The sequence below is a fragment of the Schistocerca americana genome, unplaced genomic scaffold (genome assembly GCF_021461395.2).
Source record: "Schistocerca americana isolate TAMUIC-IGC-003095 unplaced genomic scaffold, iqSchAmer2.1 HiC_scaffold_269, whole genome shotgun sequence".
NCBI classification, from domain to species: Eukaryota; Metazoa; Arthropoda; class Insecta; order Orthoptera; family Acrididae; genus Schistocerca; species Schistocerca americana.
The window spans coordinates 11,166-83,254 of NW_025725982.1; the positions used below are offsets into that span (position 1 = coordinate 11,166).

General features: G+C 57.6%; 1 protein-coding gene across 1 annotated transcript; it reads left to right on the plus strand.

Moving 5' to 3' along the window:
* Positions 1-7,862: 7,862 nt before the first annotated feature.
* On the plus strand, positions 7,863-30,917 carry LOC124577806 (titin-like). The gene is made up of 3 exons (XM_047131225.1): positions 7,863-8,817; positions 9,314-9,558; positions 30,342-30,917. Exons 1-3 carry the CDS (start codon positions 7,863-7,865, stop codon positions 30,915-30,917), a joined length of 1,776 nt encoding a protein of 591 aa, XP_046987181.1.
* The last annotated feature ends 41,172 nt before the right edge of the window (positions 30,918-72,089 follow it).

Genomic DNA, 72,089 nt, shown 5'->3' on the forward strand with positions numbered 1-72,089 from the left:
AGGTTAGGTTAGGTTAGGTGGACGTGGGTTAGGTTAAGGGGACTTGGGTTAGGTTAAGCGTCAAACTTAGGTTAAGCATTCAAACACGTCAGGCGTCAGAGGTTAGGTTAGGTTAGGTTAGGTTAGGTTAGGTTAGGTTAGGTTAGGTTAGGTTAGGTTACACGTTAGGTTAAGGGGTCAGTGCTAGGTTAAGAAGCGTCAAACGTAGGTTAAAAAAGCGTTCAAAAACGTGAGGCGTGAGCCGGACAGCTTACCTTACGTAGACGTTAGGGGCTCACAGGCTGAGCTCACCTCGCCACACCACAGGTTAGGTTCGGTTCGGTTCGCTCGGCTCAGCGTAAAGCGCCGAGGTCAGGGTTACGTTCGTTCACCTTCGGGCGCCACACTTTCGGTTGAAAGGTCGCGACGGGACGACGTCGGCAGGCACGCCGCAAACGAACAAAAACGTACAGACGACGTCGGAAACCGCCGACAGACGGGGGAGCAGCACGACCACGACCAGACACCGAGCGCGAACGAGACACACGCGAACCACCCCCACCGGCCAAAGGGCACCACACAACAACCCAGAGCACCACGTGTCGACACCAGAGCAACCCGCCGCTCACGCGACATGGCTGGCACCGAAGGGCAACCGCCCGCAACTGCGCTTTCCGCGCCGGCCCGGATGCACGTCGTGCTACAACAACACCACTACCGTACACAGCCGCTGTTCACAACATCACTATCAATGGCGCGCCCGCGGCTCGCCGCCGTCGCCGTCGCAGTCGCAGCCCCAACGCCAGCACTTTTGCACCACCATTCACACGCACCGCAACACAGCTCGCCGACACAGCCGAACAAAACAAACACCACACAACAACAGCAACAACGCCGCCGCCTCTACTTGTGCCGGCGACCCACCCCGCCGATGGCGCACCTTTCGCCAGCCGGCAATCGACACACACGCACCCACCCACCGGGGCCCAGTGCAAAAAAAAAAAAAAAAAAAAAAAAAAAAAAAACAAAAACACACAAAAACAAAAAAACCAAACAACACAAACGACACGGGAAGCGCACACCGCCACTTCGCGCGCACGCCACCAACCAGTCGTCGTCTCAAAATAACAAACACAAACAAAATAAACTAACAACTAGGGCAACACAAAACAAAAACGCCTCGCACGAACCGCCCACAAAAAGGACAAGCACACGCACAGCCTCTGCTGACGACCACGACGCAGCGGCACGCTGCTCCTGTCCCGCGCCCCGCGCCCCACTCGATTCACAACTCACGCGACACCGTCAACGACGGGCTCGCTTCCCGCAACCTACCACCTTTCCGCCACGACGCACAGCCCCAGCCCCACCCGACGACGCCCGTGGCAACGACTGCACTTTCACCACCGCCTCCCCCTTCCCCCCCAAAACACACACACACACACACAGCCAGCCAAAAACGCACTCGCGACCCACACATGCACGTGCATCGGCACACGCCAACCAGTCAACGTCGACAACCACACGCAAGGCTCGAAACGAAACCGGCGTCCTTCCACGTTGCCATCAAGCTACGCGACACAAGACACAAGGAACCAACACAACAGCCGGCCCCACTAATTCCCACTCTCACGCCGCAAAAAGCACACCGAAACCGCCAAACGCACGCACATTCCCCTTCGCACTGACACCACCGACCGGCTCGCTACCACACACCTCTCGGCAGCCGTTTCACGCCAATTCGCCACACCGCCCACACAGTCGACAAGCGCCCGCCCTGTACGGCACACGCAACGACGCAGCGCAGCAAAGGGCGCCCGCAACACATACCTCTCCGCCGCCCGACGCGCCAACCGCCACACCACACCGCCAGCCACTCGCAAATTGTGCACTGCCACCAGCCACACGTCCAACACGCCGCGCCGCCTCCGGCCACCCGCCAGGGGGCGCTCACGTCCGCGACAACAGCGCGGCCCGCCGGGCCGGGCCGAACCGAACCGAGCCGCCGCTGCTCTGCACTCGGCACGGCCACACCCTGCTGCAGACCGGGCTCGTCCCTCTGTACGCGTCTGCCTGCGCATCAACACAACACGACCTTTTTCTTTTTTTCCTCTCTACCGCCATCCCTTCTTCTCGCGTTTTACTCGTTGTTGCAGCAGCGGCGCACACCTACACATCCACAGCCCCAGCCGAGCCGGCCTCACCTCAGGGCCCGCCGCCAGCGTCTCCTCCTCGGGCACAGGTGCGGTGCTGTGGCCGCCCATCCAACCGCATTGCTGGCCGTCCAGCCACCAGGCGTTCCCACTGCCGCGAGCCACGCCGCGCACCGACCCTGCTGCAGAAAACGAAGCATAGCCAGAGACCGACCGATACACAAAGCAAGCCGTCGCCTCGCCTCTTGTCCTTCCTGCCTTCCTTCCGCCCCCGCCCTTCTCACACCACCGCCTCTCCACTTTCGCCCCCCCCCCTCCTTTTTTTTTTTTGTTTTCTTCTTTCTTTCTTTCTTTCTTTGGCCCTCTCTCCTTCCCGCCATGGCGGTTACGGCACCGCCTGCAGCGGCAGATTTTTTGCGCCCACACGCCTACTCCTACCACCATTAACCTTGCCCTGCCCTGCCCATCAACGTCGCAGTCGAACCGACGCTTGCCAACACACTGCCCACGTTCCTTTCTCTTTTCGGCCTACGCCCATTACGCGCCGCCGCCACAGCACCTTCCCTTCCCACAACACACCGACGTCATCACACGCACCCAAAACAGGGGCCACGACCGTGTTCCTCGCCCACTCCCATCCCGCACGGTACGCACATTCCCAACTACTACCGCGCACCCTCCCTTTCCAATCTGTGTGTCTCTGTGTCTGTGTCCTGTCCGCGCGTGACGCCTCTCAACATCCGCCGTCCCCCGTCCCGTTTTCGCCCCCATGCCGTCGTCGCGCCGCCTCCTCCCCGTCCACCGCCGCCCCTGTCCGCCCCGCACCACACCATACACCGCTGCTTGTCCCGGCCGTTGCCACCAAAGGCGCCGACCGCAAACGCGCCACGCCGCAGCCCCCGTGCGTCTCGCGCTCGCTTGCATCTCCGTGCCGACGCTGCCTCTCTTCCCACTCGCACTCGACCTCGACAACACAGTCTTTGGCTCCGCCACTGCGTGTTCCGGTGGTACGCACGCTGCACCACGTATGTATTCATTACCAGAGCGATGGCGAGGCATGACAGCATCTCTGTCTGACCAGAGAGTTCTTTATCGCTGCTAGTCGGCGCTTGGACCGCGCCAGACGACAGTAGTTGCACGCACCGGGTCGCCAGGAACAGTTGTTATATATATTGTAGCGCGAGTCGGGAGAGGTAGTAGTCGGTCGACAGTAGTAGCGGGTGGACGGTTGTACTGAGCGGGCGTCGGCGGCGTGCTCTGCTCGTCTCGCGACTCTGGTCACGGTTCGGGACGATGTATAGTATATTGTGTTATAATCAAAAGGTGGTGTGACGCTGCATTGCGCAAATCTGATAACGTATGTTCATTGTACTTATTTTGTTCAACAACAAAAGCCCCACTATTACTTTTTTTCTAAAGTAACTTTTGTCTCTTAACGAAAAACATTCACTTTTTAAAGACTACTTCCTATGGCATTTCCCTCCAAGGAGTGCAATTAATTACCAGCCAGCACTCATTCATTGCACACAGCTGTGTAAGGGGTATCTACAATTGAGGAGCGGATATAAATGCAATTTTTTGTTTTTTTTTGTTTTTTGTTTTGTGTGTGTGTGTGTTGTAACCTCCCAGCAATATTTAAAATAATGGACAATGTTATTTACGGATGCTAATGGACATTGCGCTAATTGTAACCTCGCCCACAATGAGAGGTATTGAAAATGGCAACAAAAATGTGCAATTCGCAATCTGACTCAAATATAAAGTCTTCACACAACATTTACAAAAGTCCGTTCAGTGACAAGAAACTTCAATTAAACCGAAATATCGGTCTTTGGCCCTGTGCAAAACAATCAGAATTAAAAGTCTTACCTCCGAATAAATGGATGTCACATTTCTGCTCTGGTTGTTGCGCAGCGCTTGGAGGAACTGCATTGCAAATAATAATATTCTCTTTCTTTGTGATTTTAGTGACATTTTTCTTCAAAGAAGTGGAACGAACTCTTTAGTTCAATAAAAGATTAAATGTTTGAAAAATGCTTTTGAAATAAAAATTATTATTGGGGAACTTGTTGGAGAATAATTACAATAAATACAATTTCTCATTATCTAACGATTATATCAATTAACAGTATACCTTATTCACCATCTTGACCAGTGTTGCCGACCGCCTACATCACACAACCGCACTCGGCTGCTACTACTGACCGACCGCTCTGCATGACGACTATTAGCGTACTGCACGCGACGACTACTGACAGAGTACAGCCCTCAACTACACAGACTGACTGACTGACTGAGAACCGCTCGCAACACTCGCGCAGTCCAGCGCAAACTCTCTGGTCACAGATGCTACAATGTCTCGCCATCGCTACTATGTTACATACGTGTTTCAGTGTCTTTTTCATTGGGGTAACGATCTTTGGCTCTTTTTATTCTGAATACAGGGCCAAAGGTCAACGGCTGCTGCCCTTATACAATTTATCAGGTTTCATTATGTCTGTTGCAATGTTACATACGGTTCACTCTTTCATTAATATTATCGTTGGGTTTGTTTTGTAGGGACGTTAACATTCTGGCACATTTTTATTATCATCGGACTCTCTGCTATTTGTGCAGGGAGGTTATACCTGGGTCCATTTCCATTTACATTTTAATATTGATAGACTTTTTGTTTTCTTTTTTGTTTCTTGTTGTTTTTCCTTCTTTTTTTTTGTTGTTTTTTTTCTTTTGTTTTGTTTTTCCCGCTCTCACCACCACCGCCGCATCACGCCTTCCGTTTTCTTGGTTTCTTTTCTGTGCTTCAACATCACCGCGCCCCATTTCCACACCACAGCCATCAGCCTCCAAGACGGGCGGGCGCAGTGTGCCATTTCCGGCGCACAAGCACACCCGTACGGTACTCTCCTCGCCCCCACGCCACCAACAACACAGCGACCACGCGGCTTTCAGGCACGGCACGGCACGGCACCGGCGAAATGCGCCGCCCCCGCCCCTCCGCGCATCCGTCCGTCTCGCCACGTTCACTGACAACCACAACACAACACCGCTCCCCTCCCTGGCAACTCACATTGTTTTTCTCCTCCTCTTTTGCACAAACCACAACGCCGAGCACAGGCGCAAGCCACCCACACCGCGCCCCTCCCCGTCCCGTCTTTGGCCGCCGCTCCTCGTTTCCTCGTTTGCCCCCTCCCATCTCCCGAAATGCCATGCCAGCAGCGTTACGCATGCCCCTCCCCTGTCCACACAACACTACCGCCTAACGAACAGCCTTTTCCGGGCCACATGCAGGGCACGCCCACCTCCAAACGCTGCCAATTCACGGACGCACACACACACTCACTTTCTCGACACCTTTCTGTACGGAGGGTGCGTCATCTCGACCGTGACAGAGTGACGGCAACTATCGACGATCCATTTCCCCCCACTGGTAAAACATGTCCACTAACACCTACATACATCATTCAAGTACACAGACAATAGCATACACACAATGGGAGGGCACACGAACATGGACGGCACGGCACTGTCATACACTCTTCCTCAGAACCATATCAACAAACGTTACGTACATCCGGGAAAGCGAAAGCGAACGCGAAAGCGAAAGCGAAAGCAAAGGCAAAGCCCAATGCAGCCGTCAAAGGTAACGTTCACCACGGCAGACACTTGCAGCCGCGCCGCCGTTAAACGCATTTCAGTGCGGCTCCAATACGCCTCCGACACGGGAACGTTCCGTTGCTCTACGAATGCGTTTCTCCCCTTTTTCCCTTCCTCTCTCTTTTGCCCCCCCTCCTTGCACTCTTGCCTCATTCCTCACGTTCTGCCCAGACATTCGACCGATCAACGTCAACCTTTCGTTACCGTTCTCAGCGCGACGGTGTACAACAGTATGACGGGTGTGCCCAAGACTTCGGTTCAGTTGCGTGACGCCGGTCTATCGCGCCGATCGACAGTTACTCAGGGGGCGACGGATCGGACCACGTCACCGACACACAAAACACTTTCAAACAAACAAATACATACCGGATGGACACAGACAAACACGTGTACAGACATTCGCCAAACAAACGACCACCGCCGCCGCCGCCGTCGTCGTCTAGCGTGCATCTTGAATGACGACATCGGTGTGCGTGCGTCGTACGCAATCAGTCAGACACGGCTATCAAACATCAGAGTCGAATGGTACATCATCGTGCGTGTCGCCGTACACGTACAGTACAATACAACAACAATGCGTCTTAATGGCACGTTCATTTCAACGTCACTCACACACCTCCACGCTGCAGTTACGTCGCACCATTGTCAAACTCGGCGTACAGCAAAGGGAATAGTGGGCGGCAAAAAAACAAAACAAAAACCAAACAAAAACATTTCACATTTCACCCTCGCCATGTATGATGTGCAAAAAAACAAACCCGCAAACGGCCGTCGTTACGGTGACACAAAAGTCGCCGATCGCACTGTCCCCCCTCGCAGACGGGTAACACACACACACACCCCAACAACACCAATGGGTCAAAAACCACGCCAACGAGGCGTGCCACCATTCCACGCCACGGCGACCAACCTCGTGGCCGTACCCCGCGCAACACGCTTTGACGCGCCCCCCCACCCACAATCAAAATGCACACATACATCACAGCCGTCCACACACACAAACAACAACAACAATTCCGCCCTTCCCGCAAAAGGCAAGTTGGTGGCCCTGAAAAGGGCCGTTTTGCCGCTCTCGCAACGGAGGAGCCTTCTCCATCCTTCCTTCCATTCCAGAGCCACCTCCTTACTTGGAGCTCGTGTACTTGGTCACCGCCTTCGTGCCCTCGCTCACGGCGTGCTTGGCCAGCTCGCCAGGCAGCAACAGCCGCACAGCGGTCTGGATCTCGCGGGACGTGATGGTCGAGCGCTTGTTGTAGTGCGCCAGGCGAGAAGCCTCGGCCGCAATGCGCTCGAAAATGTCGTTCACGAAGCTGTTCATGATGCTCATCGCCTTCGACGAGATGCCCGTGTCAGGGTGCACCTGCTTCAGCACCTTGTAGATGTAGATGGCATAGCTCTCCTTCCTCTTGCGCTTCTTCTTCTTGTCGCCCTTCGAAATGTTCTTCTGCGCCTTGCCAGCCTTCTTGGCGGCCTTCCCGCTAGTCTTGGGCGGCATCTCGAACCAACGTACGGCAGCAGCAACACCAGTAGCAAGCGCTCCGCTCTAGTCAGCGTCTCCCCACACAGTGGCACCCGCCGCCAGCCGCCGCCGCACCTTTACCAGCTCGCCCTGTTGCGGCCGCCGACCAATGGGGCGCGCGCGCAACCGGCCGCCGCACCCGAGCCCATAAAGCACCCCCACCCCGGCTGCGGATATGTCTCTACGCACGCGCACGCGAGTCTGCGCCGAGCCGCCGCAGCGTCAGGTCGCTTGGGCTCCTCGCAGCGCTTTGTCCGTCGCGCGCCTTTGTTCACGAGCGCCTTTGTTTCCGCGCGCCTTTGTCAAGGCACGCGGGCCGAAGGTGGCCACGTGGCAGAAGCGGTAGCGGACTTTTCCAGCTAACGACTCGCTTGCGAGTTCGTCTAGCGGCAAAATTGTGTGTTACGTTTATCGTGGCTGCAATACAAATTGATCAGTATCAATTTGTATTGCGCCTAGGGACTGTTAGGGCACGCCGTGAGTCAGGACCCCCTTCACGTGGGACCAGTCCGCGCTCACTCGCTTAGCACCCACCCACAAGAGCTCCTGTCTTCCCCATGGAAGGCAATAACATCGCTGCGAACGTCGCGGCGGTGGTCGCCGCGTCAGAGCACGCTCTGGCGGCGGCCTCCAATGCCCCGATCCCCGCGACCGCTCCTCCAGGGTATCGCCCACTCACACCGGTCGAACTCTTTGTTGTAATGAACCGCATGGCCAAAGCCGCCACCGCCTCAGAACGCGAGGCCGCGGAAAAGGCTTACATAAGGTTCTTACAGTACGACCTCGCCGCCGCACTGCCAGGCGCAGCCAGTGAAGAGGCCAAGGTACCGCCGGGAGCCCCGCCAGGCGTGTCCACGCAAGAGGACACTGCACTGCCGGAGGCGGCCCCGAAGGGAGCGGAGCCACCAGGCGTGGCGTCTCATGCACCCACTGCCCTGCTGGCTCCCCCCACGGTACAGGCCAGTCAAGAGGCTGCTGACCTGCCAGCAGCACCTCACGAGGACGTTATTCCAGAAGCCAACCTGGAAAAATTAATCCACGATGGCGAGGCTATGGAAGTCTCACTCCCATCGCGAAAAAGGCCGGCGGACGACGATGAGTCGTCCGAAAACACCCCTTCTTCTGCCCACAGGATGCCGCAGCAGAAGAAGAAGCAAACCGCGCCTGAAGGCGCCACAGAAGACATTGAAGCCGCAGAGGAGGAAGAAGATGAGTTTGTCGTCCCCAAGCGGAAGCACACGGCTAGGGCAAGGAAGCTCGAGCAGGTGCAGCCGCTCCCGACGGCAAACTCGTTCGAGTCCGCCCAAATCGACACAGAGGCTACGGAGGAAGCGCCAAGGCCGCCCAAAAGGGTGGCCCCACCACCAATCAATGTCCTTTGGAAGGACACCTTTCGAGCCTTCCTAGAAAAATTCTCTGATGGTGTGTCTGCACCACCCAAAATAAAGTCCCTTGGGCGCGAGATGTTGCGCATCACACCTGCAAACATGGACGACTACCGCGCAACCATGAGTAAGATTCGGGAGGAGGGGCTGTTCTGCTACACTCATGATGCAGAGCGGCTCCCTCTCCTGAAGGTAGTCTTCCGCCGTTTGCCCATGAGTATGGAACCTGATCACCTCAAGGAGGAACTCCTCGCCCTGGGGTACAGCGTCAGATCAGCAGGCCTCATGAAGTCACCCAGGACACGGAGGGACATGCCACTGTTCCTCGTTGTCCTGGTGGACAGCATCGAGGCCAGAAAGATATTTCAACTTAAAACAATAGCCACAGTTGACGTAGAAGTTGAGCCGCTCCGGGCCAAGGGGCGAAGAGCACAGTGCTTCTCGTGCCAAGGCCTGGATCATGTGGCACACTTCTGCACAATGCCTGCCCGTTGCGTCAAATGCGCGGGCTCCCATCAAAGCAGAGACTGCAAAAAGAGCAAAGATGAACCGCCGAAATGCTGCAACTGCAGCGAACAACACGTGGCCAGCTACAGGGGCTGCAACCTATTTAAAAAGACCAGGCGCCGCGGACGCGGACGTGGAACGTCACGCCCAGTCCAGCAAGGCACCAGCTATGCCACAGCCGCAAAAGGCGCGGCCCCAGCCCACCAGGAGCGACAGCAAGCACCCCCAGACGCCACGAACAAGCCGGCTGCCACAAACCAGTCACCAGCAGCCCAGCCAGGCCCCACACCACCCGCAACAAGCACCAAAGACTGCAGTCAGGGCCCACTGCGTCCCACCCCCAGCTCCCCACACCAAACATGTCAGGCAAACGCACAGGTGGCCAGTCGCACGGCACCTGCTGCACACATCCCACCGGTTCGGAATACTGCAACAGCCATTCCTGAACCCCACAATAAACCCTGTTTGGAGACAACACAGCTAAATGCCCTCATGCACTCGCTGACGTCAATGCTCCAGCAACTCCCAGTACTAGTGCAGGCAGTCACGGCGGCCCTCCAGGCCAGCACCGTCCCAGCCCCACACCATGGATAACCCGCACATACATGGGCTAACCGTCTGCGGATTCAACGCAAACGGCCTGGTAAGGCAACAAGGTGAGTTTCGCAACTTTCTGCAGGACGAAGCAGTTGATATATGTCTCGTTTGCGAAACCCACCTTAAGCCTGGAGTCCAAGTCAGGGCAGCCAATTACGCCTGTTACCGCTATGATAGGCCGACTGCCGGTGGTGGGACAGCTGTGTATGTTCGACGTGCACTGATGCACCATACCACCCACCTCCCTGACCTAGTATCGGTGGAAGCCACAGCAGTCAGCGTGTCCACCGCAATAGGACAGATAACCTTCGTTGCTGCCTATAAGCCCCCACGCGCTACTCTTGCCGAACAGGATATCGACGCGCTACTGGCGGCTGGGGGGCGGGTTTTCATTGCGGGTGACTTCAACTCGAAGCACGCGGAATGGAACTCCCGCCTCACAAATGCCAATGGCCGCCGTCTCCTCAGAGCTGCCCAGAGAAACGGCGCCATAGCTCTGGGACCATTCGAACATACCATCTTCCCAGCTCGCCAGGAGCTGTTGTCTGATGTGATGGACATAGCAATTCTCAAAGGTATAGGGCACCACATCTCCGCATCGACGCGCTGTGCACTGTCATCAGATCACGTCCCAGTGATCTATGACGTGGACATCGTCGGTGCGGCCCTCCCGCCACGTCGTCCGAACTTCAGGCACCTAAATCGAGAGCGCTATCAGGAGGAGGTCCTCCCTCTCCTGACAGACGCCCCAGACCCTTCTGAGGTTGGCACGGACACTGCCCTGCAGTACCTGAGCGAAAAACTGCTCCAGGCCGCCGAGGCAGCCTCACCGCCTCCCGCACAACATCCGCTGGTAAACTCCCGTCGCCTCCCGCCCGAAATCAGGGAGACGATCCGGGAGAAAAACCGGCTCTTCCGAGAGTGGCAAATTACACGCCAACGTCACACGAAGGCCCGGCTGAACCACATGCGCCGGGAGATCAAGGCTGCAGTCGAGGCCCACCGAAACAGGGAATGGGCGGCCCTAGTGGAAACCCTTGACCCTGCTGACGGCAACGCCTGGCGCGTCGCAAAATCATTTTTGAGACGACGTAGGCGCGTCCCACCAATTCAGGTAGGCCAGGAGGTCTTCAGCCACCCCGATGAAAAGGCGAACGTGTTGGCCGACCACTTCGCGGCGTCTTTCACGCCCGTGGTGGACGTCGTGGACGCCGATCACGTTCGCCTGGTAGAAACACAGCTCCCCACCTTCCTAGCGGCCAGAGAAGACGGAGACAACATTGAGCTGATAACAGTGGAAGAAGTGGCCCTGAAGCTACAGACAATCAGCCCAAAAAAGGCGGGAGGGGATGATGGCATCGTCGGCATCCTCCTGCGCGAACTCCCAGCAGAGGCATACCAGACGCTCGCAGACATCTTCAACACCATCCTACGCACGGGAATCTACCCTTCCGAGTGGAAACACGCGGAAGTGGTAGCAATCCCTAAGACAGACAAGGACCCCCGTCTGGCGGCCTCCTACCGCCCGATCAGCCTCCTGCCCACACTCTCGAAAGTATTCGAGCGCCTCTACGCCAAACGCCTCCTCAGGCACGTGGAGGCCGAACATCTGCTTCCAGATGAACAGTTCGGTTTTCGCAGGGGCCACTCCACGGTACACCAACTCATGCGTGTCGTGGAGGAAGCCATGAGAGCCCTGGAGACCCGGGAATACCTTGGGGCGGTGTTCCTGGACGTTTCTAGGGCATTTGACTCCGTGTGGCACGACGGGCTCGTGTACAAACTATTCGTGCACGGGATCCCGACGTCGCACGGGGTGCTACTGAAGTCCTACCTCGAAGACCGGACCTTTCATGTGCGCCTTGAGGAGGGTGTGTCTACTCAACGACCGATCCAGGCTGGAGTGCCGCAGGGGTCCGTACTCGGCCCCCTGCTGTACTCCCTCTACACCGCAGATGCTCCGCGAGTGGCGCGGGTGTCGCTCGCATTATATGCCGACGACACTGCGCTGCTCGTCCGGAGCATGAACCTGCAAGAAATGAGACGGCGTCTCCAGCTAGGGTGTGAGGCTTTAGGAAGCTGGTCGACGAAATGGCGGCTGAAATTTAATGCTGCCAAAAGTCAGGCAGTAATATTCACAAAGAGAATGCTGCCTCGTGACTTAGAGCCGGTGACGATCACGGGAGGCCCCATCCCGTGGTGTAAAACCGCGAAATACCTCGGGGTAACCTTAGACCAGCGGTTAACATGGCGCCCCCACATACAGGAGGCAAAGGGTAGGGCTGCAGGGCGTCTTCGTGTCCTGTACCCTCTACTCAACCCGACTTCGACGCTTCCCCCTCGCCACGGCATCACCCTATACCTGGCACTGGTTCGCCCGGTGCTGGAGTACGCTGCCGTGGTGTGGGGAAATGCGGCCGAAACCCACATTGTTGAGCTCCAGAGGGTACAGAACCGAGCACTTCGGCTCGCCCTCCGTCTACCCTGGCGCTACCCAACTGCCCAGCTACACCAACAAACTGGTATACCTCTGCTGAGAGATCGCTTCCGACAATCAGCGCGACAGTTTTATCAAGAGGCCCACAGGTCTCACAATAGGCTCATCCAGGCACTGGGCCACCAAATCCACCACAGGCCGACCACACGTTGGCCCGACCTGTTGCAAGCATAAAAACCTTGCAACAACCAATGGATGCAACGCATCCGATAGGCCAGCCCGAAATAAGCCAGTTCCCTCCCACATCTTATAAGTAAATATTAGCAGGAATAGCACCCGATGCTCACCCTGCCCCTTCACGAGCAAAGGAACGCTCGCAAGTAAAAGTGAGTGAGTGAGTGCGGATATGTCTGGTGCAGGTGATGCCTTGGGGTCGAAGCGGTCTTCCGCTGTCGACAAAAGGCGCGTCTTGTTGTTGCCGCGGGCCGCGTCTCCGGCCGTTTCGAGCGCCCCAGCTGCCGCAGAGCCATGCTCTGCCCCCCCCAAGGTTAGGGAAAACGTGGGCCAGGACCTGGCAGCCGGCCGCGGAACCGCAGAGAAGGTTTCCGCCGCCGCCGATCAGACCTCCGCGTCCACTAGGAAAGTAGGGCCAGCAATGCAGCCGGGCCACCTAACGGTGTCAACGAAGGCTGTAACTGGCACCCCCCTGGCAGCAGCCCCACTTCCCGCCCCGGACATGGCAAGAAACACAGCAGTCATACACAACACACCAACATCAAAATATATAGTCAGTACTTGCAATCCTGCCCCTCCTAACCTCGTCCTATCTCCGCTCCTGCTTGCCCACGCCACCGGCACACTTCCCGAATTCCTCACATCCATGAAGGATGGCAAGCAGATGCCCCGTCTGCCGACCAAAATCCTCCCCAAACCCACCCCCTCGTCTCAGTCCTCCACCCGTTCCAAATACCTTAAATCCCCCCCACACAAGTCCACCACAACAAAGCAGCGGCGTGTTAAGAAGGATAGGAAGGAGAAGCACTCCAAGGGGAAGAAGCAATCCACCACCCCCACCCTAACCACGTCCACACCCTCCGAGGAGCCTGCGCCCCCGACAGCACCTGTCGTCGTTCTGGGAGGGGACCAGGAAACACCGGAACTGGAAGGGAACCGTGTAACTGGGCAGGATTCGGATGGTTTCGTGCTGGCGAGGAAAACGTTTCGCCAGCCGAGGCTTCCGCCAGCCCGGGGAGTGGAACCCACCCCAAACAGATTCCAGGTGATTGCTGAGGAGCCAGCGTTAACAGAAAACACAACGCAAACACAAAATCAAGTCGCCCACCACCTCCCCCCGATTGTCGCAGAGTTTCCTCAAAACTACGAGGAGCTCTTTGAGTTGCTCAAGACAGAAATCGGGGGAGGCAGCTTCCAGGCAAAACCCGCCGGAGGAGACAAAATAAAAATCACAGTACACACACTCGAACACTACAACACAGTCAAAGCACTGTTCAGCACAAGAAGCATACCTCACTACACCTTCCCAACAACAAAGACACGAAACAGAAACATAGTAATCAGAGACCTACCAAGACGAGTATCCCCCCAGGCAATCAAAACAGACTTGACTGCCCGGGGGTATGTCGTCAAGGTAGTACAGCAAATGGGCAGCATAAACAGTAAGTGGCCGCTGTACCAGGTAACACTCCCTGACGTACCTCAAAACAAGAGGGAGATCACGATGGTCCTGGCAGTCCCTGTCACCACGGAGCCGCTGCGCCGTAAAAACAAGACGGTGCAGTGCTTCAGGTGTCAGGGCCTGAACCACATCGCTGCGCACTGCAACATGCCAGTGAGATGCGGGAAGTGCGCTGAGGCCCACGACACCAGGACATGCACACTCCAGCACACGGACCCACAAATAAGGTGCGCGCTGTGTGGCAAAAACCACACAGCGGGTTACCAAGGTTGTGAGGTCCACAAAAGACACTCACAGCAGGCAAAGGGCGCAAAGGCCGCCCCCCACACACGCAAACAGAACACCACAAACCCAACCACTCACACAAGAAAACAAAATACAACAACACACACAGACAAGGCCTGGGTAAAACCAAGGCCGGACACACCGAGGGCGACATATGCGGAAGTGGTTTCTCCCCTGAGGAACCATGAAAGCGTGGCCCAATCACCACAACACCAGACACAACAAACAGAACAACACCGGGATATACACAGCACCAACGGCCAGGTCCACCACGACGGAGGAAGCTCTAGGGAACCCCACACACACTCCCCCCCCATGGATCAGTTGTTAGGCGTAATGGTGCAGACCATGAACCTCGTCATGGAAATGATGAAGGAATTCAGGGAAGCCCAGAAGCAGAACACACAGATCCTCGTTGCCCTCCAGGCAACAGTCCAGCAGTCGCTCCCCTCTGCGACTTCCTCAGTAGTTTCAAAACCCCATCATGGATAGACGACCAAACATCCATGGCCTGACAATGTGCGTCTTTAACGCAGACGGCATTGTTAACCAAGAGGTCGAGTTCAGAGAACTTATGAAGGAGTTCTCCATCGACATATGCATGATGGGGGAAACCCACTTAAAACCGGGAATAAAAGCGACAGTCCCCAACTATGTTACCTATCGCAAAGACAGGCCAACCCAAGGCGGAGGAGTGGCCATATACATAAAAAGAGGGATCCCCCACCACCAGGTATTCTTACCAGCTACCAATAAAATCGAAGCAGTGGCGGTGGAAGTAGCCACTGCCACTGGACCCCTAACAATCGTTGCAATCTACCGACCCCCACAAGACCAGATAGATGAGGGAGACATAGCTACTCTAGGGCAAATTGAAGGCAAACTCATAATAGGGGGCGACTTCAATGCCAAACATCCTGATTGGAATTCTAGAGTAACCTCCAGAGCAGGCGCCAGATTGCAACAACTAGCGCGCAACCACCACTTCGAAACCTGGGGTCCAGTCGAGCCCACACATTTTCCAAAAAATGGAAGCAGGCCCGACGTGTTGGACATAGCTCTCACTAGGAGGATTACGGGGTTTGTGACCGCGCGGACGATCAACAGAATGTCCTCCGACCACAACCCAGTGATCCTAGAGGTCGACGTGGGAGAATGGGTAGCACTCCCACGGTACCAGACGTCTTACAAACGTACAAACTGGGAGCGATACCGAGAAACTGTCGCCTCTGATATCGCTCGCGCCCCGCCACCTACTGCCGAAACAGTAGAACAAGCGCTACAAGACCTAACAGGCACCATCTTGCAGGCAGCGGAAGAAGCCACCCCTCCACAAAGGGATGGCCCGCCGCCGCAAATACAGCTCCCGGAACACTTGCTAGCTCAAATTCGACATAAGAACAGAGTGGCAAAAGAGTGGAAGATAACCAGAAACCAGGCCACAAGGAGGCTGCTCAATCGTCTACAGAGAGAATTGAAGGTAGCGCTCAATGAGCACAGAAACCAGCAATGGCAAAACCGCCTCTCAGCCCTCAAAGTAGACGATCACACACTTTGGCAAGCAACCAAACAATTCACAAGAAGACGCGCTAGGATGCCGCCACTGCATGGCGAGCGGGGTATGGCCTACAGCCATGCTGAAAAGGCCAACGCCCTCGCCGACACTTTCGAGAAGCAGTTCCAAGCGGCTGAACCCCAGGATGATGAGCATGAAAGAGTGGTCCGTCGACAACTGGCTGTCTTCCTCAATGCTGAGGAGGACCCAGAAGACGAACCCACAGTTTTTGCCCCCGAAGACGTGGCAAAAGTAATTAGGTACCTCCCCTCCAAAAAGGCGCCAGGACATGACAATGTCACCAACCAGTTGGTCAAAAACCTCCCACCCACGGCGATCGAACACCTCGCGAACGTCTTCAACGAGATTACTCGTACCCGCGAGTTCCCAGCTTGCTGGAAACACGCGGAAGTGGTCGCAATACACAAACCAGGGAAAGACCCTCTGTTCCCGCAGCACTACAGGCCGATTAGCCTCTTGCCAACTCTCAGCAAGATCTACGAGCGCCTCCTGCTAAGACCCATACAAGAACACATCACCAGAGAGCAAATTCTGCCGGATTTCCAATTCGGATTCCGGCAGAACCACTCTGCCCCACAACAGATCATGAGAGTGGTTGAAGCAGCCACAGAGGGCTTCAACCACAGAGGCTACTGCGGGATAGTGCTACTTGACGTAGCCAAGGCCTTTGACTCAGTATGGCATAGAGGGCTACTCTACAAGTTGTACACCCAAGGGTTCCCCGGGAGTATAGTTAAACAGATTAAAAGCTATCTCTCGAACAGAACTTTCTCTGTCAAAGTAGAAACGTCCACCTCCACCAGAAGGCGTATTCGTGCTGGGGTGCCACAGGGATCGGTCCTGGGGCCCGTTTTGTACAGTCTGTACACTGCGGACACTCCAACGGCCCCCCTGGTGCACACTGCACAGTACGCTGACGATACAGCCTTCTACACAAGAAACGCGAACAAGGACCTGGTCATCCGTAGGCTACAAAGGGTTTTAGATGACACAGAAACTTGGGCCCGTCGCTGGCGAATCACCATCAATTCTGAAAAGACGCAGGCGATGCTGATCACCCGTAGGCTCGGAAGGCGCGAACCTCCTCAACGGCCCCCCCTCCACCTTCACCTAAACGGAACCCGACTCCCCTGGCGCAGAACCGCCAAGTACCTTGGCGTAACCTTGGACTCTCGTCTTACGTGGAAACCCCACATAGACGAGGTCCATAGGAAGGTCTGCGCCAGAATGTCCATCCTGTACCCAATCCTCAACTCATCCAGCTCCCTTTCCTGCTCAGTAGGAGTGAACGTGTACCAGGCCCTGATCCGGCCAGTCATGGAATACGCGTGTCCTGTCTGGGGATACGCGGCGAAGCAGCACCTGGACAAACTCCAGAGGCTGCAGAACCGCGCCCTCAGGAGGGCACTGCGTTTACCCCTTGGATTCCCTATCGACGATTTGCATGCCGCTGCGGAAATCCCACTACTGAGAGAGCGTTTTCAAGACCTGGCAAGGGCCTTCTATGAAGGTACTTCCAGGTCGGGAAATGCTCTCATCCACTCGCTAGGTCGGTATGACATGTCCCGCGATAAACACAATCGCCCCATGACGATCTTCGACGACTAAGTCGAAGAGAAAAATCCCAATACCCATTCCCAAATCCTACTCCTACCCAAAATGCTACAATTATCTCGCCAAACCTCAGGCAAGTACCAGACCCACACAGAACAAACATCACAAATCACAGACATCAAAAAAGTACAGAAATAATCACACACACAAGTACACAGGGGAGTAAAAGCCGAAAGGCTACAAACTCCCCCTCACACTTCCCCAAAGAGGGGAAAGTATTAGATGTAAGCAGCAGCAGGCTGCGCCGGCACGCACTCCGCTGCTCGACTCGCTGCCGCTCGCACCGGTCGTTTTCGTTTCCGTTTCGTGTGCACCGTCGCTAGCCCATCGCCATGTCCGGACGCGGAAAGGGAGGCAAAGTCAAGGGCAAGTCAAAGTCCCGCTCAAGCAGGGCTGGGCTCCAGTTCCCGGTCGGCAGAATCCACCGCCTCCTGCGCAAGGGAAACTACGCAGAGCGCGTCGGCGCCGGGGCGCCCGTCTACCTCGCCGCCGTCATGGAGTACCTCGCGGCTGAGGTGCTCGAGCTGGCCGGAAACGCGGCCCGCGACAACAAGAAGACGCGCATCATCCCGCGCCACCTGCAGCTTGCCATCCGCAACGACGAGGAGCTCAACAAGCTCCTGTCGGGCGTCACCATCGCACAGGGTGGTGTCCTGCCCAACATCCAGGCCGTCCTGCTGCCAAAGAAGACCGAGAAGAAGGCCTAAAGGAGGCCAGGCAATCGCAGCCGCCGCGTGCTCCCCTGCACGCAACGCGCTTTGCCGGCTCGGCCCACAACAATCGGCCCTTTTCAGGGCCACCACACAAACCTACGTCCAAAGCAAAATTTCAGTCGTCCTCGCCGCACCTTGTTTTGTTTTAACTTTGCACCGTCACAGCACAGCCGCCGCCGGCGCACGTCCGCCATCTTGTCGTCCACACAGCCCGTGTGGCCCAAAACACACACACACACACACACACATTTTGCACGGTCGCAGTCGCCTTCCAAACCGACAACGGCAGCAATAATGACCATTGTTAAAGGGAGGCGTGTCGACACACCGCCCTCCACTCCCGCGCGCAACGGCCGTCGACACGAACGAAACAGCTGATCCGGCCGCCTATGCCCACACGCCTTGCCTCGGAAACCCCAACGCCGCCGCCGCAAACAAACACACAGAGCCAAACCACGCAAGCAAATAATCACCGCCTCTCGCACAACAACACACAGCCCGCCATCTCCGTCGCGATCGATACAAAGACACACAATAACAAACACACAAACGAAGCAGCTCCACACACAGCCAGCCACATGACACGTTTCCTTTCCTTCTCCCCTCCCAGTCACATCACGTCGCTCAAACGGAAAGAAAGAAAGAAACAAACAAACAACACAGCGCACACACGCAGCAACAACAACACAGACTCTTTCGCACTTTTCAACTTCCGAACAGTGTGGTGGCCCTGAAAAGGGCCGTTTTCTAGTCTCTCCCACCCACAAGCACGGCCGCGGGAAGGCCAGCGCCCGCTGCGACGCAGCCTAACCGCCGAAACCGTACAGGGTGCGCCCCTGCCTCTTCAGGGCGTACACCACGTCCATGGCCGTCACAGTCTTGCGCTTGGCGTGCTCAGTGTACGTCACCGCGTCGCGGATCACGTTCTCCAGGAACACCTTCAGCACCCCGCGGGTCTCCTCGTAGATCAGACCAGAGATGCGCTTCACGCCGCCCCTGCGAGCCAGGCGGCGGATGGCGGGCTTCGTGATGCCCTGGATGTTGTCGCGCAACACCTTGCGGTGCCGCTTGGCGCCACCCTTGCCGAGCCCCTTTCCTCCCTTGCCGCGGCCTGTCATCCTTCCTTCCTCGGGCAAAGCAAAACGTGCACAAACAGCAGCTGCAGCGGCTGGCGAGTCGGCTACGGTCTGCGCCCAGCGCGCCCGCCGCCCCCCTATATAGACTCTGGCCCGCCCTCCCCCCACCACGCGCAACCGAGGGCATATAAGCGCAGCACGGAGGCGCGCGGGCCCGTTGTCAAGGCAGCACCGGACGCCGCGCCGCACCTAACCTCCACGCACGCCGCTCCGCTACCGCTACCGCTACCGCTACCGCCATGGCCCGCACAAAGCAAACGGCCCGCAAGTCCACCGGCGGAAAGGCGCCGCGCAAACAGCTCGCCACCAAGGCGGCGAGGAAGAGCGCGCCCGCCACCGGAGGCGTCAAGAAGCCCCACCGCTACAGGCCGGGCACCGTCGCCCTGCGAGAAATCAGGCGCTACCAGAAGAGCACAGAGCTGCTCATCCGCAAGCTGCCATTCCAGCGCCTAGTGCGCGAGATCGCCCAGGACTTCAAGACCGACCTGCGCTTCCAGAGCTCCGCAGTCATGGCCCTGCAGGAGGCCAGCGAGGCCTACCTCGTCGGCCTCTTCGAAGACACCAACCTGTGCGCAATCCACGCCAAGCGCGTCACCATCATGCCCAAGGACATCCAGCTCGCGCGCCGCATCCGCGGCGAGCGCGCCTAAACCGCGCCGCGGCACCGCACCGCACCGCACCGCACAAACAAAAACGGCCCTTTTCAGGGCCACTAACATCTCTCCGTCGCGAGCAAACTTTGTCGGTCGCCTGCCTCTCGCCCCGCAACCCAAAAACAAAAAAAAACCACCACTTCCCGTCCGTCCGCCACACCCGCTCACTCTGCCTGCCTGCTAGCAGCGCGCAACAATCACACATCATCCCTCCCCGGCGCTCAAAGCGCACAATACCCAACGGCCGACGTCACACCGCACGGGTGGCTGGCCGGCCGCCGCTTTCGTTTCGAAAACAAAAAAAACCCGCACTCCACTCCGACGGCCAACGGCCAGGCAGGCGCGCGCGCTCGCTCGCTCTACGCGCCACCGAAATCCCCGCCGACTCCTTCCACATCTCAACGTGCCCCCCGTTGCAAAACATAACACACACACACACACACACACAAAGGAACAAAACAAAACAAAGACCAGACACGACTCGACAAGACAGACATCCGAGACGAACGAACGCAGGCAAGCCAACCAACGTATTCAAACAAAACAACGTGACAGAAAAACCAACCGTCGGCCGCCGCCACAAACACGGCGACAATCAACCACGACAACAACAACAACAACACCGCTTACCGCTACCGCCGCCCACACCCGCCACCGACCCCCGCAATCCAACCACCACGGCACGCAAACAGCATCCCCACGGGCATACAGAAACGCCAGACAGACACCCACACCAAACGCAACACGACAATCAAAACCTTCCCCGACGTGCTTTGATGGCCCTGAGAAGGGCCGTTTTGGGCCGCGCGTCTCTTGCGCGCCACTAGACGACGACGGGGGGTGGGGACGACGGAGTCAAGCGCCAAACCCTTCCTTTCTCCCATCTCTTTCTCCTCTACTCTACTTCTTCTTCTTGGGCGAAGCCTTCGCCTTAGACGGCGTCGTCGCCTTCTTCGGGCGCGGCGCCTTCGGCTTCTTCGTCGGAACCTTGGCGGCCTTCTTCGCCTTCGACGGCGACTTGGCCTTGGCCGGCTTGGCCGCAGCCGCCTTCTTCGCACCCGCGGGCGCGGCCGACGCCGCAGACGCCTTCTTGGCGGCGCCCGCCTTCCGACCGGTCGCCGCCTTCACGCCACCAGCCTTCTTTGCGCCGGCCGCACGGGCGCCCTTCTTCTCCTTGCTGGCCGGAGCGGCGCGCTTCTTCTTGGCACCGCCAGCACGAGCCTTGCCGCCCTCGGCCGCCCCCCCGCCGCCGGCGCCGGCAAGCTTGAACGAGCCGGACGCGCCCTTCCCCTTCGTCTGCACCAGCTCGCCCGCCACGACGGCCGACTTGAGGTACTTCTTGATAAACGGCGCCAGCTTCTCCGCGTCCAGCTTGTAGTGCGCGGCTATGTACTTCTTGATCGCCTGCAGCGACGACCCGCCGCGCTCCTTCAGACTCTTGATGGCGGCCGTCACCATCTCAGAGGTGCGCGGGTGCGCAGGCTTGGCGCGCGGCTTCTTCGCAGACGACGCAGACTTGGCCTTCTTCGTAGTGCCGGTGGCGGCGGGTGCCGCAGCAGTCTCGTTCGTAGCCGCCTGATCTGCCATTTCGACGACGCGCGTAACACACAGCGAGAGCGAGCGGGACGGCAGGCAGGCACGCAAGCACAGCACAGCAGCAGAGCAGAGAATCACAAGGCCCAGCCAGTGTCGCGGGCGGGCGCGGACGGCCGAGAGAGCGGCCGCCACTCTGCGCGCCGCCGCGCCGCGCCTCCCGCGCTTGCTACCGCCCAACGTCCGACAGCCTGTGCGGAGCAGCCCCAAACCTGCGCCACAACCGCCCGCGCCTTTCAAACCACCGAGGATGGGGCTACACACAGCCACACCACAGTCGCCAACCAGTCGCCACGGCAGCGCCGCAAACCACGGCCAAACTGCAGCTACCGCGCGCTACAGCCTGGGTCGGCCCGCCGAGAATCGCCGCCCCCGCCCAAATGCCGCCCCCACAGCCCCAGCCGACGACCCGCCACAATGGCCAAACCTTCGGCAAAACTCCCACACCGTCGCCGCGGCAGCCCGGCCAGCGCGGCCGGCGCCACAGCCACACAAGCCGAGGCGTGCGGCGATGACGGCCGTGCAAACGCGCCTCCGCCGCCCCATCGCCTTCCGTCGCCCTCCCGCCGTTTCCCGATCGGCCCGCAGCCGTCGGGCCACATCGCGCGCCGTCCTCCTCCTCTCGCCCGCCAACATTCACAGCCGTTTCTCAACAATTGCCCGCCGCAAACGGACGCCGCCTGCGCAACAGGCGCCGCCGCCCCTCGCCGCTTCCGACCCAACCCCTCGACCGAGGCAAACCGCAATCCGAATCTACAGACCAACCCAATCTGCCGTCAAGCACACACGACAGCCGACCTTACACGTTACGCGTTACACATTACGTTTACACGTCTACGTTAGGTTAGGTTAGGTTAGGTGGACGTGGGTTAGGTTAAGGGGACTTGGGTTAGGTTAAGCGTCAAACTTAGGTTAAGCATTCAAACACGTCAGGCGTCAGAGGTTAGGTTAGGTTAGGTTAGGTTAGGTTAGGTTAGGTTAGGTTAGGTTAGGTTAGGTTACACGTTAGGTTAAGGGGTCAGTGCTAGGTTAAGAAGCGTCAAACGTAGGTTAAAAAAGCGTTCAAAAACGTGAGGCGTGAGCCGGACAGCTTACCTTACGTAGACGTTAGGGGCTCACAGGCTGAGCTCACCTCGCCACACCACAGGTTAGGTTCGGTTCGGTTCGCTCGGCTCAGCGTAAAGCGCCGAGGTCAGGGTTACGTTCGTTCACCTTCGGGCGCCACACTTTCGGTTGAAAGGTCGCGACGGGACGACGTCGGCAGGCACGCCGCAAACGAACAAAAACGTACAGACGACGTCGGAAACCGCCGACTGACGGGGGAGCAGCACGACCACGACCAGACACCGAGCGCGAACGAGACACACGCGAACCACCCCCACCGGCCAAAGGGCACCACACAACAACCCAGAGCACCACGTGTCGACACCAGAGCAACCCGCCGCTCACGCGACATGGCTGGCACCGAAGGGCAACCGCCCGCAACTGCGCTTTCCGCGCCGGCCCGGATGCACGTCGTGCTACAACAACACCACTACCGTACACAGCCGCTGTTCACAACATCACTATCAATGGCGCGCCCGCGGCTCGCCGCCGTCGCCGTCGCAGTCGCAGCCCCAACGCCAGCACTTTTGCACCACCATTCACACGCACCGCAACACAGCTCGCCGACACAGCCGAACAAAACAAACACCACACAACAACAGCAACAACGCCGCCGCCTCTACTTGTGCCGGCGACCCACCCCGCCGATGGCGCACCTTTCGCCAGCCGGCAATCGACACACACGCACCCACCCACCCGGGCCCAGTGCAAAAAAAAAAAAAAAAAAAAAAAAAAAAAAACAAAAACACACAAAAACAAAAAAACCAAACAACACAAACGACACGGGAAGCGCACACCGCCACTTCGCGCGCACGCCACCAACCAGTCGTCGTCTCAAAATAACAAACACAAACAAAATAAACTAACAACTAGGGCAACACAAAACAAAAACGCCTCGCACGAACCGCCCACAAAAAGGGCAAGCACACGCACAGCCTCTGCTGACGACCACGACGCAGCGGCACGCTGCTCCTGTCCCGCACCCCGCGCCCCACTCGATTCACAACTCACGCGACACCGTCAACGACGGGCTCGCTTCCCGCAACCTACCACCTTTCCGCCACGACGCACAGCCCCAGCCCCACCCGACGACGCCCGTGGCAACGACTGCACTTTCACCACCGCCTCCCCCTTCCCCCCCAAAACACACACACACACACACAGCCAGCCAAAAACGCACTCGCGACCCACACATGCACGTGCATCGGCACACGCCAACCAGTCAACGTCGACAACCACACGCAAGGCTCGAAACGAAACCGGCGTCCTTCCACGTTGCCATCAAGCTACGCGACACAAGACACAAGGAACCAACACAACAGCCGGCCCCACTAATTCCCACTCTCACGCCGCAAAAAGCACACCGAAACCGCCAAACGCACGCACATTCCCCTTCGCACTGACACCACCGACCGGCTCGCTACCACACACCTCTCGGCAGCCGTTTCACGCCAATTCGCCACACCGCCCACACAGTCGACAAGCGCCCGCCCTGTACGGCACACGCAACGACGCAGCGCAGCAAAGGGCGCCCGCAACACATACCTCTCCGCCGCCCGACGCGCCAACCGCCACACCACACCGCCAGCCACTCGCAAATTGTGCACTGCCACCAGCCACACGTCCAACACGCCGCGCCGCCTCCGGCCACCCGCCAGGGGGCGCTCACGTCCGCGACAACAGCGCGGCCCGCCGGGCCGGGCCGAACCGAACCGAGCCGCCGCTGCTCTGCACTCGGCACGGCCACACCCTGCTGCAGACCGGGCTCGTCCCTCTGTACGCGTCTGCCTGCGCATCAACACAACACGACCTTTTTCTTTTTTTCCTCTCTACCGCCATCCCTTCTTCTCGCGTTTTACTCGTTGTTGCAGCAGCGGCGCACACCTACACATCCACAGCCCCAGCCGAGCCGGCCTCACCTCAGGGCCCGCCGCCAGCGTCTCCTCCTCGGGCACAGGTGCGGTGCTGTGGCCGCCCATCCAACCGCATTGCTGGCCGTCCAGCCACCAGGCGTTCCCACTGCCGCGAGCCACGCCGCGCACCGACCCTGCTGCAGAAAACGAAGCATAGCCAGAGACCGACCGATACACAAAGCAAGCCGTCGCCTCGCCTCTTGTCCTTCCTGCCTTCCTTCCGCCCCCGCCCTTCTCACACCACCGCCTCTCCACTTTCGCCCCCCCCCCCCTCCTTTTTTTTTTTTGTTTTCTTCTTTCTTTCTTTCTTTCTTTGGCCCTCTCTCCTTCCCGCCATGGCGGTTACGGCACCGCCTGCAGCGGCAGATTTTTTGCGCCCACACGCCTACTCCTACCACCATTAACCTTGCCCTGCCCTGCCCATCAACGTCGCAGTCGAACCGACGCTTGCCAACACACTGCCCACGTTCCTTTCTCTTTTCGGCCTACGCCCATTACGCGCCGCCGCCACAGCACCTTCCCTTCCCACAACACACCGACGTCATCACACGCACCCAAAACAGGGGCCACGACCGTGTTCCTCGCCCACTCCCATCCCGCACGGTACGCACATTCCCAACTACTACCGCGCACCCTCCCTTTCCAATCTGTGTGTCTCTGTGTCTGTGTCCTGTCCGCGCGTGACGCCTCTCAACATCCGCCGTCCCCCGTCCCGTTTTCGCCCCCATGCCGTCGTCGCGCCGCCTCCTCCCCGTCCACCGCCGCCCCTGTCCGCCCCGCACCACACCATACACCGCTGCTTGTCCCGGCCGTTGCCACCAAAGGCGCCGACCGCAAACGCGCCACGCCGCAGCCCCCGTGCGTCTCGCGCTCGCTTGCATCTCCGTGCCGACGCTGCCTCTCTTCCCACTCGCACTCGACCTCGACAACACAGTCTTTGGCTCCGCCACTGCGTGTTCCGGTGGTACGCACGCTGCACCACGTATGTATTCATTACCAGAGCGATGGCGAGGCATGACAGCATCTCTGTCTGACCAGAGAGTTCTTTATCGCTGCTAGTCGGCGCTTGGACCGCGCCAGACGACAGTAGTTGCACGCACCGGGTCGCCAGGAACAGTTGTTATATATATTGTAGCGCGAGTCGGGAGAGGTAGTAGTCGGTCGACAGTAGTAGCGGGTGGACGGTTGTACTGAGCGGGCGTCGGCGGCGTGCTCTGCTCGTCTCGCGACTCTGGTCACGGTTCGGGACGATGTATAGTATATTGTGTTATAATCAAAAGGTGGTGTGACGCTGCATTGCGCAAATCTGATAACGTATGTTCATTGTACTTATTTTGTTCAACAACAAAAGCCCCACTATTACTTTTTTTCTAAAGTAACTTTTGTCTCTTAACGAAAAACATTCACTTTTTAAAGACTACTTCCTATGGCATTTCCCTCCAAGGAGTGCAATTAATTACCAGCCAGCACTCATTCATTGCACACAGCTGTGTAAGGGGTATCTACAATTGAGGAGCGGATATAAATGCAATTTTTTGTTTTTTTTTGTTTTTTGTTTTGTGTGTGTGTGTGTTGTAACCTCCCAGCAATATTTAAAATAATGGACAATGTTATTTACGGATGCTAATGGACATTGCGCTAATTGTAACCTCGCCCACAATGAGAGGTATTGAAAATGGCAACAAAAATGTGCAATTCGCAATCTGACTCAAATATAAAGTCTTCACACAACATTTACAAAAGTCCGTTCAGTGACAAGAAACTTCAATTAAACCGAAATATCGGTCTTTGGCCCTGTGCAAAACAATCAGAATTAAAAGTCTTACCTCCGAATAAATGGATGTCACATTTCTGCTCTGGTTGTTGCGCAGCGCTTGGAGGAACTGCATTGCAAATAATAATATTCTCTTTCTTTGTGATTTTAGTGACATTTTTCTTCAAAGAAGTGGAACGAACTCTTTAGTTCAATAAAAGATTAAATGTTTGAAAAATGCTTTTGAAATAAAAATTATTATTGGGGAACTTGTTGGAGAATAATTACAATAAATACAATTTCTCATTATCTAACGATTATATCAATTAACAGTATACCTTATTCACCATCTTGACCAGTGTTGCCGACCGCCTACATCACACAACCGCACTCGGCTGCTACTACTGACCGACCGCTCTGCATGACGACTATTAGCGTACTGCACGCGACGACTACTGACAGAGTACAGCCCTCAACTACACAGACTGACTGACTGACTGAGAACCGCTCGCAACACTCGCGCAGTCCAGCGCAAACTCTCTGGTCACAGATGCTACAATGTCTCGCCATCGCTACTATGTTACATACGTGTTTCAGTGTCTTTTTCATTGGGGTAACGATCTTTGGCTCTTTTTATTCTGAATACAGGGCCAAAGGTCAACGGCTGCTGCCCTTATACAATTTATCAGGTTTCATTATGTCTGTTGCAATGTTACATACGGTTCACTCTTTCATTAATATTATCGTTGGGTTTGTTTTGTAGGGACGTTAACATTCTGGCACATTTTTATTATCATCGGACTCTCTGCTATTTGTGCAGGGAGGTTATACCTGGGTCCATTTCCATTTACATTTTAATATTGATAGACTTTTTGTTTTCTTTTTTGTTTCTTGTTGTTTTTCCTTCTTTTTTTTTGTTGTTTTTTTTCTTTTGTTTTGTTTTTCCCGCTCTCACCACCACCGCCGCATCACGCCTTCCGTTTTCTTGGTTTCTTTTCTGTGCTTCAACATCACCGCGCCCCATTTCCACACCACAGCCATCAGCCTCCAAGACGGGCGGGCGCAGTGTGCCATTTCCGGCGCACAAGCACACCCGTACGGTACTCTCCTCGCCCCCACGCCACCAACAACACAGCGACCACGCGGCTTTCAGGCACGGCACGGCACGGCACCGGCGAAATGCGCCGCCCCCGCCCCTCCGCGCATCCGTCCGTCTCGCCACGTTCACTGACAACCACAACACAACACCGCTCCCCTCCCTGGCAACTCACATTGTTTTTCTCCTCCTCTTTTGCACAAACCACAACGCCGAGCACAGGCGCAAGCCACCCACACCGCGCCCCTCCCCGTCCCGTCTTTGGCCGCCGCTCCTCGTTTCCTCGTTTGCCCCCTCCCATCTCCCGAAATGCCATGCCAGCAGCGTTACGCATGCCCCTCCCCTGTCCACACAACACTACCGCCTAACGAACAGCCTTTTCCGGGCCACATGCAGGGCACGCCCACCTCCAAACGCTGCCAATTCACGGACGCACACACACACTCACTTTCTCGACACCTTTCTGTACGGAGGGTGCGTCATCTCGACCGTGACAGAGTGACGGCAACTATCGACGATCCATTTCCCCCCACTGGTAAAACATGTCCACTAACACCTACATACATCATTCAAGTACACAGACAATAGCATACACACAATGGGAGGGCACACGAACATGGACGGCACGGCACTGTCATACACTCTTCCTCAGAACCATATCAACAAACGTTACGTACATCCGGGAAAGCGAAAGCGAACGCGAAAGCGAAAGCAAAGGCAAAGCCCAATGCAGCCGTCAAAGGTAACGTTCACCACGGCAGACACTTGCAGCCGCGCCGCCGTTAAACGCATTTCAGTGCGGCTCCAATACGCCTCCGACACGGGAACGTTCCGTTGCTCTACGAATGCGTTTCTCCCCTTTTTCCCTTCCTCTCTCTTTTGCCCCCCCTCCTTGCACTCTTGCCTCATTCCTCACGTTCTGCCCAGACATTCGACCGATCAACGTCAACCTTTCGTTACCGTTCTCAGCGCGACGGTGTACAACAGTATGACGGGTGTGCCCAAGACTTCGGTTCAGTTGCGTGACGCCGGTCTATCGCGCCGATCGACAGTTACTCAGGGGGCGACGGATCGGACCACGTCACCGACACACAAAACACTTTCAAACAAACAAATACATACCGGATGGACACAGACAAACACGTGTACAGACATTCGCCAAACAAACGACCACCGCCGCCGCCGCCGTCGTCGTCTAGCGTGCATCTTGAATGACGACATCGGTGTGCGTGCGTCGTACGCAATCAGTCAGACACGGCTATCAAACATCAGAGTCGAATGGTACATCATCGTGCGTGTCGCCGTACACGTACAGTACAATACAACAACAATGCGTCTTAATGGCACGTTCATTTCAACGTCACTCACACACCTCCACGCTGCAGTTACGTCGCACCATTGTCAAACTCGGCGTACAGCAAAGGGAATAGTGGGCGGCAAAAAAACAAAACAAAAACCAAACAAAAACATTTCACATTTCACCCTCGCCATGTATGATGTGCAAAAAAACAAACCCGCAAACGGCCGTCGTTACGGTGACACAAAAGTCGCCGATCGCACTGTCCCCCCTCGCAGACGGGTAACACACACACACACCCCAACAACACCAATGGGTCAAAAACCACGCCAACGAGGCGTGCCACCATTCCACGCCACGGCGACCAACCTCGTGGCCGTACCCCGCGCAACACGCTTTGACGCGCCCCCCCACCCACAATCAAAATGCACACATACATCACAGCCGTCCACACACACAAACAACAACAACAATTCCGCCCTTCCCGCAAAAGGCAAGTTGGTGGCCCTGAAAAGGGCCGTTTTGCCGCTCTCGCAACGGAGGAGCCTTCTCCATCCTTCCTTCCATTCCAGAGCCACCTCCTTACTTGGAGCTCGTGTACTTGGTCACCGCCTTCGTGCCCTCGCTCACGGCGTGCTTGGCCAGCTCGCCAGGCAGCAACAGCCGCACAGCGGTCTGGATCTCGCGGGACGTGATGGTCGAGCGCTTGTTGTAGTGCGCCAGGCGAGAAGCCTCGGCCGCAATGCGCTCGAAAATGTCGTTCACGAAGCTGTTCATGATGCTCATCGCCTTCGACGAGATGCCCGTGTCAGGGTGCACCTGCTTCAGCACCTTGTAGATGTAGATGGCATAGCTCTCCTTCCTCTTGCGCTTCTTCTTCTTGTCGCCCTTCGAAATGTTCTTCTGCGCCTTGCCAGCCTTCTTGGCGGCCTTCCCGCTAGTCTTGGGCGGCATCTCGAACCAACGTACGGCAGCAGCAACACCAGTAGCAAGCGCTCCGCTCTAGTCAGCGTCTCCCCACACAGTGGCACCCGCCGCCAGCCGCCGCCGCACCTTTACCAGCTCGCCCTGTTGCGGCCGCCGACCAATGGGGCGCGCGCGCAACCGGCCGCCGCACCCGAGCCCATAAAGCACCCCCACCCCGGCTGCGCCGGCCCCGCTCACGCCGCGGAGAGTACACGTTAGTTCGTTGTCGCTGTTGGTTATCGTGATGTCGGGACGCGGAAGTGGACGCAAAGCTGCTGCCTTGGCTGAGTTGCTGCTCACGTTAGCAGGACCTGCCGGGAAGAAGAAGAAGAAGTCTACACCGCAGTGCTTTCGCTGCCAAAAGCTTGGCCACGTCGCCAAGCACTGCAGCGGAGCAGTCGCGTGTTTGAAGTGTGCGCAAGCACACGACACACGCGACTGCAAGAAGCCGAAGGACGCCCCCTGCACATGCGCCAACTGCGGTGGCGCACACGCGGCTAACGCCCGTTCCTGCGCGTACAGGAGAAATTGGCGTGGACCAGAGAAGACGCAGAAGCAAGTGACCACCACACGCGAAGAGGTGGTCACTCGCTCAGAAGACGCCATCACCAGGCGCCTCAGCGACGCCGTAGAAGAAGCCATGTCCGCCTTCAAATCCGCCATGGCGGAAGAGAGGGCGGCCATGCTGGCGGAACTGGGCGAGGCTCGGCGTCAGATTGCTGAGCTGACGCAGGAGCTTCGCTCAGCCAAGGCAGCTTCCGCCACAGCGGTCGACACCGCCAGCCAGACGACTCCTCCTCGAGAGAAGAAGTTTGCGACGGTGGCCACGCAGACCGACGTGCCTGCCGAAGGGGAGGCAACACTGCCCAAGACGGACGCAGAAGCAGAAGCGCAAGAAGAAGGGTGGGAAGAAGTCCCATTCCTCCCGCTTCCCGACATGTACAGCGCAAGCGCTGTGACGCGGAAGATAGCTGCATCGCTTCGCGATGGTACATATCCCCACCACGACAACCCTTATCCCTTCGTTCCTCCTAACCTTTCTAAACCTTCACCTCCACACCAACCAATCGAATATCCAGAAGGCCTTGTTGGTCTTTCCAAGGAGGATTACGATCTGATCAATTCCTTCCCAATTTTCACAGAGTGGCAAATGCGCTACGTCATCTTCGCTCTCGTCCACGGAGAGTATGAGAAAGCTGGATACACTGTATCCACTATCCCAACCGAGGGAGAGCCCTCAAGTAGGAAGAAGAAGAAGAAAAGTCGTCACACCGACAAATGCAGAAAATAGGTTATCGGCACTCCTTGCCAGTACAGAACAACCTACAAGTCAAGAAAGAAGACTCATCAATCATCCCAGGGGAGTAAAGGCCAACAGGCCACAAACTTCCACCTGAACCTCCTCACAGTGAGGAAGTCAGAAAAGGAGCAGCAGCAGGCTGCGCCGGCACGCACTCCGCTGCTCGACTCGCTGCCGCTCGCACCGGTCGTTTTCGTTTCCGTTTCGTGTGCACCGTCGCTAGCCCATCGCCATGTCCGGACGCGGAAAGGGAGGCAAAGTCAAGGGCAAGTCAAAGTCCCGCTCAAGCAGGGCTGGGCTCCAGTTCCCGGTCGGCAGAATCCACCGCCTCCTGCGCAAGGGAAACTACGCAGAGCGCGTCGGCGCCGGGGCGCCCGTCTACCTCGCCGCCGTCATGGAGTACCTCGCGGCTGAGGTGCTCGAGCTGGCCGGAAACGCGGCCCGCGACAACAAGAAGACGCGCATCATCCCGCGCCACCTGCAGCTTGCCATCCGCAACGACGAGGAGCTCAACAAGCTCCTGTCGGGCGTCACCATCGCACAGGGTGGTGTCCTGCCCAACATCCAGGCCGTCCTGCTGCCAAAGAAGACCGAGAAGAAGGCCTAAAGGAGGCCAGGCAATCGCAGCCGCCGCGTGCTCCCCTGCACGCAACGCGCTTTGCCGGCTCGGCCCACAACAATCGGCCCTTTTCAGGGCCACCACACAAACCTACGTCCAAAGCAAAATTTCAGTCGTCCTCGCCGCACCTTGTTTTGTTTTAACTTTGCACCGTCACAGCACAGCCGCCGCCGGCGCACGTCCGCCATCTTGTCGTCCACACAGCCCGTGTGGCCCAAAACACACACACACACACACACACATTTTGCACGGTCGCAGTCGCCTTCCAAACCGACAACGGCAGCAATAATGACCATTGTTAAAGGGAGGCGTGTCGACACACCGCCCTCCACTCCCGCGCGCAACGGCCGTCGACACGAACGAAACAGCTGATCCGGCCGCCTATGCCCACACGCCTTGCCTCGGAAACCCCAACGCCGCCGCCGCAAACAAACACACAGAGCCAAACCACGCAAGCAAATAATCACCGCCTCTCGCACAACAACACACAGCCCGCCATCTCCGTCGCGATCGATACAAAGACACACAATAACAAACACACAAACGAAGCAGCTCCACACACAGCCAGCCACATGACACGTTTCCTTTCCTTCTCCCCTCCCAGTCACATCACGTCGCTCAAACGGAAAGAAAGAAAGAAACAAACAAACAACACAGCGCACACACGCAGCAACAACAACACAGACTCTTTCGCACTTTTCAACTTCCGAACAGTGTGGTGGCCCTGAAAAGGGCCGTTTTCTAGTCTCTCCCACCCACAAGCACGGCCGCGGGAAGGCCAGCGCCCGCTGCGACGCAGCCTAACCGCCGAAAATGTACAGGGTGCGCCCCTGCCTCTTCAGGGCGTACACCACGTCCATGGCCGTCACAGTCTTGCGCTTGGCGTGCTCAGTGTACGTCACCGCGTCGCGGATCACGTTCTCCAGGAACACCTTCAGCACCCCGCGGGTCTCCTCGTAGATCAGACCAGAGATGCGCTTCACGCCGCCCCTGCGAGCCAGGCGGCGGATGGCGGGCTTCGTGATGCCCTGGATGTTGTCGCGCAACACCTTGCGGTGCCGCTTGGCGCCACCCTTGCCGAGCCCCTTTCCTCCCTTGCCGCGGCCTGTCATCCTTCCTTCCTCGGGCAAAGCAAAACGTGCACAAACAGCAGCTGCAGCGGCTGGCGAGTCGGCTACGGTCTGCGCCCAGCGCGCCCGCCGCCCCCCTATATAGACTCTGGCCCGCCCTCCCCCCACCACGCGCAACCGAGGGCATATAAGCGCAGCACGGAGGCGCGCGGGCCCGTTGTCAAGGCAGCACCGGACGCCGCGCCGCACCTAACCTCCACGCACGCCGCTCCGCTACCGCTACCGCTACCGCTACCGCCATGGCCCGCACAAAGCAAACGGCCCGCAAGTCCACCGGCGGAAAGGCGCCGCGCAAACAGCTCGCCACCAAGGCGGCGAGGAAGAGCGCGCCCGCCACCGGAGGCGTCAAGAAGCCCCACCGCTACAGGCCGGGCACCGTCGCCCTGCGAGAAATCAGGCGCTACCAGAAGAGCACAGAGCTGCTCATCCGCAAGCTGCCATTCCAGCGCCTAGTGCGCGAGATCGCCCAGGACTTCAAGACCGACCTGCGCTTCCAGAGCTCCGCAGTCATGGCCCTGCAGGAGGCCAGCGAGGCCTACCTCGTCGGCCTCTTCGAAGACACCAACCTGTGCGCAATCCACGCCAAGCGCGTCACCATCATGCCCAAGGACATCCAGCTCGCGCGCCGCATCCGCGGCGAGCGCGCCTAAACCGCGCCGCGGCACCGCACCGCACCGCACCGCACAAACAAAAACGGCCCTTTTCAGGGCCACTAACATCTCTCCGTCGCGAGCAAACTTTGTCGGTCGCCTGCCTCTCGCCCCGCAACCCAAAAACAAAAAAAAACCACCACTTCCCGTCCGTCCGCCACACCCGCTCACTCTGCCTGCCTGCTAGCAGCGCGCAACAATCACACATCATCCCTCCCCGGCGCTCAAAGCGCACAATACCCAACGGCCGACGTCACACCGCACGGGTGGCTGGCCGGCCGCCGCTTTCGTTTCGAAAACAAAAAAAACCCGCACTCCACTCCGACGGCCAACGGCCAGGCAGGCGCGCGCGCTCGCTCGCTCTACGCGCCACCGAAATCCCCGCCGACTCCTTCCACATCTCAACGTGCCCCCCGTTGCAAAACATAACACACACACACACACACACACAAAGGAACAAAACAAAACAAAGACCAGACACGACTCGACAAGACAGACATCCGAGACGAACGAACGCAGGCAAGCCAACCAACGTATTCAAACAAAACAACGTGACAGAAAAACCAACCGTCGGCCGCCGCCACAAACACGGCGACAATCAACCACGACAACAACAACAACAACACCGCTTACCGCTACCGCCGCCCACACCCGCCACCGACCCCCGCAATCCAACCACCACGGCACGCAAACAGCATCCCCACGGGCATACAGAAACGCCAGACAGACACCCACACCAAACGCAACACGACAATCAAAACCTTCCCCGACGTGCTTTGATGGCCCTGAGAAGGGCCGTTTTGGGCCGCGCGTCTCTTGCGCGCCACTAGACGACGACGGGGGGTGGGGACGACGGAGTCAAGCGCCAAACCCTTCCTTTCTCCCATCTCTTTCTCCTCTACTCTACTTCTTCTTCTTGGGCGAAGCCTTCGCCTTAGACGGCGTCGTCGCCTTCTTCGGGCGCGGCGCCTTCGGCTTCTTCGTCGGAACCTTGGCGGCCTTCTTCGCCTTCGACGGCGACTTGGCCTTGGCCGGCTTGGCCGCAGCCGCCTTCTTCGCACCCGCGGGCGCGGCCGACGCCGCAGACGCCTTCTTGGCGGCGCCCGCCTTCCGACCGGTCGCCGCCTTCACGCCACCAGCCTTCTTTGCGCCGGCCGCACGGGCGCCCTTCTTCTCCTTGCTGGCCGGAGCGGCGCGCTTCTTCTTGGCACCGCCAGCACGAGCCTTGCCGCCCTCGGCCGCCCCCCCGCCGCCGGCGCCGGCAAGCTTGAACGAGCCGGACGCGCCCTTCCCCTTCGTCTGCACCAGCTCGCCCGCCACGACGGCCGACTTGAGGTACTTCTTGATAAACGGCGCCAGCTTCTCCGCGTCCAGCTTGTAGTGCGCGGCTATGTACTTCTTGATCGCCTGCAGCGACGACCCGCCGCGCTCCTTCAGACTCTTGATGGCGGCCGTCACCATCTCAGAGGTGCGCGGGTGCGCAGGCTTGGCGCGCGGCTTCTTCGCAGACGACGCAGACTTGGCCTTCTTCGTAGTGCCGGTGGCGGCGGGTGCCGCAGCAGTCTCGTTCGTAGCCGCCTGATCTGCCATTTCGACGACGCGCGTAACACACAGCGAGAGCGAGCGGGACGGCAGGCAGGCACGCAAGCACAGCACAGCAGCAGAGCAGAGAATCACAAGGCCCAGCCAGTGTCGCGGGCGGGCGCGGACGGCCGAGAGAGCGGCCGCCACTCTGCGCGCCGCCGCGCCGCGCCTCCCGCGCTTGCTACCGCCCAACGTCCGACAGCCTGTGCGGAGCAGCCCCAAACCTGCGCCACAACCGCCCGCGCCTTTCAAACCACCGAGGATGGGGCTACACACAGCCACACCACAGTCGCCAACCAGTCGCCACGGCAGCGCCGCAAACCACGGCCAAACTGCAGCTACCGCGCGCTACAGCCTGGGTCGGCCCGCCGAGAATCGCCGCCCCCGCCCAAATGCCGCCCCCACAGCCCCAGCCGACGACCCGCCACAATGGCCAAACCTTCGGCAAAACTCCCACACCGTCGCCGCGGCAGCCCGGCCAGCGCGGCCGGCGCCACAGCCACACAAGCCGAGGCGTGCGGCGATGACGGCCGTGCAAACGCGCCTCCGCCGCCCCATCGCCTTCCGTCGCCCTCCCGCCGTTTCCCGATCGGCCCGCAGCCGTCGGGCCACATCGCGCGCCGTCCTCCTCCTCTCGCCCGCCAACATTCACAGCCGTTTCTCAACAATTGCCCGCCGCAAACGGACGCCGCCTGCGCAACAGGCGCCGCCGCCCCTCGCCGCTTCCGACCCAACCCCTCGACCGAGGCAAACCGCAATCCGAATCTACAGACCAACCCAATCTGCCGTCAAGCACACACGACAGCCGACCTTACACGTTACGCGTTACACATTACGTTTACACGTCTACGTTAGGTTAGGTTAGGTTAGGTGGACGTGGGTTAGGTTAAGGGGACTTGGGTTAGGTTAAGCGTCAAACTTAGGTTAAGCATTCAAACACGTCAGGCGTCAGAGGTTAGGTTAGGTTAGGTTAGGTTAGGTTAGGTTAGGTTAGGTTAGGTTAGGTTAGGTTACACGTTAGGTTAAGGGGTCAGTGCTAGGTTAAGAAGCGTCAAACGTAGGTTAAAAAAGCGTTCAAAAACGTGAGGCGTGAGCCGGACAGCTTACCTTACGTAGACGTTAGGGGCTCACAGGCTGAGCTCACCTTGCCACACCACAGGTTAGGTTCGGTTCGGTTCGCTCGGCTCAGCGTAAAGCGCCGAGGTCAGGGTTACGTTCGTTCACCTTCGGGCGCCACACTTTCGGTTGAAAGGTCGCGACGGGACGACGTCGGCAGGCACGCCGCAAACGAACAAAAACGTACAGACGACGTCGGAAACCGCCGACAGACGGGGGAGCAGCACGACCACGACCAGACACCGAGCGCGAACGAGACACACGCGAACCACCCCCACCGGCCAAAGGGCACCACACAACAACCCAGAGCACCACGTGTCGACACCAGAGCAACCCGCCGCTCACGCGACATGGCTGGCACCGAAGGGCAACCGCCCGCAACTGCGCTTTCCGCGCCGGCCCGGATGCACGTCGTGCTACAACAACACCACTACCGTACACAGCCGCTGTTCACAACATCACTATCAATGGCGCGCCCGCGGCTCGCCGCCGTCGCCGTCGCAGTCGCAGCCCCAACGCCAGCACTTTTGCACCACCATTCACACGCACCGCAACACAGCTCGCCGACACAGCCGAACAAAACAAACACCACACAACAACAGCAACAACGCCGCCGCCTCTACTTGTGCCGGCGACCCACCCCGCCGATGGCGCACCTTTCGCCAGCCGGCAATCGACACACACGCACCCACCCACCGGGGCCCAGTGCAAAAAAAAAAAAAAAAAAAAAAAAAAAAACAAAAACACACAAAAACAAAAAAACCAAACAACACAAACGACACGGGAAGCGCACACCGCCACTTCGCGCGCACGCCACCAACCAGTCGTCGTCTCAAAATAACAAACACAAACAAAATAAACTAACAACTAGGGCAACACAAAACAAAAACGCCTCGCACGAACCGCCCACAAAAAGGACAAGCACACGCACAGCCTCTGCTGACGACCACGACGCAGCGGCACGCTGCTCCTGTCCCGCGCCCCGCGCCCCACTCGATTCACAACTCACGCGACACCGTCAACGACGGGCTCGCTTCCCGCAACCTACCACCTTTCCGCCACGACGCACAGCCCCAGCCCCACCCGACGACGCCCGTGGCAACGACTGCACTTTCACCACCGCCTCCCCCTTCCCCCCCAAAACACACACACACACACACAGCCAGCCAAAAACGCACTCGCGACCCACACATGCACGTGCATCGGCACACGCCAACCAGTCAACGTCGACAACCACACGCAAGGCTCGAAACGAAACCGGCGTCCTTCCACGTTGCCATCAAGCTACGCGACACAAGACACAAGGAACCAACACAACAGCCGGCCCCACTAATTCCCACTCTCACGCCGCAAAAAGCACACCGAAACCGCCAAACGCACGCACATTCCCCTTCGCACTGACACCACCGACCGGCTCGCTACCACACACCTCTCGGCAGCCGTTTCACGCCAATTCGCCACACCGCCCACACAGTCGACAAGCGCCCGCCCTGTACGGCACACGCAACGACGCAGCGCAGCAAAGGGCGCCCGCAACACATACCTCTCCGCCGCCCGACGCGCCAACCGCCACACCACACCGCCAGCCACTCGCAAATTGTGCACTGCCACCAGCCACACGTCCAACACGCCGCGCCGCCTCCGGCCACCCGCCAGGGGGCGCTCACGTCCGCGACAACAGCGCGGCCCGCCGGGCCGGGCCGAACCGAACCGAGCCGCCGCTGCTCTGCACTCGGCACGGCCACACCCTGCTGCAGACCGGGCTCGTCCCTCTGTACGCGTCTGCCTGCGCATCAACACAACACGACCTTTTTCTTTTTTTCCTCTCTACCGCCATCCCTTCTTCTCGCGTTTTACTCGTTGTTGCAGCAGCGGCGCACACCTACACATCCACAGCCCCAGCCGAGCCGGCCTCACCTCAGGGCCCGCCGCCAGCGTCTCCTCCTCGGGCACAGGTGCGGTGCTGTGGCCGCCCATCCAACCGCATTGCTGGCCGTCCAGCCACCAGGCGTTCCCACTGCCGCGAGCCACGCCGCGCACCGACCCTGCTGCAGAAAACGAAGCATAGCCAGAGACCGACCGATACACAAAGCAAGCCGTCGCCTCGCCTCTTGTCCTTCCTGCCTTCCTTCCGCCCCCGCCCTTCTCACACCACCGCCTCTCCACTTTCGCCCCCCCCCCTCCTTTTTTTTTTTTTGTTTTCTTCTTTCTTTCTTTCTTTCTTTGGCCCTCTCTCCTTCCCGCCATGGCGGTTACGGCACCGCCTGCAGCGGCAGATTTTTTGCGCCCACACGCCTACTCCTACCACCATTAACCTTGCCCTGCCCTGCCCATCAACGTCGCAGTCGAACCGACGCTTGCCAACACACTGCCCACGTTCCTTTCTCTTTTCGGCCTACGCCCATTACGCGCCGCCGCCACAGCACCTTCCCTTCCCACAACACACCGACGTCATCACACGCACCCAAAACAGGGGCCACGACCGTGTTCCTCGCCCACTCCCATCCCGCACGGTACGCACATTCCCAACTACTACCGCGCACCCTCCCTTTCCAATCTGTGTGTCTCTGTGTCTGTGTCCTGTCCGCGCGTGACGCCTCTCAACATCCGCCGTCCCCCGTCCCGTTTTCGCCCCCATGCCGTCGTCGCGCCGCCTCCTCCCCGTCCACCGCCGCCCCTGTCCGCCCCGCACCACACCATACACCGCTGCTTGTCCCGGCCGTTGCCACCAAAGGCGCCGACCGCAAACGCGCCACGCCGCAGCCCCCGTGCGTCTCGCGCTCGCTTGCATCTCCGTGCCGACGCTGCCTCTCTTCCCACTCGCACTCGACCTCGACAACACAGTCTTTGGCTCCGCCACTGCGTGTTCCGGTGGTACGCACGCTGCACCACGTATGTATTCATTACCAGAGCGATGGCGAGGCATGACAGCATCTCTGTCTGACCAGAGAGTTCTTTATCGCTGCTAGTCGGCGCTTGGACCGCGCCAGACGACAGTAGTTGCACGCACCGGGTCGCCAGGAACAGTTGTTATATATATTGTAGCGCGAGTCGGGAGAGGTAGTAGTCGGTCGACAGTAGTAGCGGGTGGACGGTTGTACTGAGCGGGCGTCGGCGGCGTGCTCTGCTCGTCTCGCGACTCTGGTCACGGTTCGGGACGATGTATAGTATATTGTGTTATAATCAAAAGGTGGTGTGACGCTGCATTGCGCAAATCTGATAACGTATGTTCATTGTACTTATTTTGTTCAACAACAAAAGCCCCACTATTACTTTTTTTCTAAAGTAACTTTTGTCTCTTAACGAAAAACATTCACTTTTTAAAGACTACTTCCTATGGCATTTCCCTCCAAGGAGTGCAATTAATTACCAGCCAGCACTCATTCATTGCACACAGCTGTGTAAGGGGTATCTACAATTGAGGAGCGGATATAAATGCAATTTTTTGTTTTTTTTTGTTTTTTGTTTTGTGTGTGTGTGTGTTGTAACCTCCCAGCAATATTTAAAATAATGGACAATGTTATTTACGGATGCTAATGGACATTGCGCTAATTGTAACCTCGCCCACAATGAGAGGTATTGAAAATGGCAACAAAAATGTGCAATTCGCAATCTGACTCAAATATAAAGTCTTCACACAACATTTACAAAAGTCCGTTCAGTGACAAGAAACTTCAATTAAACCGAAATATCGGTCTTTGGCCCTGTGCAAAACAATCAGAATTAAAAGTCTTACCTCCGAATAAATGGATGTCACATTTCTGCTCTGGTTGTTGCGCAGCGCTTGGAGGAACTGCATTGCAAATAATAATATTCTCTTTCTTTGTGATTTTAGTGACATTTTTCTTCAAAGAAGTGGAACGAACTCTTTAGTTCAATAAAAGATTAAATGTTTGAAAAATGCTTTTGAAATAAAAATTATTATTGGGGAACTTGTTGGAGAATAATTACAATAAATACAATTTCTCATTATCTAACGATTATATCAATTAACAGTATACCTTATTCACCATCTTGACCAGTGTTGCCGACCGCCTACATCACACAACCGCACTCGGCTGCTACTACTGACCGACCGCTCTGCATGACGACTATTAGCGTACTGCACGCGACGACTACTGACAGAGTACAGCCCTCAACTACACAGACTGACTGACTGACTGAGAACCGCTCGCAACACTCGCGCAGTCCAGCGCAAACTCTCTGGTCACAGATGCTACAATGTCTCGCCATCGCTACTATGTTACATACGTGTTTCAGTGTCTTTTTCATTGGGGTAACGATCTTTGGCTCTTTTTATTCTGAATACAGGGCCAAAGGTCAACGGCTGCTGCCCTTATACAATTTATCAGGTTTCATTATGTCTGTTGCAATGTTACATACGGTTCACTCTTTCATTAATATTATCGTTGGGTTTGTTTTGTAGGGACGTTAACATTCTGGCACATTTTTATTATCATCGGACTCTCTGCTATTTGTGCAGGGAGGTTATACCTGGGTCCATTTCCATTTACATTTTAATATTGATAGACTTTTTGTTTTCTTTTTTGTTTCTTGTTGTTTTTCCTTCTTTTTTTTTGTTGTTTTTTTTCTTTTGTTTTGTTTTTCCCGCTCTCACCACCACCGCCGCATCACGCCTTCCGTTTTCTTGGTTTCTTTTCTGTGCTTCAACATCACCGCGCCCCATTTCCACACCACAGCCATCAGCCTCCAAGACGGGCGGGCGCAGTGTGCCATTTCCGGCGCACAAGCACACCCGTACGGTACTCTCCTCGCCCCCACGCCACCAACAACACAGCGACCACGCGGCTTTCAGGCACGGCACGGCACGGCACCGGCGAAATGCGCCGCCCCCGCCCCTCCGCGCATCCGTCCGTCTCGCCACGTTCACTGACAACCACAACACAACACCGCTCCCCTCCCTGGCAACTCACATTGTTTTTCTCCTCCTCTTTTGCACAAACCACAACGCCGAGCACAGGCGCAAGCCACCCACACCGCGCCCCTCCCCGTCCCGTCTTTGGCCGCCGCTCCTCGTTTCCTCGTTTGCCCCCTCCCATCTCCCGAAATGCCATGCCAGCAGCGTTACGCATGCCCCTCCCCTGTCCACACAACACTACCGCCTAACGAACAGCCTTTTCCGGGCCACATGCAGGGCACGCCCACCTCCAAACGCTGCCAATTCACGGACGCACACACACACTCACTTTCTCGACACCTTTCTGTACGGAGGGTGCGTCATCTCGACCGTGACAGAGTGACGGCAACTATCGACGATCCATTTCCCCCCACTGGTAAAACATGTCCACTAACACCTACATACATCATTCAAGTACACAGACAATAGCATACACACAATGGGAGGGCACACGAACATGGACGGCACGGCACTGTCATACACTCTTCCTCAGAACCATATCAACAAACGTTACGTACATCCGGGAAAGCGAAAGCGAACGCGAAAGCGAAAGCGAAAGCAAAGGCAAAGCCCAATGCAGCCGTCAAAGGTAACGTTCACCACGGCAGACACTTGCAGCCGCGCCGCCGTTAAACGCATTTCAGTGCGGCTCCAATACGCCTCCGACACGGGAACGTTCCGTTGCTCTACGAATGCGTTTCTCCCCTTTTTCCCTTCCTCTCTCTTTTGCCCCCCCTCCTTGCACTCTTGCCTCATTCCTCACGTTCTGCCCAGACATTCGACCGATCAACGTCAACCTTTCGTTACCGTTCTCAGCGCGACGGTGTACAACAGTATGACGGGTGTGCCCAAGACTTCGGTTCAGTTGCGTGACGCCGGTCTATCGCGCCGATCGACAGTTACTCAGGGGGCGACGGATCGGACCACGTCACCGACACACAAAACACTTTCAAACAAACAAATACATACCGGATGGACACAGACAAACACGTGTACAGACATTCGCCAAACAAACGACCACCGCCGCCGCCGCCGTCGTCGTCTAGCGTGCATCTTGAATGACGACATCGGTGTGCGTGCGTCGTACGCAATCAGTCAGACACGGCTATCAAACATCAGAGTCGAATGGTACATCATCGTGCGTGTCGCCGTACACGTACAGTACAATACAACAACAATGCGTCTTAATGGCACGTTCATTTCAACGTCACTCACACACCTCCACGCTGCAGTTACGTCGCACCATTGTCAAACTCGGCGTACAGCAAAGGGAATAGTGGGCGGCAAAAAAACAAAACAAAAACCAAACAAAAACATTTCACATTTCACCCTCGCCATGTATGATGTGCAAAAAAACAAACCCGCAAACGGCCGTCGTTACGGTGACACAAAAGTCGCCGATCGCACTGTCCCCCCTCGCAGACGGGTAACACACACACACACCCCAACAACACCAATGGGTCAAAAACCACGCCAACGAGGCGTGCCACCATTCCACGCCACGGCGACCAACCTCGTGGCCGTACCCCGCGCAACACGCTTTGACGCGCCCCCCCACCCACAATCAAAATGCACACATACATCACAGCCGTCCACACACACAAACAACAACAACAATTCCGCCCTTCCCGCAAAAGGCAAGTTGGTGGCCCTGAAAAGGGCCGTTTTGCCGCTCTCGCAACGGAGGAGCCTTCTCCATCCTTCCTTCCATTCCAGAGCCACCTCCTTACTTGGAGCTCGTGTACTTGGTCACTGCCTTCGTGCCCTCGCTCACGGCGTGCTTGGCCAGCTCGCCAGGCAGCAACAGCCGCACAGCGGTCTGGATCTCGCGGGACGTGATGGTCGAGCGCTTGTTGTAGTGCGCCAGGCGAGAAGCCTCGGCCGCAATGCGCTCGAAAATGTCGTTCACGAAGCTGTTCATGATGCTCATCGCCTTCGACGAGATGCCCGTGTCAGGGTGCACCTGCTTCAGCACCTTGTAGATGTAGATGGCATAGCTCTCCTTCCTCTTGCGCTTCTTCTTCTTGTCGCCCTTCGAAATGTTCTTCTGCGCCTTGCCAGCCTTCTTGGCGGCCTTCCCGCTAGTCTTGGGCGGCATCTCGAACCAACGTACGGCAGCAGCAACACCAGTAGCAAGCGCTCCGCTCTAGTCAGCGTCTCCCCACACAGTGGCACCCGCCGCCAGCCGCCGCCGCACCTTTACCAGCTCGCCCTGTTGCGGCCGCCGACCAATGGGGCGCGCGCGCAACCGGCCGCCGCACCCGAGCCCATAAAGCACCCCCACCCCGGCTGCGCCGGCACGCACTCCGCTGCTCGACTCGCTGCCGCTCGCACCGGTCGTTTTCGTTTCCGTTTCGTGTGCACCGTCGCTAGCCCATCGCCATGTCCGGACGCGGAAAGGGAGGCAAAGTCAAGGGCAAGTCAAAGTCCCGCTCAAGCAGGGCTGGGCTCCAGTTCCCGGTCGGCAGAATCCACCGCCTCCTGCGCAAGGGAAACTACGCAGAGCGCGTCGGCGCCGGGGCGCCCGTCTACCTCGCCGCCGTCATGGAGTACCTCGCGGCTGAGGTGCTCGAGCTGGCCGGAAACGCGGCCCGCGACAACAAGAAGACGCGCATCATCCCGCGCCACCTGCAGCTTGCCATCCGCAACGACGAGGAGCTCAACAAGCTCCTGTCGGGCGTCACCATCGTACAGGGTGGTGTCCTGCCCAACATCCAGGCCGTCCTGCTGCCAAAGAAGACCGAGAAGAAGGCCTAAAGGAGGCCAGGCAATCGCAGCCGCCGCGTGCTCCCCTGCACGCAACGCGCTTTGCCGGCTCGGCCCACAACAATCGGCCCTTTTCAGGGCCACCACACAAACCTACGTCCAAAGCAAAATTTCAGTCGTCCTCGCCGCACCTTGTTTTGTTTTAACTTTGCACCGTCACAGCACAGCCGCCGCCGGCGCACGTCCGCCATCTTGTCGTCCACACAGCCCGTGTGGCCCAAAACACACACACACACACACACACACATTTTGCACGGTCGCAGTCGCCTTCCAAACCGACAACGGCAGCAATAATGACCATTGTTAAAGGGAGGCGTGTCGACACACCGCCCTCCACTCCCGCGCGCAACGGCCGTCGACACGAACGAAACAGCTGATCCGGCCGCCTATGCCCACACGCCTTGCCTCGGAAACCCCAACGCCGCCGCCGCAAACAAACACACAGAGCCAAACCACGCAAGCAAATAATCACCGCCTCTCGCACAACAACACACAGCCCGCCATCTCCGTCGCGATCGATACAAAGACACACAATAACAAACACACAAACGAAGCAGCTCCACACACAGCCAGCCACATGACACGTTTCCTTTCCTTCTCCCCTCCCAGTCACATCACGTCGCTCAAACGGAAAGAAAGAAAGAAACAAACAAACAACACAGCGCACACACGCAGCAACAACAACACAGACTCTTTCGCACTTTTCAACTTCCGAACAGTGTGGTGGCCCTGAAAAGGGCCGTTTTCTAGTCTCTCCCACCCACAAGCACGGCCGCGGGAAGGCCAGCGCCCGCTGCGACGCAGCCTAACCGCCGAAACCGTACAGGGTGCGCCCCTGCCTCTTCAGGGCGTACACCACGTCCATGGCCGTCACAGTCTTGCGCTTGGCGTGCTCAGTGTACGTCACCGCGTCGCGGATCACGTTCTCCAGGAACACCTTCAGCACCCCGCGGGTCTCCTCGTAGATCAGACCAGAGATGCGCTTCACGCCGCCCCTGCGAGCCAGGCGGCGGATGGCGGGCTTCGTGATGCCCTGGATGTTGTCGCGCAACACCTTGCGGTGCCGCTTGGCGCCACCCTTGCCGAGCCCCTTTCCTCCCTTGCCGCGGCCTGTCATCCTTCCTTCCTCGGGCAAAGCAAAACGTGCACAAACAGCAGCTGCAGCGGCTGGCGAGTCGGCTACGGTCTGCGCCCAGCGCGCCCGCCGCCCCCCTATATAGACTCTGGCCCGCCCTCCCCCCACCACGCGCAACCGAGGGCATATAAGCGCAGCACGGAGGCGCGCGGGCCCGTTGTCAAGGCAGCACCGGACGCCGCGCCGCACCTAACCTCCACGCACGCCGCTCCGCTACCGCTACCGCCACCGCTACCGCCATGGCCCGCACAAAGCAAACGGCCCGCAAGTCCACCGGCGGAAAGGCGCCGCGCAAACAGCTCGCCACCAAGGCGGCGAGGAAGAGCGCGCCCGCCACCGGAGGCGTCAAGAAGCCCCACCGCTACAGGCCGGGCACCGTCGCCCTGCGAGAAATCAGGCGCTACCAGAAGAGCACAGAGCTGCTCATCCGCAAGCTGCCATTCCAGCGCCTAGTGCGCGAGATCGCCCAGGACTTCAAGACCGACCTGCGCTTCCAGAGCTCCGCAGTCATGGCCCTGCAGGAGGCCAGCGAGGCCTACCTCGTCGGCCTCTTCGAAGACACCAACCTGTGCGCAATCCACGCCAAGCGCGTCACCATCATGCCCAAGGACATCCAGCTCGCGCGCCGCATCCGCGGCGAGCGCGCCTAAACCGCGCCGCGGCACCGCACCGCACCGCACCGCACAAACAAAAACGGCCCTTTTCAGGGCCACTAACATCTCTCCGTCGCGAGCAAACTTTGTCGGTCGCCTGCCTCTCGCCCCGCAACCCAAAAACAAAAAAAAACCACCACTTCCCGTCCGTCCGCCACACCCGCTCACTCTGCCTGCCTGCTAGCAGCGCGCAACAATCACACATCATCCCTCCCCGGCGCTCAAAGCGCACAATACCCAACGGCCGACGTCACACCGCACGGGTGGCTGGCCGGCCGCCGCTTTCGTTTCGAAAACAAAAAAAACCCGCACTCCACTCCGACGGCCAACGGCCAGGCAGGCGCGCGCGCTCGCTCGCTCTACGCGCCACCGAAATCCCCGCCGACTCCTTCCACATCTCAACGTGCCCCCCGTTGCAAAACATAACACACACACACACACACACACAAAGGAACAAAACAAAACAAAGACCAGACACGACTCGACAAGACAGACATCCGAGACGAACGAACGCAGGCAAGCCAACCAACGTATTCAAACAAAACAACGTGACAGAAAAACCAACCGTCGGCCGCCGCCACAAACACGGCGACAATCAACCACGACAACAACAACAACAACACCGCTTACCGCTACCGCCGCCCACACCCGCCACCGACCCCCGCAATCCAACCACCACGGCACGCAAACAGCATCCCCACGGGCATACAGAAACGCCAGACAGACACCCACACCAAACGCAACACGACAATCAAAACCTTCCCCGACGTGCTTTGATGGCCCTGAGAAGGGCCGTTTTGGGCCGCGCGTCTCTTGCGCGCCACTAGACGACGACGGGGGGTGGGGACGACGGAGTCAAGCGCCAAACCCTTCCTTTCTCCCATCTCTTTCTCCTCTACTCTACTTCTTCTTCTTGGGCGAAGCCTTCGCCTTAGACGGCGTCGTCGCCTTCTTCGGGCGCGGCGCCTTCGGCTTCTTCGTCGGAACCTTGGCGGCCTTCTTCGCCTTCGACGGCGACTTGGCCTTGGCCGGCTTGGCCGCAGCCGCCTTCTTCGCACCCGCGGGCGCGGCCGACGCCGCAGACGCCTTCTTGGCGGCGCCCGCCTTCCGACCGGTCGCCGCCTTCACGCCACCAGCCTTCTTTGCGCCGGCCGCACGGGCGCCCTTCTTCTCCTTGCTGGCCGGAGCGGCGCGCTTCTTCTTGGCACCGCCAGCACGAGCCTTGCCGCCCTCGGCCGCCCCCCCGCCGCCGGCGCCGGCAAGCTTGAACGAGCCGGACGCGCCCTTCCCCTTCGTCTGCACCAGCTCGCCCGCCACGACGGCCGACTTGAGGTACTTCTTGATAAACGGCGCCAGCTTCTCCGCGTCCAGCTTGTAGTGCGCGGCTATGTACTTCTTGATCGCCTGCAGCGACGACCCGCCGCGCTCCTTCAGACTCTTGATGGCGGCCGTCACCATCTCAGAGGTGCGCGGGTGCGCAGGCTTGGCGCGCGGCTTCTTCGCAGACGACGCAGACTTGGCCTTCTTCGTAGTGCCGGTGGCGGCGGGTGCCGCAGCAGTCTCGTTCGTAGCCGCCTGATCTGCCATTTCGACGACGCGCGTAACACACAGCGAGAGCGAGCGGGACGGCAGGCAGGCACGCAAGCACAGCACAGCAGCAGAGCAGAGAATCACAAGGCCCAGCCAGTGTCGCGGGCGGGCGCGGACGGCCGAGAGAGCGGCCGCCACTCTGCGCGCCGCCGCGCCGCGCCTCCCGCGCTTGCTACCGCCCAACGTCCGACAGCCTGTGCGGAGCAGCCCCAAACCTGCGCCACAACCGCCCGCGCCTTTCAAACCACCGAGGATGGGGCTACACACAGCCACACCACAGTCGCCAACCAGTCGCCACGGCAGCGCCGCAAACCACGGCCAAACTGCAGCTACCGCGCGCTACAGCCTGGGTCGGCCCGCCGAGAATCGCCGCCCCCGCCCAAATGCCGCCCCCACAGCCCCAGCCGACGACCCGCCACAATGGCCAAACCTTCGGCAAAACTCCCACACCGTCGCCGCGGCAGCCCGGCCAGCGCGGCCGGCGCCACAGCCACACAAGCCGAGGCGTGCGGCGATGACGGCCGTGCAAACGCGCCTCCGCCGCCCCATCGCCTTCCGTCGCCCTCCCGCCGTTTCCCGATCGGCCCGCAGCCGTCGGGCCACATCGCGCGCCGTCCTCCTCCTCTCGCCCGCCAACATTCACAGCCGTTTCTCAACAATTGCCCGCCGCAAACGGACGCCGCCTGCGCAACAGGCGCCGCCGCCCCTCGCCGCTTCCGACCCAACCCCTCGACCGAGGCAAACCGCAATCCGAATCTACAGACCAACCCAATCTGCCGTCAAGCACACACGACAGCCGACCTTACACGTTACGCGTTACACATTACGTTTACACGTCTACGTTAGGTTAGGTTAGGTTAGGTGGACGTGGGTTAGGTTAAGGGGACTTGGGTTAGGTTAAGCGTCAAACTTAGGTTAAGCATTCAAACACGTCAGGCGTCAGAGGTTAGGTTAGGTTAGGTTAGGTTAGGTTAGGTTAGGTTAGGTTAGGTTAGGTTAGGTTACACGTTAGGTTAAGGGGTCAGTGCTAGGTTAAGAAGCGTCAAACGTAGGTTAAAAAAGCGTTCAAAAACGTGAGGCGCGAGCCGGACAGCTTACCTTACGTAGACGTTAGGGGCTCACAGGCTGAGCTCACCTCGCCACACCACAGGTTAGGTTCGGTTCGGTTCGCTCGGCTCAGCGTAAAGCGCCGAGGTCAGGGTTACGTTCGTTCACCTTCGGGCGCCACACTTTCGGTTGAAAGGTCGCGACGGGACGACGTCGGCAGGCACGCCGCAAACGAACAAAAACGTACAGACGACGTCGGAAACCGCCGACAGACGGGGGAGCAGCACGACCACGACCAGACACCGAGCGCGAACGAGACACACGCGAACCACCCCCACCGGCCAAAGGGCACCACACAACAACCCAGAGCACCACGTGTCGACACCAGAGCAACCCGCCGCTCACGCGACATGGCTGGCACCGAAGGGCAACCGCCCGCAACTGCGCTTTCCGCGCCGGCCCGGATGCACGTCGTGCTACAACAACACCACTACCGTACACAGCCGCTGTTCACAACATCACTATCAATGGCGCGCCCGCGGCTCGCCGCCGTCGCCGTCGCAGTCGCAGCCCCAACGCCAGCACTTTTGCACCACCATTCACACGCACCGCAACACAGCTCGCCGACACAGCCGAACAAAACAAACACCACACAACAACAGCAACAACGCCGCCGCCTCTACTTGTGCCGGCGACCCACCCCGCCGATGGCGCACCTTTCGCCAGCCGGCAATCGACACACACGCACCCACCCACCGGGGCCCAGTGCAAAAAAAAAAAAAAAAAAAAAAAAAAAAAAACAAAAACACACAAAAACAAAAAAACCAAACAACACAAACGACACGGGAAGCGCACACCGCCACTTCGCGCGCACGCCACCAACCAGTCGTCGTCTCAAAATAACAAACACAAACAAAATAAACTAACAACTAGGGCAACACAAAACAAAAACGCCTCGCACGAACCGCCCACAAAAAGGACAAGCACACGCACAGCCTCTGCTGACGACCACGACGCAGCGGCACGCTGCTCCTGTCCCGCGCCCCGCGCCCCACTCGATTCACAACTCACGCGACACCGTCAACGACGGGCTCGCTTCCCGCAACCTACCACCTTTCCGCCACGACGCACAGCCCCAGCCCCACCCGACGACGCCCGTGGCAACGACTGCACTTTCACCACCGCCTCCCCCTTCCCCCCCAAAACACACACACACACACACAGCCAGCCAAAAACGCACTCGCGACCCACACATGCACGTGCATCGGCACACGCCAACCAGTCAACGTCGACAACCACACGCAAGGCTCGAAACGAAACCGGCGTCCTTCCACGTTGCCATCAAGCTACGCGACACAAGACACAAGGAACCAACACAACAGCCGGCCCCACTAATTCCCACTCTCACGCCGCAAAAAGCACACCGAAACCGCCAAACGCACGCACATTCCCCTTCGCACTGACACCACCGACCGGCTCGCTACCACACACCTCTCGGCAGCCGTTTCACGCCAATTCGCCACACCGCCCACACAGTCGACAAGCGCCCGCCCTGTACGGCACACGCAACGACGCAGCGCAGCAAAGGGCGCCCGCAACACATACCTCTCCGCCGCCCGACGCGCCAACCGCCACACCACACCGCCAGCCACTCGCAAATTGTGCACTGCCACCAGCCACACGTCCAACACGCCGCGCCGCCTCCGGCCACCCGCCAGGGGGCGCTCACGTCCGCGACAACAGCGCGGCCCGCCGGGCCGGGCCGAACCGAACCGAGCCGCCGCTGCTCTGCACTCGGCACGGCCACACCCTGCTGCAGACCGGGCTCGTCCCTCTGTACGCGTCTGCCTGCGCATCAACACAACACGACCTTTTTCTTTTTTTCCTCTCTACCGCCATCCCTTCTTCTCGCGTTTTACTCGTTGTTGCAGCAGCGGCGCACACCTACACATCCACAGCCCCAGCCGAGCCGGCCTCACCTCAGGGCCCGCCGCCAGCGTCTCCTCCTCGGGCACAGGTGCGGTGCTGTGGCCGCCCATCCAACCGCATTGCTGGCCGTCCAGCCACCAGGCGTTCCCACTGCCGCGAGCCACGCCGCGCACCGACCCTGCTGCAGAAAACGAAGCATAGCCAGAGACCGACCGATACACAAAGCAAGCCGTCGCCTCGCCTCTTGTCCTTACTGCCTTCCTTCCGCCCCCGCCCTTCTCACACCACCGCCTCTCCACTTTCGCCCCCCCCCCCCTCCTTTTTTTTTTTTTGTTTTCTTCTTTCTTTCTTTCTTTCTTTGGCCCTCTCTCCTTCCCGCCATGGCGGTTACGGCACCGCCTGCAGCGGCAGATTTTTTGCGCCCACACGCCTACTCCTACCACCATTAACCTTGCCCTGCCCTGCCCATCAACGTCGCAGTCGAACCGACGCTTGCCAACACACTGCCCACGTTCCTTTCTCTTTTCGGCCTACGCCCATTACGCGCCGCCGCCACAGCACCTTCCCTTCCCACAACACACCGACGTCATCACACGCACCCAAAACAGGGGCCACGACCGTGTTCCTCGCCCACTCCCATCCCGCACGGTACGCACATTCCCAACTACTACCGCGCACCCTCCCTTTCCAATCTGTGTGTCTCTGTGTCTGTGTCCTGTCCGCGCGTGACGCCTCTCAACATCCGCCGTCCCCCGTCCCGTTTTCGCCCCCATGCCGTCGTCGCGCCGCCTCCTCCCCGTCCACCGCCGCCCCTGTCCGCCCCGCACCACACCATACACCGCTGCTTGTCCCGGCCGTTGCCACCAAAGGCGCCGACCGCAAACGCGCCACGCCGCAGCCCCCGTGCGGTTCGCGCTCGCTTGCATCTCCGTGCCGACGCTGCCTCTCTTCCCACTCGCACTCGACCTCGACAACACAGTCTTTGGCTCCGCCACTGCGTGTTCCGGTGGTACGCACGCTGCACCACGTATGTATTCATTACCAGAGCGATGGCGAGGCATGACAGCATCTCTGTCTGACCAGAGAGTTCTTTATCGCTGCTAGTCGGCGCTTGGACCGCGCCAGACGACAGTAGTTGCACGCACCGGGTCGCCAGGAACAGTTGTTATATATATTGTAGCGCGAGTCGGGAGAGGTAGTAGTCGGTCGACAGTAGTAGCGGGTGGACGGTTGTACTGAGCGGGCGTCGGCGGCGTGCTCTGCTCGTCTCGCGACTCTGGTCACGGTTCGGGACGATGTATAGTATATTGTGTTATAATCAAAAGGTGGTGTGACGCTGCATTGCGCAAATCTGATAACGTATGTTCATTGTACTTATTTTGTTCAACAACAAAAGCCCCACTATTACTTTTTTTCTAAAGTAACTTTTGTCTCTTAACGAAAAACATTCACTTTTTAAAGACTACTTCCTATGGCATTTCCCTCCAAGGAGTGCAATTAATTACCAGCCAGCACTCATTCATTGCACACAGCTGTGTAAGGGGTATCTACAATTGAGGAGCGGATATAAATGCAATTTTTTGTTTTTTTTTGTTTTTTGTTTTGTGTGTGTGTGTGTTGTAACCTCCCAGCAATATTTAAAATAATGGACAATGTTATTTACGGATGCTAATGGACATTGCGCTAATTGTAACCTCGCCCACAATGAGAGGTATTGAAAATGGCAACAAAAATGTGCAATTCGCAATCTGACTCAAATATAAAGTCTTCACACAACATTTACAAAAGTCCGTTCAGTGACAAGAAACTTCAATTAAACCGAAATATCGGTCTTTGGCCCTGTGCAAAACAATCAGAATTAAAAGTCTTACCTCCGAATAAATGGATGTCACATTTCTGCTCTGGTTGTTGCGCAGCGCTTGGAGGAACTGCATTGCAAATAATAATATTCTCTTTCTTTGTGATTTTAGTGACATTTTTCTTCAAAGAAGTGGAACGAACTCTTTAGTTCAATAAAAGATTAAATGTTTGAAAAATGCTTTTGAAATAAAAATTATTATTGGGGAACTTGTTGGAGAATAATTACAATAAATACAATTTCTCATTATCTAACGATTATATCAATTAACAGTATACCTTATTCACCATCTTGACCAGTGTTGCCGACCGCCTACATCACACAACCGCACTCGGCTGCTACTACTGACCGACCGCTCTGCATGACGACTATTAGCGTACTGCACGCGACGACTACTGACAGAGTACAGCCCTCAACTACACAGACTGACTGACTGACTGAGAACCGCTCGCAACACTCGCGCAGTCCAGCGCAAACTCTCTGGTCACAGATGCTACAATGTCTCGCCATCGCTACTATGTTACATACGTGTTTCAGTGTCTTTTTCATTGGGGTAACGATCTTTGGCTCTTTTTATTCTGAATACAGGGCCAAAGGTCAACGGCTGCTGCCCTTATACAATTTATCAGGTTTCATTATGTCTGTTGCAATGTTACATACGGTTCACTCTTTCATTAATATTATCGTTGGGTTTGTTTTGTAGGGACGTTAACATTCTGGCACATTTTTATTATCATCGGACTCTCTGCTATTTGTGCAGGGAGGTTATACCTGGGTCCATTTCCATTTACATTTTAATATTGATAGACTTTTTGTTTTCTTTTTTGTTTCTTGTTGTTTTTCCTTCTTTTTTTTTGTTGTTTTTTTTCTTTTGTTTTGTTTTTCCCGCTCTCACCACCACCGCCGCATCACGCCTTCCGTTTTCTTGGTTTCTTTTCTGTGCTTCAACATCACCGCGCCCCATTTCCACACCACAGCCATCAGCCTCCAAGACGGGCGGGCGCAGTGTGCCATTTCCGGCGCACAAGCACACCCGTACGGTACTCTCCTCGCCCCCACGCCACCAACAACACAGCGACCACGCGGCTTTCAGGCACGGCACGGCACGGCACCGGCGAAATGCGCCGCCCCCGCCCCTCCGCGCATCCGTCCGTCTCGCCACGTTCACTGACAACCACAACACAACACCGCTCCCCTCCCTGGCAACTCACATTGTTTTTCTCCTCCTCTTTTGCACAAACCACAACGCCGAGCACAGGCGCAAGCCACCCACACCGCGCCCCTCCCCGTCCCGTCTTTGGCCGCCGCTCCTCGTTTCCTCGTTTGCCCCCTCCCATCTCCCGAAATGCCATGCCAGCAGCGTTACGCATGCCCCTCCCCTGTCCACACAACACTACCGCCTAACGAACAGCCTTTTCCGGGCCACATGCAGGGCACGCCCACCTCCAAACGCTGCCAATTCACGGACGCACACACACACTCACTTTCTCGACACCTTTCTGTACGGAGGGTGCGTCATCTCGACCGTGACAGAGTGACGGCAACTATCGACGATCCATTTCCCCCCACTGGTAAAACATGTCCACTAACACCTACATACATCATTCAAGTACACAGACAATAGCATACACACAATGGGAGGGCACACGAACATGGACGGCACGGCACTGTCATACACTCTTCCTCAGAACCATATCAACAAACGTTACGTACATCCGGGAAAGCGAAAGCGAACGCGAAAGCGAAAGCGAAAGCAAAGGCAAAGCCCAATGCAGCCGTCAAAGGTAACGTTCACCACGGCAGACACTTGCAGCCGCGCCGCCGTTAAACGCATTTCAGTGCGGCTCCAATACGCCTCCGACACGGGAACGTTCCGTTGCTCTACGAATGCGTTTCTCCCCTTTTTCCCTTCCTCTCTCTTTTGCCCCCCCTCCTTGCACTCTTGCCTCATTCCTCACGTTCTGCCCAGACATTCGACCGATCAACGTCAACCTTTCGTTACCGTTCTCAGCGCGACGGTGTACAACAGTATGACGGGTGTGCCCAAGACTTCGGTTCAGTTGCGTGACGCCGGTCTATCGCGCCGATCGACAGTTACTCAGGGGGCGACGGATCGGACCACGTCACCGACACACAAAACACTTTCAAACAAACAAATACATACCGGATGGACACAGACAAACACGTGTACAGACATTCGCCAAACGAACGACCACCGCCGCCGCCGCCGTCGTCGTCTAGCGTGCATCTTGAATGACGACATCGGTGTGCGTGCGTCGTACGCAATCAGTCAGACACGGCTATCAAACATCAGAGTCGAATGGTACATCATCGTGCGTGTCGCCGTACACGTACAGTACAATACAACAACAATGCGTCTTAATGGCACGTTCATTTCAACGTCACTCACACACCTCCACGCTGCAGTTACGTCGCACCATTGTCAAACTCGGCGTACAGCAAAGGGAATAGTGGGCGGCAAAAAAACAAAACAAAAACCAAACAAAAACATTTCACATTTCACCCTCGCCATGTATGATGTGCAAAAAAACAAACCCGCAAACGGCCGTCGTTACGGTGACACAAAAGTCGCCGATCGCACTGTCCCCCCTCGCAGACGGGTAACACACACACACACCCCAACAACACCAATGGGTCAAAAACCACGCCAACGAGGCGTGCCACCATTCCACGCCACGGCGACCAACCTCGTGGCCGTACCCCGCGCAACACGCTTTGACGCGCCCCCCCACCCACAATCAAAATGCACACATACATCACAGCCGTCCACACACACAAACAACAACAACAATTCCGCCCTTCCCGCAAAAGGCAAGTTGGTGGCCCTGAAAAGGGCCGTTTTGCCGCTCTCGCAACGGAGGAGCCTTCTCCATCCTTCCTTCCATTCCAGAGCCACCTCCTTACTTGGAGCTCGTGTACTTGGTCACCGCCTTCGTGCCCTCGCTCACGGCGTGCTTGGCCAGCTCGCCAGGCAGCAACAGCCGCACAGCGGTCTGGATCTCGCGGGACGTGATGGTCGAGCGCTTGTTGTAGTGCGCCAGGCGAGAAGCCTCGGCCGCAATGCGCTCGAAAATGTCGTTCACGAAGCTGTTCATGATGCTCATCGCCTTCGACGAGATGCCCGTGTCAGGGTGCACCTGCTTCAGCACCTTGTAGATGTAGATGGCATAGCTCTCCTTCCTCTTGCGCTTCTTCTTCTTGTCGCCCTTCGAAATGTTCTTCTGCGCCTTGCCAGCCTTCTTGGCGGCCTTCCCGCTAGTCTTGGGCGGCATCTCGAACCAACGTACGGCAGCAGCAACACCAGTAGCAAGCGCTCCGCTCTAGTCAGCGTCTCCCCACACAGTGGCACCCGCCGCCAGCCGCCGCCGCACCTTTACCAGCTCGCCCTGTTGCGGCCGCCGACCAATGGGGCGCGCGCGCAACCGGCCGCCGCACCCGAGCCCATAAAGCACCCCCACCCCGGCTGCGCCGGCTCTAGTCAGCGTCTCCCCACACAGAGGCGGAGAGTACACGTTAGTTCGTTGTTGCTGTTGCTTATCGTGATGTCGGGACGCGGAAGTGGACGCAAAGCTGCTGCCTTGGCGGAGTTGCTGCTCACGTTAGCAGGACCTGCCGGGAAGAAGAAGAAGAAGTCTACACCGCAGTGCTTTCGCTGCCAAAAGCTTGGCCACGTTGCCAAGCAATGCAGCGGAGCAGTCGCGTGCTTGAAGTGTGCGCAAGCGCACGACACACGCGACTGCAAGAAGCCGAAGGACGCCCCCTGCACCTGCGCCAACTGCGGTGGCGCACACGCGGCTAATGCCCGTTCCTGCGCGTACAGGAGAAATTGGCGCGGACCAGAGAAGACGCAGAAGCAAGTGACCACCACACGCGAAGAGGTGGTCACTCGCTCAGAAGACGTCATCACCAGGCGCCTCAACGACGCCGTAGAAGAAGCCATGTCCGCCTTCAAATCCGCCATGGCGGAAGAGAGGGCGGCCATGCTGGCGGAACTGGGCGAGGCTCGGCGTCAGATTGCTGAGCTGACGCAGGAGCTTCGCTCAGCCAAGGCAGCTTCCGCCACAGCGGTCGACACCGCCAGCCAGACGACTCCTCCACGAGAGAAGAAGTTTGCGACGGTGGCCACGCAGACCGACGTGCCTGCCGAAGGGGAGCCCAAGACGGACACCGAGGCAGCAGCGCACGAAGACGAGTGGGAAGAAGTCCCATTCCTCCCGCTTCCGGACATGTACAGCGCAAGCGCTGTGACGCAGAAGATCGCTGCATCGCTTCGCGACGGTACTTACCCCCACCACGACAACCCTTATCCTTTCGTTCCTCCTAACCATCCTAAACCACAACTCCCACATCGCCCACTCGGGTATCCTGAAGGCCTACTCGGTCTTTCTAGGGAGGAGTTCAATCTGATTGACTCCTACCCTATTTTCACAGAGTGGCAGATGCGCTGCATCATCATCGCTCTCGTCAACGGAGAGTACGACAAAGCGGGATGCATTTTGCACAACATCCCAACCGAGGAAGAGCCCTCAGCCACAGCAAAGAAGAAAAAGAAAAGTCGTCATAACGACAAGTTCAGAAGATAGGTCATCGGCACTCCTTGCCAGTACAGAAGAACCCACAAGTAAAGAAAGAAGTTTCATCAACATCCCAGGGGAGTAAAGGCCAACAGGCCACAAACTTCCACCCGAACCTCCTCACAGTGAGGAAGTCAGAAAAGGAGCAGAGGAGGGGGGGCTGCGCCGGCACGCACTCCGCTGCTCGACTCGCTGCCGCTCGCACCGGTCGTTTTCGTTTCCGTTTCGTGTGCACCGTCGCTAGCCCATCGCCATGTCCGGACGCGGAAAGGGAGGCAAAGTCAAGGGCAAGTCAAAGTCCCGCTCAAGCAGGGCTGGGCTCCAGTTCCCGGTCGGCAGAATCCACCGCCTCCTGCGCAAGGGAAACTACGCAGAGCGCGTCGGCGCCGGGGCGCCCGTCTACCTCGCCGCCGTCATGGAGTACCTCGCGGCTGAGGTGCTCGAGCTGGCCGGAAACGCGGCCCGCGACAACAAGAAGACGCGCATCATCCCGCGCCACCTGCAGCTTGCCATCCGCAACGACGAGGAGCTCAACAAGCTCCTGTCGGGCGTCACCATCGCACAGGGTGGTGTCCTGCCCAACATCCAGGCCGTCCTGCTGCCAAAGAAGACCGAGAAGAAGGCCTAAAGGAGGCCAGGCAATCGCAGCCGCCGCGTGCTCCCCTGCACGCAACGCGCTTTGCCGGCTCGGCCCACAACAATCGGCCCTTTTCAGGGCCACCACACAAACCTACGTCCAAAGCAAAATTTCAGTCGTCCTCGCCGCACCTTGTTTTGTTTTAACTTTGCACCGTCACAGCACAGCCGCCGCCGGCGCACGTCCGCCATCTTGTCGTCCACACAGCCCGTGTGGCCCAAAACACACACACACACACACACACATTTTGCACGGTCGCAGTCGCCTTCCAAACCGACAACGGCAGCAATAATGACCATTGTTAAAGGGAGGCGTGTCGACACACCGCCCTCCACTCCCGCGCGCAACGGCCGTCGACACGAACGAAACAGCTGATCCGGCCGCCTATGCCCACACGCCTTGCCTCGGAAACCCCAACGCCGCCGCCGCAAACAAACACACAGAGCCAAACCACGCAAGCAAATAATCACCGCCTCTCGCACAACAACACACAGCCCGCCATCTCCGTCGCGATCGATACAAAGACACACAATAACAAACACACAAACGAAGCAGCTCCACACACAGCCAGCCACATGACACGTTTCCTTTCCTTCTCCCCTCCCAGTCACATCACGTCGCTCAAACGGAAAGAAAGAAAGAAACAAACAAACAACACAGCGCACACACGCAGCAACAACAACACAGACTCTTTCGCACTTTTCAACTTCCGAACAGTGTGGTGGCCCTGAAAAGGGCCGTTTTCTAGTCTCTCCCACCCACAAGCACGGCCGCGGGAAGGCCAGCGCCCGCTGCGACGCAGCCTAACCGCCGAAACCGTACAGGGTGCGCCCCTGCCTCTTCAGGGCGTACACCACGTCCATGGCCGTCACAGTCTTGCGCTTGGCGTGCTCAGTGTACGTCACCGCGTCGCGGATCACGTTCTCCAGGAACACCTTCAGCACCCCGCGGGTCTCCTCGTAGATCAGACCAGAGATGCGCTTCACGCCGCCCCTGCGAGCCAGGCGGCGGATGGCGGGCTTCGTGATGCCCTGGATGTTGTCGCGCAACACCTTGCGGTGCCGCTTGGCGCCACCCTTGCCGAGCCCCTTTCCTCCCTTGCCGCGGCCTGTCATCCTTCCTTCCTCGGGCAAAGCAAAACGTGCACAAACAGCAGCTGCAGCGGCTGGCGAGTCGGCTACGGTCTGCGCCCAGCGCGCCCGCCGCCCCCCTATATAGACTCTGGCCCGCCCTCCCCCCACCACGCGCAACCGAGGGCATATAAGCGCAGCACGGAGGCGCGCGGGCCCGTTGTCAAGGCAGCACCGGACGCCGCGCCGCACCTAACCTCCACGCACGCCGCTCCGCTACCGCTACCGCTACCGCTACCGCCATGGCCCGCACAAAGCAAACGGCCCGCAAGTCCACCGGCGGAAAGGCGCCGCGCAAACAGCTCGCCACCAAGGCGGCGAGGAAGAGCGCGCCCGCCACCGGAGGCGTCAAGAAGCCCCACCGCTACAGGCCGGGCACCGTCGCCCTGCGAGAAATCAGGCGCTACCAGAAGAGCACAGAGCTGCTCATCCGCAAGCTGCCATTCCAGCGCCTAGTGCGCGAGATCGCCCAGGACTTCAAGACCGACCTGCGCTTCCAGAGCTCCGCAGTCATGGCCCTGCAGGAGGCCAGCGAGGCCTACCTCGTCGGCCTCTTCGAAGACACCAACCTGTGCGCAATCCACGCCAAGCGCGTCACCATCATGCCCAAGGACATCCAGCTCGCGCGCCGCATCCGCGGCGAGCGCGCCTAAACCGCGCCGCGGCACCGCACCGCACCGCACCGCACAAACAAAAACGGCCCTTTTCAGGGCCACTAACATCTCTCCGTCGCGAGCAAACTTTGTCGGTCGCCTGCCTCTCGCCCCGCAACCCAAAAACAAAAAAAAACCACCACTTCCCGTCCGTCCGCCACACCCGCTCACTCTGCCTGCCTGCTAGCAGCGCGCAACAATCACACATCATCCCTCCCCGGCGCTCAAAGCGCACAATACCCAACGGCCGACGTCACACCGCACGGGTGGCTGGCCGGCCGCCGCTTTCGTTTCGAAAACAAAAAAAACCCGCACTCCACTCCGACGGCCAACGGCCAGGCAGGCGCGCGCGCTCGCTCGCTCTACGCGCCACCGAAATCCCCGCCGACTCCTTCCACATCTCAACGTGCCCCCCGTTGCAAAACATAACACACACACACACACACACACAAAGGAACAAAACAAAACAAAGACCAGACACGACTCGACAAGACAGACATCCGAGACGAACGAACGCAGGCAAGCCAACCAACGTATTCAAACAAAACAACGTGACAGAAAAACCAACCGTCGGCCGCCGCCACAAACACGGCGACAATCAACCACGACAACAACAACAACAACACCGCTTACCGCTACCGCCGCCCACACCCGCCACCGACCCCCGCAATCCAACCACCACGGCACGCAAACAGCATCCCCACGGGCATACAGAAACGCCAGACAGACACCCACACCAAACGCAACACGACAATCAAAACCTTCCCCGACGTGCTTTGATGGCCCTGAGAAGGGCCGTTTTGGGCCGCGCGTCTCTTGCGCGCCACTAGACGACGACGGGGGGTGGGGACGACGGAGTCAAGCGCCAAACCCTTCCTTTCTCCCATCTCTTTCTCCTCTACTCTACTTCTTCTTCTTGGGCGAAGCCTTCGCCTTAGACGGCGTCGTCGCCTTCTTCGGGCGCGGCGCCTTCGGCTTCTTCGTCGGAACCTTGGCGGCCTTCTTCGCCTTCGACGGCGACTTGGCCTTGGCCGGCTTGGCCGCAGCCGCCTTCTTCGCACCCGCGGGCGCGGCCGACGCCGCAGACGCCTTCTTGGCGGCGCCCGCCTTCCGACCGGTCGCCGCCTTCACGCCACCAGCCTTCTTTGCGCCGGCCGCACGGGCGCCCTTCTTCTCCTTGCTGGCCGGAGCGGCGCGCTTCTTCTTGGCACCGCCAGCACGAGCCTTGCCGCCCTCGGCCGCCCCCCCGCCGCCGGCGCCGGCAAGCTTGAACGAGCCGGACGCGCCCTTCCCCTTCGTCTGCACCAGCTCGCCCGCCACGACGGCCGACTTGAGGTACTTCTTGATAAACGGCGCCAGCTTCTCCGCGTCCAGCTTGTAGTGCGCGGCTATGTACTTCTTGATCGCCTGCAGCGACGACCCGCCGCGCTCCTTCAGACTCTTGATGGCGGCCGTCACCATCTCAGAGGTGCGCGGGTGCGCAGGCTTGGCGCGCGGCTTCTTCGCAGACGACGCAGACTTGGCCTTCTTCGTAGTGCCGGTGGCGGCGGGTGCCGCAGCAGTCTCGTTCGTAGCCGCCTGATCTGCCATTTCGACGACGCGCGTAACACACAGCGAGAGCGAGCGGGACGGCAGGCAGGCACGCAAGCACAGCACAGCAGCAGAGCAGAGAATCACAAGGCCCAGCCAGTGTCGCGGGCGGGCGCGGACGGCCGAGAGAGCGGCCGCCACTCTGCGCGCCGCCGCGCCGCGCCTCCCGCGCTTGCTACCGCCCAACGTCCGACAGCCTGTGCGGAGCAGCCCCAAACCTGCGCCACAACCGCCCGCGCCTTTCAAACCACCGAGGATGGGGCTACACACAGCCACACCACAGTCGCCAACCAGTCGCCACGGCAGCGCCGCAAACCACGGCCAAACTGCAGCTACCGCGCGCTACAGCCTGGGTCGGCCCGCCGAGAATCGCCGCCCCCGCCCAAATGCCGCCCCCACAGCCCCAGCCGACGACCCGCCACAATGGCCAAACCTTCGGCAAAACTCCCACACCGTCGCCGCGGCAGCCCGGCCAGCGCGGCCGGCGCCACAGCCACACAAGCCGAGGCGTGCGGCGATGACGGCCGTGCAAACGCGCCTCCGCCGCCCCATCGCCTTCCGTCGCCCTCCCGCCGTTTCCCGATCGGCCCGCAGCCGTCGGGCCACATCGCGCGCCGTCCTCCTCCTCTCGCCCGCCAACATTCACAGCCGTTTCTCAACAATTGCCCGCCGCAAACGGACGCCGCCTGCGCAACAGGCGCCGCCGCCCCTCGCCGCTTCCGACCCAACCCCTCGACCGAGGCAAACCGCAATCCGAATCTACAGACCAACCCAATCTGCCGTCAAGCACACACGACAGCCGACCTTACACGTTACGCGTTACACATTACGTTTACACGTCTACGTTAGGTTAGGTTAGGTTAGGTGGACGTGGGTTAGGTTAAGGGGACTTGGGTTAGGTTAAGCGTCAAACTTAGGTTAAGCATTCAAACACGTCAGGCGTCAGAGGTTAGGTTAGGTTAGGTTAGGTTAGGTTAGGTTAGGTTAGGTTAGGTTAGGTTAGGTTACACGTTAGGTTAAGGGGTCAGTGCTAGGTTAAGAAGCGTCAAACGTAGGTTAAAAAAGCGTTCAAAAACGTGAGGCGTGAGCCGGACAGCTTACCTTACGTAGACGTTAGGGGCTCACAGGCTGAGCTCACCTCGCCACACCACAGGTTAGGTTCGGTTCGGTTCGCTCGGCTCAGCGTAAAGCGCCGAGGTCAGGGTTACGTTCGCTCACCTTCGGGCGCCACACTTTCGGTTGAAAGGTCGCGACGGGACGACGTCGGCAGGCACGCCGCAAACGAACAAAAACGTACAGACGACGTCGGAAACCGCCGACAGACGGGGGAGCAGCACGACCACGACCAGACACCGAGCGCGAACGAGACACACGCGAACCACCCCCACCGGCCAAAGGGCACCACACAACAACCCAGAGCACCACGTGTCGACACCAGAGCAACCCGCCGCTCACGCGACATGGCTGGCACCGAAGGGCAACCGCCCGCAACTGCGCTTTCCGCGCCGGCCCGGATGCACGTCGTGCTACAACAACACCACTACCGTACACAGCCGCTGTTCACAACATCACTATCAATGGCGCGCCCGCGGCTCGCCGCCGTCGCCGTCGCAGTCGCAGCCCCAACGCCAGCACTTTTGCACCACCATTCACACGCACCGCAACACAGCTCGCCGACACAGCCGAACAAAACAAACACCACACAACAACAGCAACAACGCCGCCGCCTCTACTTGTGCCGGCGACCCACCCCGCCGATGGCGCACCTTTCGCCAGCCGGCAATCGACACACACGCACCCACCCACCGGGGCCCAGTGCAAAAAAAAAAAAAAAAAAAAAAAAAAAAAAACAAAAACACACAAAAACAAAAAAACCAAACAACACAAACGACACGGGAAGCGCACACCGCCACTTCGCGCGCACGCCACCAACCAGTCGTCGTCTCAAAATAACAAACACAAACAAAATAAACTAACAACTAGGGCAACACAAAACAAAAACGCCTCGCACGAACCGCCCACAAAAAGGACAAGCACACGCACAGCCTCTGCTGACGACCACGACGCAGCGGCACGCTGCTCCTGTCCCGCGCCCCGCGCCCCACTCGATTCACAACTCACGCGACACCGTCAACGACGGGCTCGCTTCCCGCAACCTACCACCTTTCCGCCACGACGCACAGCCCCAGCCCCACCCGACGACGCCCGTGGCAACGACTGCACTTTCACCACCGCCTCCCCCTTCCCCCCCAAAACACACACACACACACACAGCCAGCCAAAAACGCACTCGCGACCCACACATGCACGTGCATCGGCACACGCCAACCAGTCAACGTCGACAACCACACGCAAGGCTCGAAACGAAACCGGCGTCCTTCCACGTTGCCATCAAGCTACGCGACACAAGACACAAGGAACCAACACAACAGCCGGCCCCACTAATTCCCACTCTCACGCCGCAAAAAGCACACCGAAACCGCCAAACGCACGCACATTCCCCTTCGCACTGACACCACCGACCGGCTCGCTACCACACACCTCTCGGCAGCCGTTTCACGCCAATTCGCCACACCGCCCACACAGTCGACAAGCGCCCGCCCTGTACGGCACACGCAACGACGCAGCGCAGCAAAGGGCGCCCGCAACACATACCTCTCCGCCGCCCGACGCGCCAACCGCCACACCACACCGCCAGCCACTCGCAAATTGTGCACTGCCACCAGCCACACGTCCAACACGCCGCGCCGCCTCCGGCCACCCGCCAGGGGGCGCTCACGTCCGCGACAACAGCGCGGCCCGCCGGGCCGGGCCGAACCGAACCGAGCCGCCGCTGCTCTGCACTCGGCACGGCCACACCCTGCTGCAGACCGGGCTCGTCCCTCTGTACGCGTCTGCCTGCGCATCAACACAACACGACCTTTTTCTTTTTTTCCTCTCTACCGCCATCCCTTCTTCTCGCGTTTTACTCGTTGTTGCAGCAGCGGCGCACACCTACACATCCACAGCCCCAGCCGAGCCGGCCTCACCTCAGGGCCCGCCGCCAGCGTCTCCTCCTCGGGCACAGGTGCGGTGCTGTGGCCGCCCATCCAACCGCATTGCTGGCCGTCCAGCCACCAGGCGTTCCCACTGCCGCGAGCCACGCCGCGCACCGACCCTGCTGCAGAAAACGAAGCATAGCCAGAGACCGACCGATACACAAAGCAAGCCGTCGCCTCGCCTCTTGTCCTTCCTGCCTTCCTTCCGCCCCCGCCCTTCTCACACCACCGCCTCTCCACTTTCGCCCCCCCCCCCTCCTTTTTTTTTTTTTGTTTTCTTCTTTCTTTCTTTCTTTCTTTGGCCCTCTCTCCTTCCCGCCATGGCGGTTACGGCACCGCCTGCAGCGGCAGATTTTTTGCGCCCACACGCCTACTCCTACCACCATTAACCTTGCCCTGCCCTGCCCATCAACGTCGCAGTCGAACCGACGCTTGCCAACACACTGCCCACGTTCCTTTCTCTTTTCGGCCTACGCCCATTACGCGCCGCCGCCACAGCACCTTCCCTTCCCACAACACACCGACGTCATCACACGCACCCAAAACAGGGGCCACGACCGTGTTCCTCGCCCACTCCCATCCCGCACGGTACGCACATTCCCAACTACTACCGCGCACCCTCCCTTTCCAATCTGTGTGTCTCTGTGTCTGTGTCCTGTCCGCGCGTGACGCCTCTCAACATCCGCCGTCCCCCGTCCCGTTTTCGCCCCCATGCCGTCGTCGCGCCGCCTCCTCCCCGTCCACCGCCGCCCCTGTCCGCCCCGCACCACACCATACACCGCTGCTTGTCCCGGCCGTTGCCACCAAAGGCGCCGACCGCAAACGCGCCACGCCGCAGCCCCCGTGCGTCTCGCGCTCGCTTGCATCTCCGTGCCGACGCTGCCTCTCTTCCCACTCGCACTCGACCTCGACAACACAGTCTTTGGCTCCGCCACTGCGTGTTCCGGTGGTACGCACGCTGCACCACGTATGTATTCATTACCAGAGCGATGGCGAGGCATGACAGCATCTCTGTCTGACCAGAGAGTTCTTTATCGCTGCTAGTCGGCGCTTGGACCGCGCCAGACGACAGTAGTTGCACGCACCGGGTCGCCAGGAACAGTTGTTATATATATTGTAGCGCGAGTCGGGAGAGGTAGTAGTCGGTCGACAGTAGTAGCGGGTGGACGGTTGTACTGAGCGGGCGTCGGCGGCGTGCTCTGCTCGTCTCGCGACTCTGGTCACGGTTCGGGACGATGTATAGTATATTGTGTTATAATCAAAAGGTGGTGTGACGCTGCATTGCGCAAATCTGATAACGTATGTTCATTGTACTTATTTTGTTCAACAACAAAAGCCCCACTATTACTTTTTTTCTAAAGTAACTTTTGTCTCTTAACGAAAAACATTCACTTTTTAAAGACTACTTCCTATGGCATTTCCCTCCAAGGAGTGCAATTAATTACCAGCCAGCACTCATTCATTGCACACAGCTGTGTAAGGGGTATCTACAATTGAGGAGCGGATATAAATGCAATTTTTTGTTTTTTTTTGTTTTTTGTTTTGTGTGTGTGTGTGTTGTAACCTCCCAGCAATATTTAAAATAATGGACAATGTTATTTACGGATGCTAATGGACATTGCGCTAATTGTAACCTCGCCCACAATGAGAGGTATTGAAAATGGCAACAAAAATGTGCAATTCGCAATCTGACTCAAATATAAAGTCTTCACACAACATTTACAAAAGTCCGTTCAGTGACAAGAAACTTCAATTAAACCGAAATATCGGTCTTTGGCCCTGTGCAAAACAATCAGAATTAAAAGTCTTACCTCCGAATAAATGGATGTCACATTTCTGCTCTGGTTGTTGCGCAGCGCTTGGAGGAACTGCATTGCAAATAATAATATTCTCTTTCTTTGTGATTTTAGTGACATTTTTCTTCAAAGAAGTGGAACGAACTCTTTAGTTCAATAAAAGATTAAATGTTTGAAAAATGCTTTTGAAATAAAAATTATTATTGGGGAACTTGTTGGAGAATAATTACAATAAATACAATTTCTCATTATCTAACGATTATATCAATTAACAGTATACCTTATTCACCATCTTGACCAGTGTTGCCGACCGCCTACATCACACAACCGCACTCGGCTGCTACTACTGACCGACCGCTCTGCATGACGACTATTAGCGTACTGCACGCGACGACTACTGACAGAGTACAGCCCTCAACTACACAGACTGACTGACTGACTGAGAACCGCTCGCAACACTCGCGCAGTCCAGCGCAAACTCTCTGGTCACAGATGCTACAATGTCTCGCCATCGCTACTATGTTACATACGTGTTTCAGTGTCTTTTTCATTGGGGTAACGATCTTTGGCTCTTTTTATTCTGAATACAGGGCCAAAGGTCAACGGCTGCTGCCCTTATACAATTTATCAGGTTTCATTATGTCTGTTGCAATGTTACATACGGTTCACTCTTTCATTAATATTATCGTTGGGTTTGTTTTGTAGGGACGTTAACATTCTGGCACATTTTTATTATCATCGGACTCTCTGCTATTTGTGCAGGGAGGTTATACCTGGGTCCATTTCCATTTACATTTTAATATTGATAGACTTTTTGTTTTCTTTTTTGTTTCTTGTTGTTTTTCCTTCTTTTTTTTTGTTGTTTTTTTTCTTTTGTTTTGTTTTTCCCGCTCTCACCACCACCGCCGCATCACGCCTTCCGTTTTCTTGGTTTCTTTTCTGTGCTTCAACATCACCGCGCCCCATTTCCACACCACAGCCATCAGCCTCCAAGACGGGCGGGCGCAGTGTGCCATTTCCGGCGCACAAGCACACCCGTACGGTACTCTCCTCGCCCCCACGCCACCAACAACACAGCGACCACGCGGCTTTCAGGCACGGCACGGCACGGCACCGGCGAAATGCGCCGCCCCCGCCCCTCCGCGCATCCGTCCGTCTCGCCACGTTCACTGACAACCACAACACAACACCGCTCCCCTCCCTGGCAACTCACATTGTTTTTCTCCTCCTCTTTTGCACAAACCACAACGCCGAGCACAGGCGCAAGCCACCCACACCGCGCCCCTCCCCGTCCCGTCTTTGGCCGCCGCTCCTCGTTTCCTCGTTTGCCCCCTCCCATCTCCCGAAATGCCATGCCAGCAGCGTTACGCATGCCCCTCCCCTGTCCACACAACACTACCGCCTAACGAACAGCCTTTTCCGGGCCACATGCAGGGCACGCCCACCTCCAAACGCTGCCAATTCACGGACGCACACACACACTCACTTTCTCGACACCTTTCTGTACGGAGGGTGCGTCATCTCGACCGTGACAGAGTGACGGCAACTATCGACGATCCATTTCCCCCCACTGGTAAAACATGTCCACTAACACCTACATACATCATTCAAGTACACAGACAATAGCATACACACAATGGGAGGGCACACGAACATGGACGGCACGGCACTGTCATACACTCTTCCTCAGAACCATATCAACAAACGTTACGTACATCCGGGAAAGCGAAAGCGAACGCGAAAGCGAAAGCGAAAGCAAAGGCAAAGCCCAATGCAGCCGTCAAAGGTAACGTTCACCACGGCAGACACTTGCAGCCGCGCCGCCGTTAAACGCATTTCAGTGCGGCTCCAATACGCCTCCGACACGGGAACGTTCCGTTGCTCTACGAATGCGTTTCTCCCCTTTTTCCCTTCCTCTCTCTTTTGCCCCCCCTCCTTGCACTCTTGCCTCATTCCTCACGTTCTGCCCAGACATTCGACCGATCAACGTCAACCTTTCGTTACCGTTCTCAGCGCGACGGTGTACAACAGTATGACGGGTGTGCCCAAGACTTCGGTTCAGTTGCGTGACGCCGGTCTATCGCGCCGATCGACAGTTACTCAGGGGGCGACGGATCGGACCACGTCACCGACACACAAAACACTTTCAAACAAACAAATACATACCGGATGGACACAGACAAACACGTGTACAGACATTCGCCAAACAAACGACCACCGCCGCCGCCGCCGTCGTCGTCTAGCGTGCATCTTGAATGACGACATCGGTGTGCGTGCGTCGTACGCAATCAGTCAGACACGGCTATCAAACATCAGAGTCGAATGGTACATCATCGTGCGTGTCGCCGTACACGTACAGTACAATACAACAACAATGCGTCTTAATGGCACGTTCATTTCAACGTCACTCACACACCTCCACGCTGCAGTTACGTCGCACCATTGTCAAACTCGGCGTACAGCAAAGGGAATAGTGGGCGGCAAAAAAACAAAACAAAAACCAAACAAAAACATTTCACATTTCACCCTCGCCATGTATGATGTGCAAAAAAACAAACCCGCAAACGGCCGTCGTTACGGTGACACAAAAGTCGCCGATCGCACTGTCCCCCCTCGCAGACGGGTAACACACACACACACCCCAACAACACCAATGGGTCAAAAACCACGCCAACGAGGCGTGCCACCATTCCACGCCACGGCGACCAACCTCGTGGCCGTACCCCGCGCAACACGCTTTGACGCGCCCCCCCACCCACAATCAAAATGCACACATACATCACAGCCGTCCACACACACAAACAACAACAACAATTCCGCCCTTCCCGCAAAAGGCAAGTTGGTGGCCCTGAAAAGGGCCGTTTTGCCGCTCTCGCAACGGAGGAGCCTTCTCCATCCTTCCTTCCATTCCAGAGCCACCTCCTTACTTGGAGCTCGTGTACTTGGTCACCGCCTTCGTGCCCTCGCTCACGGCGTGCTTGGCCAGCTCGCCAGGCAGCAACAGCCGCACAGCGGTCTGGATCTCGCGGGACGTGATGGTCGAGCGCTTGTTGTAGTGCGCCAGGCGAGAAGCCTCGGCCGCAATGCGCTCGAAAATGTCGTTCACGAAGCTGTTCATGATGCTCATCGCCTTCGACGAGATGCCCGTGTCAGGGTGCACCTGCTTCAGCACCTTGTAGATGTAGATGGCATAGCTCTCCTTCCTCTTGCGCTTCTTCTTCTTGTCGCCCTTCGAAATGTTCTTCTGCGCCTTGCCAGCCTTCTTGGCGGCCTTCCCGCTAGTCTTGGGCGGCATCTCGAACCAACGTACGGCAGCAGCAACACCAGTAGCAAGCGCTCCGCTCTAGTCAGCGTCTCCCCACACAGTGGCACCCGCCGCCAGCCGCCGCCGCACCTTTACACAAAATACAGCAGGGAAATAGAGAGGAAAGCAGAAAGGAAAATTCTCCCAAAGACCACAGCAAAATTGCTCGTCAGGGAGAAAAGGAAACGCGCTAAGTCACCAAAGCGCAAAGCAGGTGCGCCCGTGCTTCCTTCTCTAGCTTTCCAAACACAGACAGACACCGACAGGGCGGACACAGTTGCAGGGACAGCCACTCCAGGCCCAAGCGACATACATGTGAGGGAATCGACTGCGACAGACGAGCCTCCCGCAGACGCACTAGTGACAGACGGGACCGCAAAAGACGAACCAAAAGCAGGCACGACTGCGACAGACGCACCTCCCGCAGACGCACCAGGGACAGACGAGACTGCAAACGACGAACCAAAAGCAGACACGTCCTCCCAAACACACAACACACATGACACACCGGCCCAAATACACAACACACAAAACACCATACACGACACACCGGCCACGGACTCACCCCAGAGCCCAAAGCAGGCACACACAGGCAGCAGCGCTGCAACAGAGTGTTCGCCCGCCACAGCCGAGGTACCGGAAGATAACGGGACCTTCGAACTGGCGCGGCGCACGGCCAAGGCTACGCCACCACCAACCGCGGCCGGCACTGCATGCGCCACACAAAATAAATTCGCCGCGCTCGATGAAGACGCGCAAGCACAAGCACCACCACCACCGACAAAACAAAACGCACACACCCCAAAACACGAGAAACTGCCACCCATAGTAGCCACATTCCCTGACACATACAAAAAGATGTACGATCTTATCACCGCCGCCATAGGCGACGAGCGTTTCCACGCAAAATCCGCCGGCGGAGATAAGATAAAAATCACACTAAAAACACTAGAAGACTACACCACCGTCAAGAACACACTAAAAACTCACAAAATAGCACACTACACCTACCCAACAGGCGCACAGAAGACCCTGAAAGTCGTTCTGAGAGGCTTTCCCACGCGCACCGATCCCGTCGATATCAAAGAAGCCATAACGGCGAAAGGATACGACGTAAGATCGGTACGCAAACAGGGCTCAAACAACCGAGACCCGCTCTACTGTGCCACACTAACCGACACTCCACAGCACCGGAAGCTATTCCAGGAAACCCGACTAATGGGCCTTGGAATAACTACGGAACCACTGAAGCAGAGAGCAAGGGCACCCCAGTGCTTCAACTGCCAAATCATCGGGCATGTTAACTATCACTGCGAGATGCCACCACGCTGCGTGAAGTGCGCTGGCAACCACGCGTCCAGGGAGTGCCGAATGACGCCCCAAGACAAGCCAAAATGCGCAAACTGCAGCGGTGCACACACAGCCAGTTACCAAGGCTGTCCAGCTCACAAGAGGGCCAAGGCCCGACAAACAGGACAGATCACAAACAACAAAAACACCAACCAAGCACTAACACGAAACAATACAAACAAACCAACCAGCACCACCCAAGAAACGCATACAGAAGACACTAAAACAAAACCACGAAACAAAGAAAAAGAAGACAACACAAACACGCAAACTTCCAGCCCAAGTACACGAATACAGGACGACACACGCTCTTACGCAAGAGCAGTATCACCCGCACAGACCCCCACAACAGAAAACACGAACCCAGCAGCAGCAACAACAACACAAACAAGCAACACACCCATACACCACTTCTCCCAAGCCCTGACGGAAGTCATCAAGCTCATGGACAAGCTGATGCAGACCATGACAAAGAAATTTGACCAGCTCTCCGCCGACATCTCATCGGCAGTTAGGCCCTCGCAGTCCACTGCGACAACAAGCGCTACAACACCGCAACATGGCTAGGCCAGCGATTCAGGGTTTCAAACTATGCACGTTTAACGCCATGAGCCTCTTCCCTCAGGGTCTAGAATTTAGACAATTCCTGGCGGAAGAAGAAATAGACATATGCATGGTGCAGGAGACCAACCTGAAACCGGGAATCAGAGTTTCTGCACCAAACTACCTCTGCTACAGACGAGACCGACCAACTGCAGGGGGCGGGGTAGCAATCTACATAAAAAGGGGGATTCCGCACCACCAGATTCACACACCAGAAATGACGCAGTTGGAAACAGTAGCATTAGAGGTACAGACATCCACAGGACCGGTAACTGTGGTGTCAGCATATCGACAACCCAAAAACCACAGGTTAGTTGAAGACGACATCGTCAAATTAGGACAAATTGGAGGCAAGCTGATACTTGGAGGAGACCTTAACTCCAAGCACTCCGACTGGAATTCCAGGAGGACAAACCAAGCCGGCCGACAATTAAAAAGCATTGCGCGCATCCACCACATGCACGTGTGGGCCCCCGAGGAGCCCACACACTTTCCCAGAAACGGAAACAACCCGGATGTAATCGATGTAGCAATCACCAAAGGTCTCACAGGGTTTGTGACGGCGCATTCGCTGAATAGAATGTCGTCCGATCACAACCCTGTCACATTCGAGATTGACACGGGCGGCTGGTTACCGCACAACCAGCATTCAACCTCGTACAAACGCATCGACTGGGAAAGATTCAAAACACAAGTCATGGAAGAACTCACCAACACCCCGCTCCCGACAGAGGACACAGAACAAACGCTGAGTACCTTCACAGACGCGGTCCTGCAAGCAGCACAGGGCGCAACACCTGAACCACCTCCGCCCCCTCCCCACACACAGCGACTGCCACCCCAGCTGCTTGCCCAGATTAGGCACAAAAACAGGACCGCGAAGGAATGGAAACTTACGCGAAATCCGGACACCAGGAAGCTGCTTAATAGGCTACAGAGAGAACTTAAGGTGGCGCTCACTGAGCACAGAAACCAGCAATGGTCAAACCGCCTTACAGCTCTCAAAGTGCAGGATAACAGCCTCTGGCAAGCCACCAAGCAGTTCACTAAAAGACGCGCAAGAATGCCGCCTCTGCACGGCGAGAGAGGACTAGTGTTCAGCGCCCAAGATAAAGCCAACGCACTCGCCGACGTCTTCGAGAAACAGTTCACACCAGCAGAGGCGCAGGATCACGAACATGAAAGAATGGTCCACAGACAACTAACCGCATTTCTGGCAGCGGATGACGACGTCGATGACGATGCACCTGCCTTCTCCACGGAGGAGGTAGCGAAAGCCATCAAAACGCTGCCCAACAAGAAAGCCCCAGGACACGATCTCCTCACCAATGAACTGCTTAAGCACCTGCCCCAGCTAGCGATAGAAAAATTGACAGAAACGTTCAACGAAATCACGCGATCACAAAAATTCCCGAAACAGTGGAAACACGCGGAAGTGGTCGCGATCGCTAAGCCTGGAAAAGATCCCATCT

What these genes read in the sequence shown, in the direction of transcription:
- LOC124577806 (XM_047131225.1), top strand. Translation starts at nt 7,863, where the DNA reads ATGGAAGGCAATAACATCGCTGCGAACGTCGCGGCGGTGGTCGCCGCG. An exon ending in CGACTACCGCGCAACCATGA is followed by an intron (nt 8,818 to 9,313) that starts GTAAGATTCGGG and finishes TAAAAAGACCAG; the next exon opens with GCGCCGCGGACGCGGACGTG. An exon ending in CAGCTCCCCACACCAAACAT is followed by an intron (nt 9,559 to 30,341) that starts GTCAGGCAAACG and finishes GCTCGGCGTCAG; the next exon opens with ATTGCTGAGCTGACGCAGGA.